At 36.1% G+C, this 72,089-nt stretch overlaps 5 protein-coding genes and 1 non-coding gene across 7 annotated transcripts in view; 4 read left to right on the forward strand and 2 right to left on the reverse strand.

Moving 5' to 3' along the window:
- Positions 1-18,068: 18,068 nt before the first annotated feature.
- On the forward strand, positions 18,069-18,764 carry LOC136230668 (uncharacterized). The gene has a single exon (XM_066019821.1). It carries the CDS (start codon positions 18,124-18,126, stop codon positions 18,589-18,591), a length of 468 nt encoding a protein of 155 aa, XP_065875893.1. The 5' UTR covers positions 18,069-18,123; the 3' UTR covers positions 18,592-18,764.
- A 3,654-nt stretch (positions 18,765-22,418) lies between these two features.
- On the forward strand, positions 22,419-24,775 carry LOC136228561 (uncharacterized). Its single transcript, XM_066016986.1, has 3 exons — positions 22,419-22,872; positions 22,965-23,414; positions 23,830-24,775. Exons 1-2 carry the CDS (start codon positions 22,737-22,739, stop codon positions 23,378-23,380), a joined length of 552 nt encoding a protein of 183 aa, XP_065873058.1. The 5' UTR covers positions 22,419-22,736; the 3' UTR covers positions 23,381-23,414; positions 23,830-24,775.
- A 10,258-nt stretch (positions 24,776-35,033) lies between these two features.
- On the forward strand, positions 35,034-38,251 carry LOC136230547 (uncharacterized). Its single transcript, XM_066019627.1, has 2 exons — positions 35,034-35,890; positions 37,455-38,251. The coding sequence occupies exons 1-2, from the start codon at positions 35,142-35,144 to the stop codon at positions 38,113-38,115; spliced, it is 1,410 nt and encodes a 469-aa protein (XP_065875699.1). The 5' UTR covers positions 35,034-35,141; the 3' UTR covers positions 38,116-38,251.
- Positions 38,252-57,117: 18,866 nt separating this feature from the next.
- Positions 57,118-58,795, reverse strand: LOC136229958 (putative glycosyltransferase 7). The gene has a single exon (XM_066018839.1). The coding sequence runs from the start codon at positions 58,724-58,726 to the stop codon at positions 57,368-57,370; it is 1,359 nt and encodes a 452-aa protein (XP_065874911.1). The 5' UTR covers positions 58,727-58,795; the 3' UTR covers positions 57,118-57,367.
- Positions 58,796-63,265: 4,470 nt separating this feature from the next.
- Positions 63,266-63,339, forward strand: TRNAT-AGU (transfer RNA threonine (anticodon AGU)). Its single transcript has one exon. It is a non-coding gene; the product is annotated as a tRNA-Thr (tRNA).
- Positions 63,340-69,132: 5,793 nt separating this feature from the next.
- The window catches only part of LOC136229342 (heptahelical transmembrane protein 4-like), a 4,287-nt gene continuing 1,330 nt past the window's right edge, over positions 69,133-72,089 (reverse strand). Inside the window, exons 3-4 of one of the 2 annotated variants that reach the window (XM_066018061.1) lie at positions 71,006-71,261; positions 69,133-70,095 (exon numbers count right to left, since the gene is read on the reverse strand). In XM_066018061.1, the coding sequence (XP_065874133.1) occupies positions 69,442-70,095; positions 71,006-71,261 (910 nt within the window). In that variant the 3' untranslated portion in view covers positions 69,133-69,441. The remainder of the gene's footprint in view (positions 70,096-71,005; positions 71,262-72,089) is intronic. The other variant, XM_066018062.1, reaches the window with a different exon arrangement.

The following is a 72,089-nucleotide window of genomic DNA, read 5'->3' on the forward strand; positions in this document are numbered from 1 at the left end:
CGTCTCGTCGAGACACCTGGCTGTCTCGACGAGACACATAAAAAAAAATTTCCCGAAAAAAAATTTTCGAAAAAAAAAAAAAATTCCCGTGTCGTCTCGGCGAGACACTGTTCATCTCGCCGAGACGGACAAAAAAAAAATTATTAAAAAAAAAATTAAACGTTTTTTCTTTTTCTTTTTTTTGTTGCTTTCTCTATTCTTATGTTTGTTTTCTTTTTTTTTTATTGGCAGAACCCTCTAATCGGAATACTCACCGACGCAGGATTGATTTTCAGGATTGCATCTTGGAATTGAAAATTTAGCATCGGAAAGTCGGGGTTGGATTGACAAGCCACCCCTGAGGGAGTTTTTCTATCCTATTTCTTTTCTGAACTTTATGTTTTACTTTTATGTAATGATGGAAGTAAATGCATGTTGTAAGTGTGAGGAGGAGATACTAGGATATGATGATTTTTGATTCTGCCATTTGCATGTTTTTAATTTCTTTTTGTTTTTATATTAGGTTGCATGTTTTTGTTTTAATTTTAGGATTTAATGCCTTTTGTTTTCGTTTGCTTTTTAATTCTTGGAATAAAAAGAATCCTAGGCAGTTGAATTTGATACATTTAGCTATCCCGACAATACAGTTGACAATGCGCTTAAAAATTTGCACATTCTAAATGAAATTGATGCATGAGAAAAATCTTGAACAACGTTTGAGTCTCCAAAGAGTATTATTTGCCTAAAATTGACATGGAACGGAACGTTAGTTGAGGCTAGGATTAATACAAATAACCCTTCAATTGTGAGTTAGAGTCATAAAGATCAATATTTTAGACTCATGATTAGGAACAATTGATCTCTTAGGTGTGTGATTACATTTATTGTCTTTGTGCTCATAGGAATTGCATCCAATACTGGTTGAATTTTATGTTTCTATTAAACTTGAAATGATTAGGCAACCTAGGTATAGCCCTTTGTGAAATTTAGCCTATTTCTTTGTTTAGCCAAAATCCCTTAACAATTCTACTAGATAAGCCCCTTTGAGCTTTTTACCCCTTTCTTTGATCAACCCTGTTACAAACCTTAGCCTTCTTAAATACCATTTCTCAACCAAGTTAATTGACTCAATTTAGTTTTGATAAATCCTTAGACACACATCTCCTTCAAATTCTCGCTAGCAATCATTAAAAGGTTGTAATTTTAATAGAAGAAGCAACCATTACCCATTTGATTTTCACTCTTTATCCCCTCTATTCAAAAAAATAAATAAATAAAATAGAGGAAAGGATAAAAGACGTGTTTATATTTTTAGTTGCTTCCCGAATACTTCACTGATTCACAAACACAACCTTGAGCTTAAACCTTCTTTTACATAGCGGAAAACGTGTCCCTTTTGGATTTCGACTTGCTTGAGGACAAGCAAGATTTTAAGTGTGGGGAGGTGGTTTATAGCTCCCTAATGCTGAAAATTTGTCCTTTTTGCAAAATTTTTAACTATTTGAGTCATTAACTTTTTGCCTATAAATTCCCTTTTTCCTACCCCAACCCTTAGCCAATGTTACAACCCTTTAAAGACCTATGATTTTGTTTAATTTTAATGCATTAATTTTGACCGGATGGATGATGCAATCCCAATGTGACCACTTTGTGCAATTAAATGTAGAGCGCTTACAAAAAAAAAAAAAATTCACCCAAAACACTTGAGCGTTAGAGTGACCACTTGTGAGCTATCAATTTTAGTTCTCTTCTTTCGTTTTCATGAAGTGTTGATTGATAAAACCAATTAATCAGTTTTGGAGACTCGTCTGAGGTTCATTATGTTTTTAATTGCAAAATGAGTAGTCTGAACTGTTGTGAATAATAAAGTGTAGTAGATTCTTGTTTTTGTAAGGGAGCTATTTGTTGATTTTTCTCTGCTTTAGATTCTGTCTTGCTTGAGGACAAGCAAGATTCAAGTGTGGGGAGGTTGATAGCTCCCATTTGTATAGGGTTTTTAGGCCCCTTTTAGCTTCCTTTTGCTTTATTTCCTTTTAATTTCAGTAGCGTTTTATTATCTTTTAGTTTAAATTAGCAATTTCCCTTATTTTTGGCATTTTTAGTGTTTTCAGGGATTTTAAGGGACCTTTCGTGCATTTTCGAACCAGACCCAAGCCTATTGGAGCATTTCCGGATCATTCAGGGACCATCAGAGCACTTTTGGGATTCGTCAGGGACCATTAGAGCACTTTTCGGAAGCCCAGGGACCTAATCAGATAAAAGCCGGAGCCACAGTTCCTCAAATAGGACCTGTCTCGGCGAGACATCACCTTTCTCGTCGAGACAGGCCCTCGTCTCGTCGAGACAGGCCTTGTCTCGACGAGACGAGGTGGGGGAAGGCGCGCTTGCGCATTCCCCCTTGCTGAAATTCGCGGATCAGGGCCCTAAAAGCCCATTTAACACTTTGTAAATGCCATTTTTACCCCTGAGGCATTAGGGTTTCCTTCCTAATTCTATAAATAGGGAGCTAAACCTAATCTTTCGAGGGGGGATTAGCCACTCAATAAATTAGAGAGCCGCTAGGGTTTTCTCTCCTCCAAAATGTAGATTTTTAGCTTTTAGATTAGATTTCCTGCTTTCTAGATTAGGTTTTATTTCTGTTTTGTCTTTTCTTTCAAGAACAATTGATGGGAGAAGTTCCTCATCTTCTATTTTTGTAATCAGAATCGGCAAAACGGGTTTTGGATTTCTATCTCTTTCCCTTTTATCTTTTGCGATTATATTTAATTGAAGCTTTTTCCGTTATTCATGATTTCCTCCTATTTTGATTAGTTTGTCTATGAACTGATCCCCATCCAATTTGGGATGGGGATGAAATTGATTGTATGAATATGTATGATTAGGGATCTAGGACCTTTGATTGATCAGTTTATGCATGCTTAATGCCTAGATATTGTTAGGAACAGGATTTATGCTAGAATGAACATTGATAATGATCAACTAGCCTGTTTATGTATATAATGTGCCTAATACCTGTTACCCTGACATTAAATAGGATTATAGATAGATGAGAACCTGACCATGGAATCGTCTATACCGAACTTGTGTAAATCTGACTTCGCTAGAGACCACTAGGAATGAGGCTTTGTGGCTGGGCTACGGCTTTAGCCTTAATTGTCAATAAACCTAATGCTTTGCATGACCTAGGGTATATGCCTAATCAAGCCGTCACCCGAATGCATGTGAATAGGAAGGACAATACTGATCATATTAGTCTTTCACTTAGGGCAATTACCTTCAATCATTGGTAAAACACAAATCTGAACTCCCTAAACCCATACATAGGATTTAATCAAAGGATTCCTCAGCCTAGGTTGTGTCATCCATGAATTCACTTTCTACCCTATCAATTGTTCACTTTATTTTGTTATGTTTATTGCTTTTAATTCAATTAGTTAGTTATTCAAAAACCCAACTTTTATCCAACCCTCTAAACAATTAGATCATTCTAGGTAGATTTGCTAGTTATAACGAATAGTCCTTGTGGTTCGATCTCGTGCTTAGCACTTTATTACTTGTTGCGATAGGATACACTTGTCCTATTAACTGATATATACTTTACGAGCATCAAGTTTTTGGCGCCGTTGCCATGGACTATTTCGTTTATAATTAGATTAAATTTGCTTGGAACTATTTTATTTATAATTAGATTATATTTCGAAATACCCGACAACAACACCATCAAGTGTTGCCGGGGACTATTTCGTTTATAATCTATGTAAATTGAATAGGTTGAAACAATTGTTTAGATTTGTATATAAAAATTAAAAAAATATATATTTTTTGGGTTTTTCGTGTCGTCTCGTCGAGACACCTGGCTGTCTCGACGAGACACATAAAAAAAAATTTCCCGAAAAAAAATTTTCGAAAAAAAAAAAAATTCCCGTGTCGTCTCGGCGAGACACTGTTCATCTCGCCGAGACGGACAAAAAAAAAATTATTAAAAAAAAATTAAACGTTTTTTCTTTTTCTTTTTTTTGTTGCTTTCTCTATTCTTATGTTTGTTTTCTTTTTTTTTTATTGGCAGAACCCTCTAATCGGAATACTCACCGACGCAGGATTGATTTTCAGGATTGCATCTTGGAATTGAAAATTTAGCATCGGAAAGTCGGGGTTGGATTGACAAGCCACCCCTGAGGGAGTTTTTCTATCCTATTTCTTTTCTGAACTTTATGTTTTACTTTTATGTAATGATGGAAGTAAATGCATGTTGTAAGTGTGAGGAGGAGATACTAGGATATGATGATTTTTGATTCTGCCATTTGCATGTTTTTAATTTCTTTTTGTTTTTATATTAGGTTGCATGTTTTTGTTTTAATTTTAGGATTTAATGCCTTTTGTTTTCGTTTGCTTTTTAATTCTTGGAATAAAAAGAATCCTAGGCAGTTGAATTTGATACATTTAGCTATCCCGACAATACAGTTGACAATGCGCTTAAAAATTTGCACATTCTAAATGAAATTGATGCATGAGAAAAATCTTGAACAACGTTTGAGTCTCCAAAGAGTATTATTTGCCTAAAATTGACATGGAACGGAACGTTAGTTGAGGCTAGGATTAATACAAATAACCCTTCAATTGTGAGTTAGAGTCATAAAGATCAATATTTTAGACTCATGATTAGGAACAATTGATCTCTTAGGTGTGTGATTACATTTATTGTCTTTGTGCTCATAGGAATTGCATCCAATACTGGTTGAATTTTATGTTTCTATTAAACTTGAAATGATTAGGCAACCTAGGTATAGCCCTTTGTGAAATTTAGCCTATTTCTTTGTTTAGCCAAAATCCCTTAACAATTCTACTAGATAAGCCCCTTTGAGCTTTTTACCCCTTTCTTTGATCAACCCTGTTACAAACCTTAGCCTTCTTAAATACCATTTCTCAACCAAGTTAATTGACTCAATTTAGTTTTGATAAATCCTTAGACACACATCTCCTTCAAATTCTCGCTAGCAATCATTAAAAGGTTGTAATTTTAATAGAAGAAGCAACCATTACCCATTTGATTTTCACTCTTTATCCCCTCTATTCAAAAAAATAAATAAATAAAATAGAGGAAAGGATAAAAGACGTGTTTATATTTTTAGTTGCTTCCCGAATACTTCACTGATTCACAAACACAACCTTGAGCTTAAACCTTCTTTTACATAGCGGAAAACGTGTCCCTTTTGGATTTCGACTTGCTTGAGGACAAGCAAGATTTTAAGTGTGGGGAGGTGGTTTATAGCTCCCTAATGCTGAAAATTTGTCCTTTTTGCAAAATTTTTAACTATTTGAGTCATTAACTTTTTGCCTATAAATTCCCTTTTTCCTACCCCAACCCTTAGCCAATGTTACAACCCTTTAAAGACCTATGATTTTGTTTAATTTTAATGCATTAATTTTGACCGGATGGATGATGCAATCCCAATGTGACCACTTTGTGCAATTAAATGTAGAGCGTTTACAAAAAAAAAAAAAATTCACCCAAAACACTTGAGCGTTAGAGTGACCACTTGTGAGCTATCAATTTTAGTTCTCTTCTTTCGTTTTCATGAAGTGTTGATTGATAAAACCAATTAATCAGTTTTGGAGACTCGTCTGAGGTTCATTATGTTTTTAATTGCAAAATGAGTAGTCTGAACTGTTGTGAATAATAAAGTGTAGTAGATTCTTGTTTTTGTAAGGGAGCTATTTGTTGATTTTTCTCTGCTTTAGATTCTGTCTTGCTTGAGGACAAGCAAGATTCAAGTGTGGGGAGGTTGATAGCTCCCATTTGTATAGGGTTTTTAGGCCCCTTTTAGCTTCCTTTTGCTTTATTTCCTTTTAATTTCAGTAGCGTTTTATTATCTTTTAGTTTAAATTAGCAATTTCCCTTATTTTTGGCATTTTTAGTGTTTTCAGGGATTTTAAGGGACCTTTCGTGCATTTTCGAACCAGACCCAAGCCTATTGGAGCATTTCCGGATCATTCAGGGACCATCAGAGCACTTTTGGGATTCGTCAGGGACCATTAGAGCACTTTTCGGAAGCCCAGGGACCTAATCAGATAAAAGCCGGAGCCACAGTTCCTCAAATAGGACCTGTCTCGGCGAGACATCACCTTTCTCGTCGAGACAGGCCCTCGTCTCGTCGAGACAGGCCTTGTCTCGACGAGACGAGGTGGGGGAAGGCGCGCTTGCGCATTCCCCCTTGCTGAAATTCGCGGATCAGGGCCCTAAAAGCCCATTTAACACTTTGTAAATGCCATTTTTACCCCTGAGGCATTAGGGTTTCCTTCCTAATTCTATAAATAGGGAGCTAAACCTAATCTTTCGAGGGGGGATTAGCCACTCAATAAATTAGAGAGCCGCTAGGGTTTTCTCTCCTCCAAAATGTAGATTTTTAGCTTTTAGATTAGATTTCCTGCTTTCTAGATTAGGTTTTATTTCTGTTTTGTCTTTTCTTTCAAGAACAATTGATGGGAGAAGTTCCTCATCTTCTATTTTTGTAATCAGAATCGGCAAAACGGGTTTTGGATTTCTATCTCTTTCCCTTTTATCTTTTGCGATTATATTTAATTGAAGCTTTTTCCGTTATTCATGATTTCCTCCTATTTTGATTAGTTTGTCTATGAACTGATCCCCATCCAATTTGGGATGGGGATGAAATTGATTGTATGAATATGTATGATTAGGGATCTAGGACCTTTGATTGATCAGTTTATGCATGCTTAATGCCTAGATATTGTTAGGAACAGGATTTATGCTAGAATGAACATTGATAATGATCAACTAGCCTGTTTATGTATATAATGTGCCTAATACCTGTTACCCTGACATTAAATAGGATTATAGATAGATGAGAACCTGACCATGGAATCGTCTATACCGAACTTGTGTAAATCTGACTTCGCTAGAGACCACTAGGAATGAGGCTTTGTGGCTGGGCTACGGCTTTAGCCTTAATTGTCAATAAACCTAATGCTTTGCATGACCTAGGGTATATGCCTAATCAAGCCGTCACCCGAATGCATGTGAATAGGAAGGACAATACTGATCATATTAGTCTTTCACTTAGGGCAATTACCTTCAACCTCTAAACAATTAGATCATTCTAGGTAGATTTGCTAGTTATAACGAATAGTCCTTGTGGTTCGATCTCGTGCTTAGCACTTTATTACTTGTTGCGATAGGATACACTTGTCCTATTAACTGATGTATACTTTACGAGCATCAGTTGTCCTCTTTAGACACTAAGCATATGTTTTTAGAAAACTGTTTTTCTAAGTTTAACATTTATACATTTTCTACACGAGGGGCAGTTAAAATTAATTCATTTGTATTTCCCTCGAGTATTTGACACTTAGTATCATCAAATACAACCTTTCTGCCGTTAGTATCATCAAATACAACCTTTCTGCCGCTTTTGCAAAGCTGAGCTACACTCAGCAGATTGTATTTGAGACCTTTAACTAAGGAGACAGACTCAATAGTTGGGTTACCTCCGATAGTACCTGAGTCGACTATCTTACCCTTCTTGTTGTCTCCAAAGCTTACACTTCCACCTCGTTTAAGCTCTAGTGTGATGAACTGCGTTTCATCACCTATCATATGCCTTGAGCATGCGCTGTCTATATACCATAGTTTTGACTTCTCCACGCATGTCAAGCTGACCTGCAGTTTAAACTATTCATTTTTAGGTACCCAATTCCTTTTGGGTCCTTTCTTGTTAGTATAAACAGGTGCAAAATCATATTTTAACTTGTGACGGCATACTTTTATGGTGTGGCCTGGCTTACCACAGAAATCACAAAAAGGTACCCTTTGTGGGTTGAACTGAGTATGGTCAGCATTATTGTGTTGGGCATGCCAACATACTTTTATGGTATGCCTTTTTCTTCCGCAGAAGTCACATTGGACAATCCGCTTGTTATGCCAACACACATCCTTTGTGTGCCCCCTTTTTCCACAACACTCACATTGAGTGAATTGCTTACGCTGACTAGTATTTGCGTACTCAGCATGGGGTTTATTTCTATTTGAGCCCTTCCCTTGACTCTGTAACATTGTGATATCCTTTCTAAGTTTCCTTGACTCAGATTGAACCTCCGTGACAAACTTATGTAAGATTTGCATGTTGGTATGCAGGTCAGAGTTGTCATGGAGAAGATATCGGAGGTCACTCAGTTTGACCTCTTCAATCTCATCACATCGCCTGCTGAGTGCCTTAATCTTTTTGTTACACTTCTTAGTTAGTGTATATAAGTCACTCAGGGCATTTACCATTTCATTTCTAAGAAAAAGTAAGGATGTTACCTCATTGTTGTTTTCCTCCTGCTCGGAATCTTCAGAGAGGTCAGCTTGCTCAGATTGGGATTGGTCAGCTCCATCATCTGCCATGAAACATATGTTGGCTGTTTCATTTTGCTCAGCTTCGGATGATGTTGACACATCACTGTCACTCCATGTGGCTACCATAGCCTTTTTGCTTCCCTTCTTCTCCTTTTTGAGGTTGGGATAGCTTGACTTGATGTGCCCAGTTTGATGACACTCAAAGCATGTGACAGACTTCGAGCTGTCCTTCTTGTACTTGTCACTTGACTCGGCTTTATACTTGTCATTTCTTCTAAATGACCTTTTGCCGTTTCTATCATTCCTTCTGAACAGCTTCTTCATTTTTCTGGTGAACATGGCTATTTCCTCATCATCAGTTGACTCAGCTTCAGTTGAGTCAGCTTTCATGACAAGTGACTTTTGTTTCTTATCTTCTGATTTTTCTTTCTCTTTGGCTTCAAAGTTTTTCATAGAGATTTCATGGGTCAGCAGGGATCCGATCAGCTCATCATATTTATAGGTAGTCAAGTCTTGAGCTTCTTCTACGGCTGTTTTCTTTGCTTGCCAACTCTTAGGCAGACTTCTCAGAATTTTCTTCACATGTTCCTCTTCAGTGAAGTTCTTTCCAAGCCTTTTTAGCTCGTTTATAATATTTGTGAACCTTGCGTTCATTTCTGAGATGTCTTCATTCTCATTCATCTCAAACAGCTCGTAGAGTCTCATATGTTGATTGACTTTAGACTCCTTAACTTTGCTTGTGCCTTCATAGGTTACTTCAAGCTTCTTCCAAATCTCCTGTGCTGACTCGCAACCTGAAATCTTATTGTATTCTGCAGCATCTAACGCACAGTGAAGCATGTTTATAGCCGAAGCATTATTTTGTAATTTTCTGAGGTCATCCTCTGTCCACTCAGCCTCACTTTTAACGATTTTCTCATCGTTAACAGTTTTGTATGGCACATGTGGACCTTGAACAATTGCAAGCCATGCACTCATGTTTGTGGCTTGAATAAAGTTTTTCATCCTATTCTTCCAGAATGTATAATTTGACCCAAAGAATATGGGAAGTCTAGTGATTGATAGTCCCTCATGGAGTATCTGTGTTGTTTGGTTTCCTGGAAGGAACCGAGTGCTATTCTCACCCATTTTTAGGGATCAGCTCAAGATTGTTAAATCTTTGAGTAGTGAGCTTAGGCTCTGATACCACTTGTTGGTCCCTAGTAATTAGTTCCAAGGGGGGGGGGGGGGGTTAGGAACTAATATAACTTTTTCGCTTTTTAATTAAGCTGACTAGAAGTTATTTTGAGAGTTTATTAACTCAGCTTTTGGTCAGCTTGGTGAGATATGTTTCAAGACAGCTTTAGTCAGATGTTGACTAAAGTTGTTTTCTTGTGAGTTGAGAATTGACACTCTTGGAGGTCAGCTTCTAACTCAGCACCACTTATTTACTCAAGGTCAGCTTAGACAATTTATATGCTGAGTAAATATAGCAAACAACATATACAATATAAGAGAGAGTTCAGAGATTACTCAGTATCACTTATCCTGGTTCGGCCTCTCTGCCTACGTCCAGTCCCCATAGTCCTCCGGGCTTTTTGAATCCAATACTGAGCTCTTTAATGGTAGAGCACAAACCAATTACAAGGCAGTTGAATATGCAAGAGTACCTTCCTCTATTCGTCTACTCAACTCATACTAAGTGCTACAACCCAGCACCTAGATTTCTCTACCACTGAATGCTTACAACCAAGCACTCAGCTTAACACTCTCAATATTCCTATTGATCACAAACTTGTTCTTTTTATGCTAAAGAACACTTTAGATGATTACACAACAATCAATCTAGCATTTACACAGAGAATAGAAAAATGGGTGTAAGATCCTTTTGTATTTGAGTGCTTTCAAGATTTTCTCTCTTTGTATTTTCTCTTGATGCTTCGGTGATAAACCAAGGTTCTTCATTGTCCTTTTATTGAAGGAAATTGCAGATTTGGATCTTGAATTGTTGTTACCGTTAACACCAAAACGGCTCTTTTGGGGAACAATTTCTGGCCAGCTTCAGACTGCTCCTCCATTCCCTTTCTCTGTTTTCTTCAGACGTCAGATTTGTCTTCTTGCGTCTGGCTTGTCTGTTTGTGCCAGTTGTCTTTTACCAATAATCCAATGACCCATGACTCTTGGAATTAGTCTTTTATGTGTCTTTGAGGTTCCAATTATTGGTGCAGAAGATTTGCAGACTTTGTCCTTTAGTGAACGGATCCTTCATGCTGTCCTGACAGTCATTCAGCTTTCTTCGTAATCTTCGGATGTTCAACTTCTAAGCTGAGTTCATTCTTGGTCAGCTCCGCTCTGTGTAACCGCTTCTGAAGAAATCTTTAACTTTAGTCAGCTTCGTTTTGCTTCTAAGTTCTACTCCACTCCGCTTACATTCTGTCATGCTGAGTTCCGTTCTACTCAGCTTTGCTTGTGCTGACTTTTGTCCTGTCTTTACTTTATATATATATTTGCACTCAATATTGAACAAACACATTAGTACAATTAAATCAAAGCATTTAAATTTAATTGTCTCTTAATCATGGATGATTTTGTCAAATCAAAATCTTGTGGAAAGGTGTTTCAACATTTTTCTCTCTTGTATTTTTCTTGTTGTGATTCGGCCATGATGCAAGGATTTTGATTGTCCTTATATAGACGAAAATCTGGAGGTGGATCATTTGAAATGATTTAGCCGTTAAGTCCAAAACGGCTCTTTTAGGAGACAGCTTCTGGTCAGCTTCAGGTTTTGCAGGCCAATCCTGTCCTCTGATTTCTTCAGATGTCAGACTTGTCTTCTTCCTGCAGACGTTGTCTTTTTGTGGCAGTTGTCTTTTAGCAATAATCTATTGACCCATGCATCTCGGAATGTGTCTTTTGCGTAATTCCGAGGATTCAATTATTGGTGCAGAAGGTTTGCAAAACTTGTCTTCTAGTGAACAGATCTCTCATGCTGTCCTGAAGATTTACTCAGCTTCTATTTTATTCGTTGTCTTCGTTTGTTGTCAACTTCTACGATGAGTTCTCTTTTAATCAGTTTTGTTTTGCAAGACAACTTTTGAGAGGGCTTCTAATGCTGAGTTCCATTCCACTTAGCTTTGTTGAACTTCAGGATTCTATTCTGCTTAGCTTGTTCTTTGATCTCATGCTGACTTCGTCCTGTCTTACTTTTTATATCTTTTTGTTTTTAAGTTTATACTCAACATTGAACAAATAGATTAGTACAATTAAATCAAAGCACTTAAATTTAATTGTCTCTTAATCATAGATGATTTTGTCAAATCAAAATCTTGTGGAAAGGTGTTTCAACACACTCAATATGATCAGGGCCCTGGCGGCCGTTAGTCCATGTGTAGAAATTTCCAGAGGTGTCCACAGCAAGTAATTGTCCGCTATTAATGAAAGTGCGAAATTCTGCACATGCACTAGCAAAGGGGGGCCCAGTCTTTTTATGAGCTTTGGTAACTGCATTAAAGTCCCCAAGGACTAGCCACTTAGTATTATCATCTGAGAGTGACAGAAGGCTTGACCAGAGATTTCTTCGCCCGATAACCGAAGTGCTACCATAAACAAAAGAGATGCTAAACATGTTCCCTGCCGTAGCCAAATTGACTGAGATGTGTTGATCATGAACCAGTAACGGAGTTACCTAAGGAGCAATGCTGGCGGAGGCCATGAGCCAAAGTGAATTACAATTGTTGCTGCTAATGAGAGAAAGACCAACCAAATTCCAAAAAGTAGCAGGGATGCGATCGAAACTGACCATGGGCTTGGAGAGGCATAATAGATCCGGCGATGTGTTTGACAGAGCAAATGAAGGGAACTTTGGGTGCGACGGTTTGCAATCCCCCTACAGTTCTAGAATAGTGTAATCATTGATATCGGAGAGGGAGACGGCTCGTCCTCTTGGAGCGACTGACAGACTGGGCTGTCGGGTTCTTTGTTTTTGATTTCTTAGTAACAGTTCGCCATTCCTCCTCCGAGTTGGTTATCTTTAACAAAGGATCAGGATCTGAGGCTTGTGTCGTGCTGGCGCACAAGATAGCTACCTCCTCCTCCTTAGAGTTGGTGTTGATAGGTCTAATAAAATCTGGTATTCTACCACAGAGTCTCCCAATGTCCTGACTGACCTGATAGTAATTATCATCTTCAGAATCCTCCCATTCTGTCCCACGGCCTCTACTAGGTTCGACACCAATGTCAGCTGAAATTTCAGACTTGTGTAGTACAATCTGTAAATCAGAATTCATGACAGGTGTCTCTTGTGGAGGTTGAGCCTGAACTTGGCGGCCAGTTTCCTTCCATTCAGGTTTTCTAGATACAGAGCGACCTCTATCCCGCTTGTCGTTATGAGTATTCATGGTACTCCTGTCTCTGGCATAATTCATTCTCGTGTTCCTACAACACTGTGCCGCTGAGTGGCCAATGGACGAGCAGATGCTACATAATGATGGTAAGCGCTCATATTCAAGGAAGACCCATTGCATTAGTTTATCAGTATCAATTCTCAACTTTGATTGCAATTCTTTAGAAAGATCAACATCAATCAATACCCTAGCATAATGTCTGAATTCCCCATTAACAGTATTCTGGTCAAAACGAATAGGAACCCCCACTGCTCTAGCAATACTAGCAATGATTATGGAATCCTAGAATTCCCAAGGTAAGTTATAGAAGCGAACCCATACCTGAGCTGACGTCGTTTTGTGAGAATCCGAGTTGAATCCAGGCATCCAAGGCGAGAAGCGCATTATTCCTGGCTTGAGCGAGAGGGCGCCAATGCCCCAGATATCCTATAGTGCACTCGCATTCGGCATGATGATGTTGTAAAACCCCTTGCCCAAGGAGATCAGCTTCCAATCCATGTGCCTTTTCCAAATCTGATTGAGTTTTAGTTTAAGATCTGAGTGCTTCCAAGGTGAATCTCCTTTGGAGAGAAAGAGGCGGCCAATAACGGAGTGCTGAAAAGATTGAACGCGTTCATTGTATATGGATTGCTGTATGCGGATTGCTTTGAAACCTCTCTCATCCGAAACCCTCGCAGCTGCTAAATCAGGAATCAGCAGGATGGAATTTCACAGCGCAGCAGCAAAGGTTTTCTTTGCTTTTGGCGATTGCCCAAAAGATCGGTCTGTGTTTTCATCAATCGGGCGTTTCTGGGTGAACTTATCGAAGGCTCTTCGACTAAAAAGGTGAGCAATGGCAAAAGAATCATCGATCAATATCGGGGAGGACATGATCGGCGGGATGGGGAGAGCGGCGGCAGGCGGCTAGGGCTCCATCCGATTTTTTAATTTTAAAAGGTATTTATTCTTGAATTCAATCCCAAAGAATATTAAACGGTAATATTATCCTTCATCTTCAGTTCATCTTCAATTCTCAGCTATACAAGCAATTTTGTTATCTAATCACCTCACTGTGAACTTCCAATTGCTAATAGTTTTTTTTTTTTTTGTATTTGAGAAACTCTATCAGATTCTTATTTACTTGGTCTTCAGAGGCAATTTGGGAGAAACGCATCAAAATCTTCAAATTTCAAGAACTTAGCTGCTAAAGCCCATTATCTGAGATGATTTTCGGATTTGGTTTTTCATTTTTCTGTTATCATGCTTTGTGTCCTGAATTTTTAAATATGAGAACAAAAATAGAGGTCATTTTTCTGTTATCATGCTTTGAAGCAGAAAAGTAGCCATTTGAAGCATAAAAGTTTCGATTTGAAGTGGTTGAATTTTTAAATATGAGGACAAAAATAAAAAATGTTTTTAAATTTAGAAATATTGAGACAAGTTTTATCAACACAAAATATAAACTGTGTTTAACATTAAAAAAATATTGAGGTTTTTTTTTTCAAATTTGTAAAATGTTGAGTTTTTTTTTCAAATTTGTACAATTTTTAAAAATAGCAACAAAAAAATAAAAACGTCATTAAGTGATTATAAAATATGACATACGCAGAAAAAGTGTGGTTAAATTTTTAAATATAGGGACAAAACTAGAAAGTGTCTTCTACTAAAAAAAAATATGAGGACACTTTTTATCATCTCAAAACCTAAACTCTCTATAAATTAAAAAACATCAATGTTTTTTTTTCTAAATGTGTAGCTAAATTTTTAAAAATGCCAACAAAATATTCAAAGTGTCATTAAGTGATTATAAAAGGCGATACAAAATTAAAAAGCGAGGTTGAATTTTTAAATACAGGGATAAAAGAATGGTATGTAGTATCCAATACGACCAAAAAATTTTGTAGACCATTTTCCTTGTAGTGCATCCTTATTAAATCATCTAACAACCTGATAGAACGGTCTGTGGTATCCAATACGACCAAGATATTTTGTGATAGAAAGTCAACCATAATCATTGGCAAAAAAATCCAATCCAATATCAAAAAATAAAACACATCCATATCAAGTGTCATTTTATACGGGAAGCTGAAAAATAAGATGAAATTAGAACGAATTGTTGCAATAAAAAAGTGGATTACTAAACCTAGCCACCATTTCCCACCCCTAGCCCCATGAAAAGACGAAATTACCCTTTCAACAAATTCACTCATCTTCTCAAATTTTCAAATCCTCTCAAAAACACAAAAAACACAAAACTCTCCAAAATCTAATCCGGACTAATTTGGTAAAGAAAAAACATGGGAAATGACTAATGATACATAATTTTGTTCAAAAATATGTTTTATTTACGATTGTTATAAGTAAAATCGAATGATTTTTTAAAAATCAAATTTTCGGTGTCGGGCATGTGAAGAATATGCCTCCACCATAAGTGGGGCGTATGAACATCACGCCCCACCATAGGTGGAGGCATATGAACAATATGCCTCCACCTATGGTGGGGCGTGATGTTCATACGCCTCACCTGTGGTGGAGGCATATTGTTCATATGCCTCCACCTATGGTGGGGCGTGATGTTCATACGCCCCACCTGTGGTGGAGGCATATTCTTCATATGCCTACGTGAGAAAATTTTTTTTTCTAATTTTACATTTTAATTATTATTATTCTAAACAATTATAAATACTATAATTATTCTAACAAATTGTAAATATTATTTTGAGATTAATATTTATAAATTCGGAGAATTTTTTAAATTTTTTACTCTAATTCGTACAAAAGACAGTATATTTTTAATATTTTTTTCTTATTTCTTTCACATCCCAACATATGTTTGTGATTTGTTACTGATAAAATAACGCATGTGTGAAGTGTAGATGACAAGATTCATGACCGAGAAAATAGTTTGATGAATTATTTCTCAAATTGACCCAATTTATCAACGTTAGGGGTAAAATTGCTCTTGGCTTACAACATTAGGGATACTTTTTTTTTCTAATTTTACATTTTAATTATTATTATTCTAAACAATTATAAATACTATAATTATTCTAACAAATTGTAAATATTATTTGGAGATTAATATTTATAAATTCGGTGAATTTTTTAAATTTTTTACTTTAATTCGTACAAAAGACAGTATATTTTTAATATTTTTTTCTTTTATTTTTTCACATCCCAACATATGTTTGTGATTTGTTACTGATAAAATAACGCATGTGTGAAGTGTAGATGACAAGATTCATGACCGAGAAAATAGTTTGATAAAATACTGGTAAAATTGCTCTTGGCTTCCAACATTGGGGATAAATTGTACCATTTTAGACGTTAGGGGTAAAATTGCTCCTGACCCAAAACGTTAAGAGTATTTTTGCACCTTAACCCTAAAAACAATAAGTTCTAAACAATTCTAAATATTAAAAAATTACAACAAGTCAATTCGTCCGATTCCATGGAATAATAATAATTAAAATATAAAATTGGAAAAATAAATTCACACGTGAGCATGTGAACAGTCTTTCTTAAATCTATCACACATCGATTCATTGAGGAATGGAACCGGACGAATTGGCTTGTTGTAATTTGTTAATATTTAGAATTCTTTAGAACTTATTGTTTTTAACACATTTTAACACATGTTTGATACTTAATGTATATTATTTAATTATAATGTTAATAATTATAATATTTAAAATTTTTTAGAATAATTATAATATTTATAATTGTTTAGAATAATAATAATTAAAATGTAAAATTGGAAAAAAAAATCCACACTTGGGAATGCGAACATCACGCCTCACATTATTTAATTATAATGTTAATAATTATAATTCAAATTATAATGTTAATAATTATAATATTTAGAATTTTTTAGAATAATTATAATTTTTTAGAATAATAATAGTTAAAATTTAAAATTGAAAAAAAATACTACGTGGTGGGGCATGTGAACATCACGCCTCACCACGTGGTGAGGCGTGACAGCCACATGCCTCACCACGTGGTGAGGCGTGATGTTCATATGCCCCACCACGTGGTGAGGCATGTGGCTGTCACGCCTCACCACATGGTGGACATGTGACTATCACGCCTCACCACGTGGTGAGGCATGTGATAGCCACACGTCCGTGTTTCATGGGGCTAGGGGTGGAAAATTAGGGCTGGGTTTAACACCACCCTAAAAAAATCAGATTGAAAATATTTTTATAAAAATATACCGAAAAATAAGTTTATGTTCCTGTTAAACTAATTTGGTATTTATGAAAAAATACATCAATGTTAAAATGATGCGTCTCTATCACTACTAAAGACAAAAAAGAAAAGTCCTTTAATGAGAAAACAAAGAAACAAAACTAATTAATGCGTAATACAATAATTGAAAAAAATGACAAAAAAAAAAAAAAACGGAAATATGCATATAAAAAAAAGTCTGCAAATACGGATGTCTCTTGTCTTGCCAATGGTAACATTGCTGCAGGTGGTGTCCTAAGAGATGATGGGGGTGCTTGGATTTCTGGATTCTCACATAATCTTGGCAAAGGTTCTTCCTTCATGGCTGAATTGTGGGGTATTTATTCTGATCTTACCCTGGCCAAGAGTTTGGGGGTAGTTAATCTGATTGTTGAATCTGACAATCAGGAAGCTATCAGGTTAATCTCAAACAACATAGCTATTGGTTTGAATAGCAAGAATCTGATTAATGGGATCAAGAGGCTCTGCCCTGCCTTTGAGTCTATCTCTTTCTGCCATATCTTTAGGGAGTAAAACAGGGTGGCGGATCGTCTGGCGGCAACTGGTCATGAAGGGAGTTGGGGAGTCACTACTTATTCTTCTCCTCCGGATTTTCTTTCCTCGGTCCTCCTGAAGGATGTGGTGGGGGTTAGCTTCCCAAGGCTGATCCCAGGTTAATTTTTTGTTTTTTTGTTGGTTTGTCTTTATTTTCTTGTTCCTACCAAAAAAAAAGTGTGAAAGTTGTACAATTAGCTAAAATTTGAACAGATTAGCCGAGTTAGGATTAATAAATTTACGTCTATTGTATTTCTATAAATAAATTTTAATCTTCCAATTTATAATACATTCAAATCAAATTGAATTTTAAAATATTTTCTTTCTTTCTAACTCTATTTTTTTTAAAAATATTCTATATACTTAATTGCTTCTACTAAATGATTGTAATGCCTCTAACAAATAGTCACAATTACATTACCAAATTACCTCAATTAATTAGGTAGAATTTCCCCTTATAGAGACCAATAAATTAATGGACACAAAATTTAGACATTACGCAATATAATTATTAAAACAAACAAGTACCACATGGACTATAATAAATACTATCCTTCAATATATATACCCCTCATGTATTTCAATTCACTCATATCTTTATCTCCCCATAATTCTGAAATATCTTGAAAAAGAAACAAATTAAGGATGGAGACGACGATCTTGATTCCTAAAAAGAAAAGAAAACTAAGCAGATTGATAAAGGCGCCCCTTAAGTTGTTGGTCAAAGCCAGAGATTTGTACATCATCGGCATGGGGGGAATCGGCGGTGTCATCGGCAGCCCTACCGGACTAGTTGTCAACACCTTGCCTAAGAGTTACAGTGTTAACTCCTTGAAATCAAGTAACTATAATGATGATTATAGGGAGCTTGTGAGGGCTGCTTCTGCTAGAGGATTGAGCAATCATAATAAGGATCTTCTTCAAAGACAACAATCTAAGAATTCCAGAGGAAATAATAATAATATGCCTAGAAGTTTCAGTGTTGGAATTGGGAGAATTGCTGAAGAAAAGATATGTGATTTTGATGATGAAATCTTGGTGAAGCCTGGTGTCTTTTCCAGAAGCAGAAGCTATGCTGTTGGAAGTAGAAGAAGTAGTAATGGAGTTCTTTAATTCTAGGTAAAGAAAGGATTGGAAAAAAGTTATTCTTTCTTTTCAATTTATTTGATATTTCTGTGTTTTTATGTATAGTTTGGATTGTGTTTTAAACTGTTTATGGTTTTTAAAGTGTGAGTTTAAATTCAATTTCTTCAAGAAATGTCTATTGAAATTCAATTTCTGCATTACTTTTAATTAGCATAATTTCATTATGAATTCCTTTATATGGTTGTTAAAAACATATATACTCGAAAAATAGAAATCACATTCGTTTTGAAGAGTTTTAACTGTGATTAAACTCGGGACGATATATTTGGTGAGAGTAAGGACATGTTTGGTTCAACTGTTGGTTCAACTGTTAGCTAATAGTTATTGATGTTGTTGTTAGCTGTTTGCGAATGCATTAAGTTGTTTGATGTTTGTTATTAGCTGTTTAATTATTAGTGTTTGATAAAATTATATTAAAATGTTGCTATTAGTATTTAAAATGTCTAATATAGGCATGTTTTAAAAATATTTTGCGGAAATAAGTAGGATAATTTTGTTAATAACAAATAACTACAAACAGTTGTTCATAACTCCAAAACACTGCAGCTTTCAGAAAAAATGCTAAACAATGTGGTTATATAAACCTAACAAAACGCTATATTTTCGGCAGTTTAGAGTGAAATGTTAAACGCTCATCCGAAAAGCAGAAACAATCACCCACTAAATTGAATGAGATTGAAAAATTATATGGAAATTGATTTAAGGGTGAACAACGTGAAGGCATTGTTAGTAGTGATTGGAATGGCCTAATTTGAACTAAAATATAAAATGGCAGATAATATATCAAATATATGTAATATTGTAACAAAGTCAATGGGCAATTAATGTATAAGTAATAAACTGATAAGACAAGGCACCTATAGCTATTAAATAAATATTTCAACATCAATTTTATTTTGTTTATGTATTTCTATTTTCTGGATTAATACGACCGGACCGCTCTTTATTTCTATTTTCTGGATATTTTTTATTTAATCTCTGAAGTGTATATGTTTTTTTTATGGAATCTCTGAAGTTTATATTTAAAACTTACTCACAAAATAATTTTGTCAACTCTATTAGATACATATTTTTTTTTTATAGTGCACGCCATTATTTTTGTTAAAATATTTCCTAGTTATGTTATGTGTGCACACACATTTCCTTTAAGGTGACCCTAACGTTTTTAAGAAGTAGTCTTAACATATAAATTTAATCATTACCAAAAAAAAAAAATTGAAATTTTTTTATGTTTGATTGTTATTTAATTATTATATTAAACAAAATTGTTGATAATTGAAATAATTTTGTATTTTTTTTAACTGTACCAGGATACATTAAATAGTTTAGATATAATTGATATTTGGAAGGTCTAATGTGACAGTTAAATAATAATCAAACCAGTATTTTTAAAATTCGGTAACGCATACCTAAAATTTATCTTGCTTGGAAATATTTTAATTAAATTTAAACAACTTCATACATTAGAACCAAATCTGCACTTTTCTAAAAATGTTAACCATCCTTTTAATATAAAAATGCCCAATACATTTTAGTTATAATATGCTTAATTATTAAAAGTGAAAGTTGAAGTACTCAATAATAGGAATATATAAAGTTTAGAGGTATAAGAATAAAGTTGAAGTACTCAATAATATTCGTATTGCAACAACATCAAGCTAATCTAAAGCCATGATTTCTTTATATTTCTAATATCTATTGTTTTTTTATAATAATATTTATGGATTCCTTATCATCTATCAAATACACAACTTTTTCTATTTTGCGAATCTACTTTGAAGAGGAAGTGTGAAGTTTATCTTCCTTCTTCCTCCTTCCACCGGTTAGATTTACTGTATTTTTATTTTGTCTGTTTTTATATACTTTATCTGGTCTCTTTATTCGTCTGAATTGTAGCGGCTCTCTATTATTCTTTCGTTTATACCTTTTTCGAATTTAGCACGAGCGGAAACGGTTTATCTTGTTCGTAGATCAATAGATCTACGTGGTTGCAACAAAAGAAAGGATTCACATCCGAATGTTCAGATCGGCTTAAATGATGATGACTGGTTTGCAGATGCTTTTCTATGGATTTAGAATTACGAGAAGTATATATTTTGTGGTTCTTTTATGTTTTTAATACATTTTATGGTTATTTTTGCTTTTTGTTGTCGTTTTAATGCCTTTATGGTTCTTGTAAGGTTTCATTCCTTATGTTTTTCTTGTTGTACTTGTTTGTTCATCTATAAAGATATAAGTGTTTCTATCAAAAAAAAATTATGGATTCCTCTAGTGACATTATTATTATTATTATTATTATTATTATTATTTGAAACTTTTAACATTTATTTGAGAAAACAAAAAAAAAATTGTGCAGTTGCACTCAACAATATATAAAGTGGAAGGAGCCTCCTTAATTTCTTAATGAACATTGATAATGCTTTGTATTGTAATGGAGAAATTCAAATTCCTGTGAAACATAATATGGCATGTGAAGGAACTTTGATGTGTCGGTAATCAACCAAAATATAATTAAAAAATACAAAATACAAAAAATGAAGACCACAGTTTGGTAAAGAAAAGTTGTAAATTTGAAGATGTTGGACCCATATTTGATCAGTAAAATTATGTATATTCAGGGCTGCTTCAGGGGACGCGGCATAACCCCCTAAACAGACCTTCCGTTTAGGAGGGCTTCCGATTTGAAAGTTTTAATTTTAGTTTATCAAATTTTAAATATAATATAATAATTGTTGAGATTTTAATTGTCAAAAAATTATCTCAAATGATTATTATATAGTAATTATATATAGAAAAACAAGAATGTATTCCACTAAATGGAATTGAAAACCGATAATAATAACATAAATTGTCTCTTTTTTGTTAGTCATCATCTCTTAATAAGAACAATAGCACAATTAGGGACTTCAAAATTTATTTAACAACTTTTCTCTTAACAATAATAACGATGAATTATAAATTGAGCCATATAGTTATTGAGAGAAAACAAATTTAGCATTTACGTATAAACAAGAGGATACTATTTCAACGTCATTAACAGATGATGAGTTTTTTTCGGTAACAAAAAAGTCTCATTGGGTGGTTAGAATGCTAGAGGTAGCCAGAACATAAAATTGCACATGAAACAAAAACTCAACTTTCATTAATGAGGATTAAAATTGGATTGTTCTGTACATGATGGTTAAATCAAATTTCACCAAATAACTATAGGGATAAATTTGTCCATAATCTAACATTAATATAATAATTAATTGTTTCGTTTTCTACAAATTGCCAAAAAGTTTGAGCTTCAATGGATTCTTCTTGTTGAGTCAAATATTAATTATATTTCATATATATTAAGTTTAAATTTATATATAAAAGAAAGAGTATGGAAACTGCTTAGGGCCTCCAAAATCATGAAGTCGTTCCGCGTATATTGAAGGCTGATTTTAAATGTATTATTATATTTTTACAAATAGATTTTGATATTTAGTTTTACAATTTGATATCGTTGTATCCGAATAGTCTTTTGGAACCTTCTTCCCTAGCCTGAGATAAGAATAACAATTGGTCAAAAAGTAACCAGTATCCCATAAACTTACTCTGGTGTTTAAGTTAGTAAAAGAAAAAGGAAGGTTGAAAATAATCTAAATAAGGAAGGACTTAAGTGTGTGAGGTGTTCCAATATAAACACTTGTAACAAGTTACATGTGAAATGGACACTTTTTATATCTTTTGAAGGACCAAAAAAAAAAATTTACTCTGTTTGGTCTCCATATGAAAATTTCACATAAGGAAACAAGATCTCCTAGGTCTTGCGATATATCAGATATGGTTTCTGATAACATTGGAAAATAGATAGAAAATGCTTAAAACGTGGAATTTCACAGAATCTGACCGTGTTGCAAGAAAAGGTTCATTACAGAATGGCACGGCTCCAGAGGAAAACGGCAATGATAAAAACCAAACGACATCTCACACTAGAGCGAATTTGCTGGAAAGCTTAAACATCGAAACTTTTGCCTTTCAGTTGAGTTAGCAAAACGAATTGCCGTTTCATTTTCAGCGACTAACAAGAAAAGCTTTTCGTCTTCTTTTTTCTGTGAGGAACACGGTTTGATTTTGTGAAGATGCGGCGCGAAGAGAAGCGACGCAAGTTCCATGATTCTCTGCTGAATACCCTTTATCCACCAAGGCCGCAACCCCAGTCGAAAGCAGATGATGAAACCCCTAATAACACCACTTTCGATGTGAATCTTATTCCAGGTTTTGATGGATTTTCTCATCAGGATGATTATATTCCTAACATTGTTGAAAAAATTAGCAGTAAAATTAATAAATAGAGGTTTTGAATGCAGATGATTACGGGTTGCGGACGAGTAGTACCTCAAGCAGCGATAATGAAGACGGTGAGAGCGAATGTGCACAGCAAAAGTTAACCAGATCTCAGAGGAAAAGGCTGCGGAAGCAGAAGCTAAAAGAGGATGTTTCTCGTCGAAAACAAGTTATTGGTCCGTTGTTACCTTCGCCGAGTGATGGTGGAATTGCAGGAGAGCAGTGCAGTCCACCTGTTCGACAAAATGCTGATGAGAGTTGCGGTAGCCAAAGCAAGCTAAAGCAGAGAAGGATGGCAAAGAAGTTGGGCAAGGAAAGGTTAAAGCCTTCCGATATAAAGGATTCTGTTCCAGTCATTAATGGAGAGAATAGTGATGATGGTCGAAAACTGAGGGCAATTGATGTGCATACTTGTGAAGAAAGCCAATCTTCTAGTTAGAAATAAAGGGAAAAGTGGCACCATTAAACACAAGGTATGCTTCTTTTTTTATTTTCAGGTAGCTGTTGAGCGAAGGTTCAGGTGATGGATTATCTTTCGTTACATATTAGATCCAAATTTTTTTATATGTATATATATAGTTTGTGATTAAACCCACTTTAATTACTTCAATTGTACCATGAGAATCCTGAAGTCAAAAGGAGTAGAAGCATACCTGCCTTGCTTTGACTTGAGACGTGATTAGATTGATAAATTTTAGAATTTTTTCATTATAAGGTTAATAGGATTAAACTTCTTTCACTCCGTATGTATTTAAAATTCTGTTATTTGTTTAATGTGATATTATTTAGTAATATTTATGATAACCTTCCAAAATGATATCCAATGAGTAATATTGTAACAATGCAAATAATAAAGGAGTCACTAGCACTATAATTAATATAATACAGGTGCAAGAAGGAAGATGAGAGTTGTGCCGATCTGTTCGGCAGATGCCCAGTTAGCAAAGAATTGTGGCTCAAAATCTGCCCACCTGAAGTGCAGGTGCAGTTCTCCCAGGGCAACCTAAGGGAGTGGCTGGTTAAAAATCTGAAAAATAACAAAGTCACTCTTTGGGATATCAAGTGGAGTTCCATTTTCAGCATTACTTTATGGACTCTATGGAAATGGAGAAACTTAGCAACCTTTGGCAGAGAAACGGATATTCCATGGGACAAAGCCAACTTTGTCAAAAGCTATGCCATCAACTGTGTTCAAAATGCAGCAGATATCAATGACCAACCCTCTCTGACCACTATCGAGAAATGGGTTCAATGGATCAAACCAAACGACCCTTGGGTAAAGCTCAACACAGATGGTAGCTGCAACACCGTGTCGAAAGAAATTGGAGCAGGGGGCCTGCTGAGAGACGCAAATGGGAGGTGGATTTTCGGGTTCAAACATAAAATTGGCAGAGGCGATAGCTTCATGGCAGAGCTCTGGGGAATTTATAGTGGGCTTAAGAAAACGGTGGAGCAGGGCTATCAGCACATCACGGTGGAATCGGACTCGTTTGAAGTCATAAACTTTCTAAATGGCAGATCAGAAGATCATCAGAACCATCCACACCAGACACTAATACAAAGCATTATCTCCCTTATAGAGTTGCGCAACGTAACCTTTACTCATGTCTATAGAGAAGCAAATCGATGTGCGGACAGCTTAGCCAAAGTGACAAACACGGACCCAATAGGCGTGATATACCTCACCCAACCCCCAGAAGGCATTATTCAAATTCTTCATGAGGATTATAGAGGTGTTATGGAATCTAGAAGGATTTCTGGACATTCTGAGTAGCTTGTTTTTAGTTGTGTGCTTGTAGCTTTCTTTTCGAATAAAAAAAAAATATAATACAGAGATACACCAAGTGGATACATTAAGATCCACAAAAATGATACGTCAGGTAGATGCACCGGGATTCACAAGGGAACTGAATACCTCATAGAAGTGATCTATGATCCGCTATACGATATACTTAAGGGAGTAACTAAATAAACACCTTCTATAAATGAAAACGGTTACATAGTTATTGAAAGGCGTTAAATGAATAATAAAGATATAACTATTCATTTTTTTTTTCTTTGATGACAAAAGGTCACGAAAACCTATATAAATACTCCAACAAGAGAAGTCAAATGTACACTTATTAGCTCTAAAGCATTCTTGAGATTATTCTTATTATTCTCAAATATTATATTGACTTTGGTATCAGAGTGTTTCACATCAATCCCAATGGCATCTCACATGGAAAGTATTCCGGACAAATAAATTTCTACATTTATCAATTTATTTTCATATATAGGACAATTAGTCTTTTTTTTCGGAAGGACAATTAGTCCATTTTGAATAGAAAATTAACTAATTTGTTAAATTTTACTGCATGACATAATTTTTCAGACGTGACATATACACGTGATAATTATTTTAATTTCTTTCATAAGTAAGGAATCCATTTTTTTCTTATTTATTCACATATTAAGTAAAAAAAAAAAAATCTTTATGGGAAAAAATAAAAATCAAAACAATTGCTATATTTACAAGTAAAAAATGATAGCATATGGTAAAGTTTAACAATTCAATCCATCCAAAATGATTAAATGTTACCCGTATAAATAAGTTAAGGGAAAATGATAAGATTTTAGATAGCATATAGGGTCAAACAGATCTTGATTCTATGATGATATAGTTTAAGCAAATTAAAAATAGTTGAGTCAATAAATACCATATGGCTTGGGCTTTTACCCTCCTGTTCATAAAAAAATAAAATAATAATAAATAATAATAAATGGGATTTCAATTTTATATATAAAATACTATAAAACCAAAATCAATACTCCTAAAATATCATTTTCTAAAATATTAAATACTATATAAATGAAATCACATAAAAAAAAACATTTTCAACTTCGATTTTTATATTCAAACTTCGATCTTTGTATTCCAACAACAATTTTTACATTCTTCAACCTTATTTAATTTTAAAATACAGAGATTAAAAGAATTTCAAAAAAAATAACCAGTTCAAAAAGATTAAAGAGTAAAAAGACAACAAAAGTGGAAGAAATCGCAATTTTCATACATCATACATATATCTGGGCTGAAGAAAACGAATTCATCAATTACAACATCATTGGGATTTTGATTCCAAAGAACTAAACATTAAAAAAAATAAAGGTAATCAAAGATAACCTGCAAATCAATCAAACAAAAGAAGAAATTGAAATTTGATTCCAGTTGCAAGAACAATATACTAATGGAGTACCATCTCTGCATCACATGTGTTAAAAAACACATCATTTAACAATGCTACAATATTAGAACACGTAAACAATACAAAAAAATCTTTATTTCAAAAGGTCTCATCTAAAAAATGAATGAAACCATCCTCCAATACTAATGAATATATATTTTCAAACCATAGATTACTTCAATTTCTAAACGAGTCTAAACAACTGAAATATCAATTTCACACAATTTCATGTGTTTAAAAAATCTATGAAAGCGAGTGAAATCAGGTGGAAGTCCAACACATAAAAATCTTTAAAACGGATTGAAACGATTACTAAAACATAAAAATCAATATTTAATAAAGTTCTACATCAATTCCATAGAATATTACATCTGTAGAATCAACTTAAAGTTGATGAAATCAATTAAAATTTGACAAAATGAACTAAAACTCGTACTAAAAATGATTCAAACAATGAACAAACATCACAAAGAATGTTCTAACACATTTTACAAGAGTTTTCAAATGTTTTAATGCAATTTCAAATAATTTTAGACTTTGACTTTTAACTGAAAGTGAAATAATATCAGTGAAATCAGATCAAATCTAGTGAAACTTATATCAAATTGATCTAGTCAACAATAAATACATTAAAACAAGCATTTACACAACTAAAATGTATGACATCATTAAATGTGTAGATATGATTTAAGAAACAACTAGTAAAATTTAAAATACATAAAACTATCGATACTAGATAGAGTATCTTCATAAAATAGAGGACAACCATGCAACTTATATAAACAACATCATTAAGGAAATAATTCAGCAAATCCTTAATAACAACACCTATGACTACAATTGATAACATCCACATGTTATCTTTGGGGCAAAAACATAATAATGGGAGTGAGGAAGGACTCGCCAGCGTTATACCATGCCATGTGGCATGTGATAGGATACGCCATCTCATGACATGCGCTAGAACGGGTTGAATGGATAGAACATGCCATCCATTCACCTCCTTCGTACATCCGTCCTCACATTTATGAAATTTTATTTTTATTGGAATAAATGACCAATTTAGCTTATCAAGTTGGTTACTACAATTAATTTAGTCTAAAAATAAGTTTAGGTATTAATTTGACTATTCGATTTGGCATTTCGAGTCAAATAAGTTAAAATTAACATGTGTTGGGATGAAAATGTGACATATGTCAAACAACTATTAATCATATTGATTTTGACCATATAGGTTGTAATCGAATTGAACCGAGATTTGGTCTACTCATGCCCGATTCATTAGAAAATTGACGAGGTCAAACTCGAGCTCGAGTTTAACCTCCTGTTCATGAGCCGTTCTCGAGTTTGTTCACGAGTTTTTCTCACAAGTACCTCGTTAATTGTGGTCATGAACTTCGTTCCTCTACAACTAATTAATTATGATTATTAATTACATTCATTTAAAATTTGGAAAAAGTATAACAATAAACCCTTGTAGTTTAACTGATTTGCAAAAACATTCTTCATGGTTTAAAAGTTTTGAAATAAGGGTTTGTGCTTTTTACAGTTTACAAACTCAGTTATTTCTTCAAAAATTGTGCTTGTATCTATTTACCAAAAAAAAGAAGTGATTTGTATCTATTACTAACCTGGAAAATGACTACTATGTCATTAAATTCACCCGGATTGAGGACTATAATGCTGTGATCAAGGGGGGCCCATATATTATTTCCAACCATGTTTTGGCCTTACGGCCTTGGGTTCCTAATTTTAATCCTCACGATTGTTCTGTTAACAGGATTTTGACTTGGGTTAGGTTCCCGGGCCTTCCCATTGAGTATTATAGTGAAAAGTTCCTCAGTAAGATTGGAGGTCTGGTTGGAAAGGTCCACCACGTGGACAAAACTACAGTGGGAGCTATTAGGGGCAAGTTTGCTAGGGTTTGTGTTGATGTTGATCTTGCTAAACCGTTGTTGTCAAAATTCTGTGTTCAAAACAAGGTGTTCTTTATCGAGTATGAAGGGTTACATAACATTTGTTATGATTGTGGAATGTATGGTCATTCTCATGAGGGATGCCCGAAAAGGGAGAAGGTTATAAACGAGATTATGGTGGATGTGGTGGATAGATCTGAAGTGAGCCAGGGGAATGGAGGGAATTTTGGGTCATGGATGGTGGCAAAAAGGACTAATAGACGAAGAACACAACCTTCAGTTGGGCAGAATCGTCCTCCTGATATTAGCATTAACTTGAAGGCTTCCTCTGCTAAGCCTTTTGCTCTTCCCAGTATCAAAGAGAAACCTATCCCTAATGCTAGGGAGGAGCCTGGAGCCGGTTCAGCTTTCACGTCAGGATCTAGATTTGGGGCCCTGATGATGGAGGAAGTTCATGATCCTGACCAGGGGGATGTTCAAAGCATGCCGGGTTTGGAGTCGGTTGAACCATCTGAGAGGGTGGTTGAATCTGTTAATCCCCTCTTTGTTTCTAAAGACGAAGCCCTGGGGGGGTCCCTGGCCATGCCTGGCCGTAGTATGAAGAAGATAAATGAGGTTAGTATTCCTATTCTTTGTGCTGATCCTGGGAATGGGAAATCGATGGGAGTTAATAAAACTAGTCTGAAAAAGCAGATTAAGGGTAAACAGAAAAGTATCCAGAATACTTTGGGCTTACCAGAGAAGAGAGGGCCGGCAGGTACCTCGGCGAGGCTCTCAGGAGCCCCTAGTAAATACCTGGCTTAGGGGTGTGGGTGCGGTCAGTTTTCCTCCTTTCTATGGATTTGTTGTGTTGGAATGTTAGGGGTGCGGCTAGCAAGGCTACCCGTATCCATATTAATGATCTTATTAAACAGTTTAATCCTTCTTGTTTTGCTTTATTGGAAACTAAGATTAGTGGAGATAAAGCAGATGAGGTGGTTAAAAAGTTTAAAAACTGGAACTGTGTTAGATCGGAGGCAACTGGCCGGGCTGGTGGGATTTGGCTTTTCTGGAGGCCAGATCGGGTTCATTTTGATATTATTAGCATGGATAAGCAGTTTATTCACTGTAAAGTGAGTGTCTCCGGTAATAGTCCTTTTTTGATTACCTTTGTGTATGCTGACCCTATCTTAGCTAATCGAAAACGGCTTTGGGAGGTTCTCTACTCTATGTGTGTGAGCATTTCTGAGCCCTGGTTCGTGGCGGGTGACTTTAATGATATTGCCTTTATGAGTGATCAGAGAGGGGGTTCCAATCATTATGTTAATCGCTGCCTTTACCACAAGAATAGTATTGATTTATGTGGGCTTTTCGATCTGGGGGCTTCTGGTCATAAATTCACTTGGAAACGTAACAATACCTTTGTTCGTTTGGATAAGGTCTACGCTAATGTTTTAGCTCAGACTTCTTTCCCTGAGAGTTCTGTGTTAAATCTCCCGTTCTGTCATTCGGATCACTGTCCTATTTTATTTAGGCTTTTGAGAGGTAACCGTCCTAGGGGAGAGAGACCGTTCCGGTATCAGTTGGCTTGGGAGTCCCATCCTAAGTTCAAGGATTTGGTTCAAGAGAATTGGAAACCTCATTCGAATGTCCTTCAAGCTGCTGAAGGGTTCAGGAATAATGTGCTGGGGTGGAATAGAAATGTCTTTGGGCATATTATTAGAAGGAAGAATAAGTTATTAAATAGGATGGAGGGCATTCAGCGTAGGTTGGAGGTGAGGTTTGATCACAGTTTGGATGGCCTCCTTAGAACCCTTCAGAAGGAGCTGGAAGTTGTGCTCAGGCAGGAGGAGCTTCTCTGGTTTCAGAAATCTAGGAAGTCCTGGATTAGAGATGGGGATCGTAATACCAGGTACTTCCATCTTTCTACCATGATCAGAAGGCAGAGGAATAAAATTGATGCCATTAAGGACTCTAATGGTGATTGGGTGTATGAAGATGAGGAGATTCGGAAATTGGCCCTGGAGTTCTATACGGATCTGTTTAAAGAGGAACCTGTCCAGCTGGAGAGGGCTCACTCTGTCACTACCTTTCCTCTGATCAGTGAGGAAAGCAGTCAGGATGCCTTTAACCCTATATCCCGAAAAGAGATAGACCAAGCCATTTTCAGCATTGGGGCTTCTAAAGCTCCTGGGATTGATGGTCTGCCTGCTGGCTTTTACCATAAGCATTGGGAAGTTGTGAAGGAAGGTATCGATAATTTTATCATAGGTGTGTTTAATGGTTCTCAGGATATAGAGCTGATTAATAGAACCCTTCTGGTTCTGATTCCTAATATTGATAAGCCTTCTTCCTTTTTGCATATGAGACCTATCAGTCTTTGTAATGTTCTTTATAAGACGGTTACAAAGATTGTGGCTAATAGAATCCGTGGCATTCTTCCTGCGATCATTTGTCAGAATTAGGGTAGTTTTGTGCCTGGTAGACAAATGATGGATAATGTGGTGATTGCCCAAGAGATGGTCCACACAATGAAGATTAGAAAGGGGAAAAAGGTATTGTGGCTCTGAAGCTGGATTTGGAGAAGGCCTATGATCGTATCAACTGGAATTTCCTGATGGAGAGTCTGGAGAGAGCTAGGATCCCGGACAGCCGGAGAAGGTTAATTAAGGTATGTATCTCTTCTCCTGTGTTTCAAGTTATGGTTAATGGGGATATGTCGGAGGAGTTCTCCCCGGGCCGGGGAATCCGTCAGGGTGATCCTATGAGTCCCTTCCTTTTCGTTATTGCTATGGAGAGGTTATCTCAGCTGATTCAAGATGCAATAGATAATGGGAGTTTCCACCCGGTGGCTATCAATAGCTTCTGTCCCCAGGTGACTCACTTATTCTTTGTAGATGATGTCCTTATCTTTCTGGAAGGTAATGAGGAGCAGTTGAGTATTATTATGGATATTCTTGAATGTTTTTGTTCGGCCTCTGGGCAGAAACTTAATATCCAGAAATCTAGGATGATGTGCTCTAAGAATATAAAACCGAGAGTCTGTAAAAGATTAAGTGATCTTTCAGGTATTCCTCTTACTGATTCCCTTGGAAAGTATCTGGGTATTCCCCTCCACAGTGAGAGAGTGTCAAAAGTTTCTTTTAAAGATACTTTGGATAAAGCTAATATGAAATGTGCCATGTGGAAAGCCAAGACTCTATCTCTCGCTGGCCGCCTCACGTTAATTCAATCAGTTAATTGTGCAGCTCCCAATCACATTATGCAGGCTTGTCAGCTTTCGGATCCTGTGCTTAATGATCTTGATAAGATTAACCGTAGGTTCCTGTGGGGGGAAGCTGCGGAGGGAAGAAGGATCCATCTAGTGCCTTGGAGTGAGGTTTGTCAGCCGAAAGATTCTGGTGGTCTGGGCATTAGGAAAGCTAAGGATAATAATAAAGTTTTATTAATGAAACTCCTTTGGCGTATGTGGCAATGCCCCTCCTCTCTTTGGGTTCGCCTTCTCTGTGGTAAGTATCGGAAAGACAAAATCTTCGGGGGCCCTAAGGAGAGAGTTGTCAATTGTTCCTTCCTCTGGAAAGGGCTTAGCGCCGTGTTTGTAGAGTTCTGCTTGGGGGTTGGTCTGGAGGTGGGTAATGGTAAGACCATCAGCTTCTGGTTTGACACCTGGATTGGGGATAAACCGTTAGTAGATGTGTGCAGCTCCCCCCCCGCCTAGTGATATCCGTAACTGGAGGATTGCCGATGTGGTGGACTCTGAGGGGGACTGGATCTGGTCAAAGTTTGATACCTTCTTTAGCCTGGAGACTCTCCTTAGAATTCGGGGAGTGAAGGTTAGTAATCAAGAGGAAGACATGGATAGGCATTACTGGGCGCTGACTAATAATGGAGTTTATTCTTGCAAATCTGCCTTTGAAGCTTTTACCCTCAACAGGTTCGATCCTCCCTCGGATATTTGGAAATCCATTTGGGCCCTCAAAGTCCCTTACCGTATTAGGAGTTTCCTGTGGCTGGGAGTTAAGGATAGGTTGCTTACTAATTCGGATAGGCACAGACGGCATTTGGCGGACTCAGGAGCTTGCAGTAGATGTAGAGGCCATGATGAAACTTTGTGCCATGCTCTTAGGGATTGCTCTAAGAGTAAAGAGGTTTGGAAGAAAATTCTCCCACACCATATTCTCTCTTCCTTCCTGGCCCACTCTGAGAATGACTGGTTCTCTAAAGGTATTAGTGGGAAATTACTGACTTACATGGAGCATGGTGACATTTTCTTTGCTATCATCTGTCACCAAATTTAGAAGTGGAGAAACGAGGAGATTTTTGGTAATAAAACTGTTTTTATTCCAAACTTAGCTGAGTTCTTCTCGAAAAAACTCTCTACTATTATTGAGAGTTTCAAAGGGGATTCCTTTGCCAGGTCTACCCAGAAAAGTGATGTCCATCTCGTGGGATGGAGCAGGCCGAGAGATGGGTTTGTTAAGTTGAATACGGATGGCTCCTGCCTTATCAATGGTAAAATTGCTGCCGGAGGTGTTCTTAGAGATGCGGGGGGCGCCTGGCTTTCTGGATTCACCCAGAATCTGGGGTTGGGCTCTTCCTTCTCTGTGGATCTCTGGGGTATTCTCTCTGGTATCAAGCTTGCTAAAAGCCTGGGCGTTAAGAGGCTTTCTGTGGAGTCTGATAACATGGAGGCCATCAAAATGATTTATGATAATCATGCTATTGGTCTTAATAGCCGCAACCTTATCAAAGCTATTAAAAGGCTTTGCTCTTCCTTTGAGATCTTAAAGTTCAGTCACATTTTCAGAGAGCAGAACCGAGTTGCGGATCGCTTGGCTGCGGCAGGCCATGAGGGGATGTTAGGTGTTACTACCCTTTCTGATCCCCCTATCTTTCTCTCTTCTCTTCTTTTAGAGGATAGGATTGAGGTTAGCTTTCCTAGGCTAATCCCAGGTTTTTTTTTTTGTAAGAAGGGAAGAAAAAAAAACAAACAAAAACCTAACCCGGGATCAGTCTAGGAAGACTGACCCCAATCCTATCCTCAAGAAGAGAAGGTAACAGAAAAGAAGGAGGAACGGAAAGGGTAGAAACACCTAACATCCCCCCATGCCCAGCAGCTGCCAAGCGATCCGCCACGCGGTTTTGCTCCCTATAAATATGGGAGAAGGTAAGAGAATCGAAGGCAGGACGAAGCCTCAAGATGGCTTTAATGAGATTCTGACTCTTAAGACAAACAGCCTGTCTATCCGAAATCTTGTTGATAGCCTCCAAATTGTCAGACTCCACCGAAAGTCTTTTAACACCCATGCGAATGGCGAGTTTAATGCCAGACAAGATCCCCCAGAGCTCCGCAGTAAAGGAGGAGCCCGTACCTAAGTTATGGGTAAACCCAGCCAGCCAGGCGCCACCAGCATCCCGAAGAACTCCACCAGCAGCAATTCTGCCATTACTAAGGCAGGAGCCATCCGTATTCAACTTGACAACCCCTTCCCTGGGCTTCCTTCAACCAACTAACTGGACCTCTTTAACCGGGTAGGGGTGAACCAGGGGCTCTCCTTCAAAACTCTTTGTAGAGAGTTTTTTCGAGAAGTAAAACCGGAGGTCAGGAATAAAGACAGTATTCTCATCAAATAACTCTTCATTCCTCCATTTCCACATTTGGTGACAAATAATAGCGAAGAGAATAGCCCCGTGCTCCATACTGGCCAACAAATTCCCATTAACGCCTTCAGAGAACTAGTCAATATCAGAGAACCCCATAAAGGAAGGAAGGATGTGGTGAGGAAGGACCCCTTCCCAAACCTTTCTACTATTCGGGCAATCCCTCAAAGCATGGCACAAGGTTTCCACATGGCCGCTGCATCTGCTACAGGCACCAGATACAGCCAAGTGCCTTCTGTGTCTATCTGCATTCGTGAGGAGCCTGTCTTTGACTCCCAGCCATAGGAAACTCCTAATGCGGTAGGGGACTTTGAGGGTCCAAATGGACTTCCAAATTTCCAAGGGAGGATCAGCCCAGGTTAATTGTTCTTTGTTTGTTTTTTCCTTTCCTGTTTCTACAAAAAAAAAAAAAAACTAATTTTACAAATTATTCGAAATATAAGGTTTAATTTTGAAAATTAACTAAATCAAAAGTGTTATTTGATCGATAAATTGATTATATCTTGTTTGCAAACTTTTAAACTATGAAGAGTGTCTTTACAAATCGATCATACCACAAAGTTTATTTTTGTATTTTTTTTTTAATTTGTTTAACATTAAATTTGCTTTACATTTCACTATTTATAGAAATACTCTTATTAAAATAAAAAAAAAGCAAACGGGGTTTGCTCATGAGTGTTTTTATGAACATTATAATCGAAATTTGTTCATGAATTTATAATAGAGTGTTCTACTTTCGAGCCGAATTTGTCGTGCTCTAACTCGGTCCATTTATAAATCGAACGCAATGTGATGGAGCTTTTATTAAGTTGAATGTCGAACGGCTCTCATTTAGTCCATATTCTTTGTTACTTAATTTCAGTATCAGTAATTTCAGTTCAGTAATTTCATTACTTATTATAATTATAATTATTTATTTATTATTATTATAACAATTATAAGTGGATTCGAAAAATGAGGCTTTAGCTCTCACAAAAGAGTGGCTAATTCTGAAGTGCAAGGAGTTAAGAGATCGAGAGTGGACTGTCAAGATTGTTCATACGTACCGTGAAGTTAATCAGGTGCTGACTGAATGACAAAATTAGTAGGGAATTGTCTTCTGGGTTGTTACGAGTGTGATGTGCGTCCCGTAGATCTCCAACATATTCTTACCGGAGACCGTGCTCGACGGTCAACGGAAAAAAAATTGTTACTCTAAAAAAAAAAAAAAAAAAAAAGCTAAATTAATGTTCATAAAAAAAAAAAACTAAATTAATACATAATTAAATATACTTTTCCCTTTTAAACTCGCAATGTTTTAAAATAAAAACCACCTGGATTTCCTCTCTCAACCTACAGAAGAGAACACTGGAAAAACCCTAAACCCTCTGAACTGTCTTAAGTTCAAACTTCCCCCTTCCTCGACCACCAGCACACCATGGCTGAACTCAAGCTCTCCGAAAGCCGAGACCTTACACGGATTGAGCGCATAGGTGCTCATTCACACATACGTGGACTTGGCCTCGACTCCGCCCTTGAGCCTCGCGCCGTTTCTGAGGGTATGGTGGGGCAGACTTCAGCTCGCAAGGCTGCCGGTGTCATATTGCAAATGATCAAGGACGGAAAAATTGCGGGTCGGGCCGTACTTTTGGCGGGCCAGCCAGGCACAGGAAAAACGGCTATTGCAATGGGTATGGCGAAATCTCTCGGACTCGAAACCCCCTTCGCCATGATCTCAGCTAGCGAAATCTTCTCCCTGGAGATGTCCAAAACTGAAGCACTAATGCAAGCCTTTAGGAAAGCAATCGGCGTGAGAATTAAAGAAGAAACCGAGATAATAGAAGGTGAAGTAGTTGAAGTCCAAATTGACAGGCCGGCGGTTGCTGGTGCGGCGTCCAAGACAGGGAAATTAACCCTAAAAACGACTGAAATGGAGACGATTTATGAGTTGGGAGCGAAGATGATAGAGGCCTTGGGAAAGGAAAAAATACAGAGTGGGGATGTGATTGCCATTGATAAGGCTTCCGGGAAGATAACAAAGTTGGGGAGGTCCTTTTCACGGTCAAGGGACTACGACGCCATGGGGCCACAGGTGAAGTTTGTTCAATGTCCTGACGGCGAGCTGCAGAAGAGGAAAGAGGTTGTGCATTGCGTTACTCTTCATGAAATTGATGTCATTAATAGCAGGTAATTTTTTGTTTACTTTGATGCTAGTGTTTATGAGAAAAAAAAAAGTTTCATACTTCATAGATAGGTAATTGTTATGGTTTGGGATACTCTGTCATGTAATTCCTTAAATTTGCTTTAGCTAAGAATGAATCGGTTGCTAAAGGTAATCTATTGTGTTATATTCAGCAATATATCATTTTATGACGGAGGAAATTGCATGTTTTAAGCCATTGAATTGGTTCTTATAACATGTAAACCCATAGGGGTCTTTTTTTTATTTGGGGTTTAATTTCTGTGTCCTTGAATTGAGATTTGAAGTGGAAGAATTTTGACAGATTTCCCTATTTATTCTAGAAACAGTGAATGCGTTTTTGGATTTAGTTACTATTTCTTTTTTATTGCCATTTTATGGTTGGTTGAACGTGGTATATGTCCTCGTATCGTTGGAATTGATTGTTTGCAGTGAATACGGTGCCAAATTGTTGTAGTTACTTACAGAACATTAGATCTCTGATTGTTCCTTTATTTTTATCACCAAATTTCAAGGAGAAAAAGAGAAGTCAAAATTTAGCAGCTAGTGTATTTTATTGGTTTGATGATAAAATATTAACATTTACTGAAGTGTTGAACTTGATATTCTGTGGATGATATATTGGCAGAGTTCTGCTTGTAATCATGGGGTTGTTGCCTCTATGTTTAATGTATTTTTAACTGAAACTTATGATACAAAAAGTGAAGATCTTTACAGAAGGAACAATGAGAATGAGAAGCATTTATTGACACATAGGATGTAACAAGGATAGAAAATTAGTTTTATGTCAAATTTAGCAGATCGATTGAAGCTGCAGCACTGAAATCCTGAGAGAGCTGGACAGTTTGGGAAAGCTCTGAACCAGCTTTAGTATATCTGAGGAGTGTCTTTTGCTTTGAAATCTCTCCTTTAACCTGTTGAACATTGTTATATGATTTTTGGCTTCAAAAGAATAATTTTAGTTAAGATGATGATAAGATGGTTTATATGACCTTTTGTTTCTCTTTTTAGGAGAGACAGAAAGAGTTGCATCATAGACATGGCTCGAAAGAGAAGTTAATGAGAGAGGACGGGAATATGGCTTGCCCTGCTCTCTTTTTCTTTTTTCTAACATCTCCACTTTACCCTGACATTTATTTTGACATACACAATATGAATCAAGGATGCTATAGTATGTTGACTAGAGAAAGAAAGTAAATGTTTTTTTAGTCCCTCCACTTATATTATTTAGAATGCCATCCTGTAGTAGAATTTAAGCATCCTCTACTTTTATTCTATGTTAATTTTTCCTTAAAAAAAAGAAGGAAGCAGCTGGTGGTAGATCTTTTAGTTATATTTCCACAATATATAGTCATGAATTTATTTATCCCATTCAGGTTGATGATCTGTCTAGTGCAAAGCTTTAGCATCTTACACTTCTATAATCTAGTTTATATAAAATGTGCATCACCATCTTGAGGTATGGAGGTTACACACTGCATACCTAAGATATCATCCAAGTTTTAGCTGTTGTATGCATTTGCAATGACTGAAAACATTTTCCTCTTTCAGAACACAAGGATTTCTGGCTCTCTTTACTGGCGATACTGGTGAAATCCGAGCAGAAGTGAGGGAACAAATCGACACAAAGGTGGCAGAATGGAGGGAGGAAGGGAAGGCGGAAATTGTGCCAGGTGTCCTGTTCATTGATGAGGTGCATATGCTTGACATCGAGTGCTTCTCTTTCCTGAATCGTGCTCTTGAGAATGAGATGGCTCCAATATTAGTTGTTGCGACAAACAGGGGGATAACTACAATTCGTGGAACTAATTACAAATCTCCACATGGAATCCCCATAGATCTCCTCGATCGCCTGCTTATTATCGCGACTCAACCTTATACAAAGGATGAAATCCGCAAGATAGTAGACATTAGATGTCAAGAAGAGGATGTTGATATGTCTGAAGAAGCAAAAGCATTGTTGACACATATTGGGGTGGAAACATCATTAAGATATTGCATCCATCTGATTACTGCAGCTGCATTGGCGTGTCAGAGGCGCAAGGGAAAAGTTGTGGAGAGTGAGGATATAACTCGAGTTTACAATCTGTTTCTGGATGTAAAGAGATCAACACAGTACTTGATGGAATATCAGAGCCAGTACATGTTTAATGAAGCACCTCTAGAGGATGGAGATGGAGAGGAAGATGATAGTAGTGCTATGATGCCTTGAAAGTAAATTTTAAACATTGAGAATTGGCTATTTTATTTTTTGATTATCTTAACATGCTGATCATTGGTTAAATATGAAAAGTAGCATTTCTGTGTATTTGCACTCTGGCTTTCAATATGCAGTTGTGATTCTATGATATTTTGAGCATCACTCTTCTTGCTGTTGAGCCTTTGCGTAGGATGTTGTTTGGATCCATGGAATGGAATAGAGATATTCCTGAAATGAATGGAAATTCAAATGGTTTATAGTAACAGTAGATGTCATTTTTCAATTCTTTTTGTTAAATGTGTTCCACGCAGGTGCCACGTAATTTTCTGCATCATCTGTTGTGGCATAACTCATGAAATAAAACCTGCATTATTCAAATGGCCCCTTATTCACTTCCCAACTGCCTCACTCTCCTATCCAGTTAGTTTTCAGCATCGGCAAATGTGCCATCAACTCCGTCGACTGAGACCCTCTCTTGCGAGCTCTTCGCTGGAATTTCATGACGGAGATGACCAGCCTTCTGAGAGTTGAACAGTGTAGCTGGATTAGAGAATGGGCATCAGCAAATCACATGAAAAGAATCAAAGTGGAAGCTTTTGAGAATGGGTTAGTCGAAGTGATGAAGAATTAGACTCACCATTTGCAGTTTCTGTGACAAAAGGAAGGCATGTAGTGGATCTATTTGCTTCGGAGCGAGGGTTAAGTAGATTGAAGGATGTTATGCTGATAACATGGCCGAAACTTTCCGATTTTTTTGTCATTTCTCACTCCACAGTTACGCTGGAGAATGAAAGAAGCTTCAACTCAGGAAGAAACAATAAGTTACAACGTCGGGGAAATGACGTAGTGCCCATGGGAGGAATGATGACATGGCATTTACCGTCAAACCTTAGAACTAAATTTATACATTATCCGTATTTTTAATAAGCGCAACTGTGATTGATATACATGTTTTTTTTCTCAACAATGGGAATTGGGAAGCCTTGCAAGGAATCAAATAATCCCAACAGTGGGAGTTGATCATTACAGCTCTCTTCTAGAGTTAACCATATATGTACAAGTAGGAATGAAAGAAGATGATCTCAAAAAAAATAAAGAAAAGGGTCCTACGGAGCTGTTGTACAATCTGTGCAAGTTATTGTCTTTTTAACTTGTCATTTAGTAAGAACACTAATCTTACAAGAAACTCAAATATATAATGTATGCATAGTAAATGATATTCAAGTTTTTCTTTTTAGAATTAGAAATAGAAAACTTTTAATTCTTAGAAAACAGATGACACCAAATAGAATAGTGTCCTAATTAGAACCAAAAACTCCAATCAAATTTTATTTTTACCTACTAATCTCTTTTTGTACATTAATTTCATCTTAACACTATAAGGAATTCTATGGACAATATAACTCAAATCTAAAGGATAACATTGAAAAACAAACTTCATAAACACAAGCAACAAAAGCTATTCCGCGGACACTAGCTAATGAAGCTTTTCCAATAGATTTTTAAGACATCGGCTGATGATTCTTCTCCATAGCCACACCTCCTCTTAATCTCTTCCCAAATCTTGTTTTGTCTCAATATGTCAAGATTAGGATTTCTGACAGTAAGAATTAGAAGTAGAGTTTAAGGAAATAGAAAATGGAAAAAAAATAGAGGAACACAGAATTAGAGCATCTCCAACCCTTATCAATTGAGGATTTTTGGTGATGGTTCGAGTAGTTGGTTTTTCCGACCCTTATCAATTGAGGATTTTTGGTGATGGTTCAAGTAGTTGGTTTTTCCGACCACCATCAAATATCTACACCCAAATGGTGTAGAGATCACAAATCAACCAAATTTGGTTGATGTTCCATCACATTGGTCGAAATCAATATTTTAATATTTATTGTGTTTATTATTTTGAATAGAGATAAATTATGTTACTTTAGATAATATTATTTAAAAAAAACATCAATCGCAAACCCCTAGCCCCAAGATGGATCCGCCGGAGTCTGTCCACCCTTCCAATCTGCTGCCGCCTCGACCACCAGAACCCTTCATGATTGTCAATGACCATCCACCACCTCCTCTTTCGTGGAAAGAAGTTGCGGAAGCAAAAGGAAAACCTATTGTTTCGAGGCAACAAGTCGACCTTAGAGCCAATGGAAAAATTCAAATTGAGCTCGTTGATAATGAACCCCTTAATCCCCGAGTCCGCAATGATCCTCAACTGAAACAAAAACTTATTCAACCGTGGAAACAAGCCTTAATCATCAAGTTATTAGGCCGAGACTTGAGATATGTTGCATTACAGCGTCGAACCACTCAATTGTGGAAAACGATTGCTAACTTCGACATGATGGATCTTGGGCGTGGTTTTCACTTGGTAAAAATGGATAATGAACTTGATCGTAATCATGTGATTAATGATGGACCTTGGTTAGTGTAAGGTGTTGGTCCCGTGTAACGTGACAAGATTAGTTCCAAAGAGGGGGGTTAGGAACTATTTAAAAAATTTCACGAAGGCTAACTTATATTTTCACAAAGACTTTTACTAAGTCTTTTAGCACATCGATGCTGAGTAAGGTAAGAGGCAAGCTTAGTCAACTGCTGACTAAAATTGCTTCTACCGTGAGTCAGGAGATAGCACTTAAGTCTATTCCTGAACTCAACTCTCAGATCACTCAACTCAGCGTGCGTTCTTTTTAGTGTTTTACTAGGCAGTAAGTAGCAAGCAAAATATAAAGGAGTAAAGAGTTTAGAAATATGTTACTCAGCAGACTTATCCTGGTTCGGTCTCTCCGCCTACGTCTAGTCCCCGGAATTCCTTCTGAGCTTTTCGAATCCTCTACTGAGCTCTTTAAAGGTAGAGCACAAACCGTTTACAAATAGTCACTGAGTATACAAGAGTACCTTCCTCTATTTATCTACTCAATACTATATCTACCGCTGAGTGCTATAACCAAGCAACTCAGCTTCTCCTTTCTATTCTTCTAGAAATGATAAAGTGTTTGTTCTAACAAAAGCTAAGAACACTTTCGATGAATTAAATCACTCTAGACTTTTACACAAAGATATGAATTGGTGTAAGAATTTGCTTTGCTTTTCAAGACAGAACTTCGAGTTGGGATTTGGTCAGCATTTCGACTTAATGAAGATCTGCATCGAATGAAGCATTTGAGAGGCCTATTTATAGTGACACTTGAGGCACCTATCATTTCGAATTTCGAAATAACCGTTGGAGGGAAACGGCTTCCTGTCGCTTTCATCCGATCAGTGCTCAGCGTCTTCGGCCAATAAGAATGTTGCATCTTCTATCTTCGTCAGGGATCAGTTGCTTTTGCTCAGGCTGGTCAGAGTGTCTCCATATTTTGGGAAAAGTCTTCCAGACAGCTTTCTGCTTCGTCTGAACATTTTCTTAAGTGGAAATACTTTGTCTTCAAGTTGTCCAGGCCAGCTGCTAACCTAACTTCCTTGTCGCTTGACTCAGCAGCTTCGTCTTGAAGCTATTGAGAAGGCTTCTTGATCCTTCTCTTCGTTGGGCTGCGTTTTGTTCTGCTTTGCCGCGTTTTTCTCTGCTTGGACTGTGTGGCTTTCAACAGTTGACTTGGGCTTGAATTTCTCTTGTGGGCTTTTGGGCCTTGTTCTTTTAATGTCTTGATTCTTATAAATCCAATTAACTCAACATTGAGCAAACACATTAGTATTAATAAATCAAAACATTTAAATTTAATGTGTTAGAATATTTTATCATGATGAATTAACTATTACTTAAATAATTTTGTCAAATCAAAATCATGTGGAAAGGTGTTTCAACAAACTCCCCCATTTTGATGTTGGCAAAAATATTCAATTGGAACTCAGTGTTGAGCTCCCCCATGATAGTTGACCATTTCTTAACTTCTGAGAATTCTCCCCCATAAGGGTTGAACCACTAACTTAGTTTTACTTTAAACATTTTAAGGTTTAATCAAGTAAGTCTAAGGTCAGAGTCAGAAGTAGGTCAGTACTTAGAACATTTTATCTTTACTCAGTTTTGATACTTGTTGAATGGGAAATGAAGTTCAGTTATCAGAGTAGAAGTGGACTGAGTAAGTTCATGGATGCTGAGTAGTTTTACTCAGTGGCCAATACTTGTATAATTTTTATGTTCATAAGTTTTAATTAATTTTGTTCAATGATTTTTAAGCAAGTAGACTTTTGAGAATAGTCAGCAGGAGTTCAACACAGCAGATAGAGCAAATAATAAGACAGTATAATAATGTACTCAAGTTGTGTGAAAAGATACGTTCTTATATGATTCAGATCAACAAGGAAACACATCAGCAAATAATCACAAAAACAAGCAAGTTAAGCTTAGTAGTCGCACAGCCTCAGAGACTTGCTTAATGGTGCACTGAGAGGAAGAGGAAACTAACTCTTGATCTTTGATAAGCTTAGTATTCAGCTGCTGATAGTGTTGAGTGACTTCAACAGAGGTGGCGACTGTTGAGTTCACAACAGCAATGGCGTTTATTTTTCCTTCTATGGAATCCATATGATGAATCATGTGCATGTGATGGTCAGCCAACTTGACAAGAAATTCATGCTTAGGCTATTGAGAGACCAGGGAGGTCAGAACATTCATCAGCTCCTTACGACCTTTAATTTCGGTCAGAAGTTGTGTGACGTTTGTTAGTTGAGACGGCTCAGCAGAAGCGGATTCAGCAGCTGTCTTCAGACTTATTTATATCGTTGATGAGTGCAGTGGCTGAGTAGATGATTCTTCGCCCTGATTCAGAGGCATCCAAGAATCTTAAGGGATCTACATCATTGTTATGCAGTGGAGTCTCAGAGGCCGGATCCTTGTCAACAGCAGATATTGGATTTTGAGGTTGCTGGACAGGAGTGGTGTTATTGATGCGAGCTTGATCAGAGTCGGAAGTTTGAGCAGCGGGAGCGGTATTCTCAGTGGTGGTTCTGTCAGCGGCTACTGACTCATGTACTAACTTCTCCAAATGTTGATTTGAAATATCAGCAGTAGTATTCACTTGTTCAATGTCAACCTGGAGCTGAGCAGATACTTGGGGTTGTATCTGCTCATGGTTGTCTAGAACAAGTGTGTCTTCAAGTGCTTGCTCGTTGAGTTGAGCAGCAGAAGCTTCGAACATTTGCTCAGTATAGGAGTTCTTAGGAGCAGCGGTGTCGGCAGATGGGTGGCCCATGTTGGGTTCAGATAAGGCATGTTCCTGGGAGCCAGAAACAAAGGCTTGTTTTTTGGTTCCCTGTTGTTGAGTAGGTTCAAGTGGACTTGTGCAAAAATTGAAGTTCAGACCCGTTAAGTCAATAATAGGGTCGCGGGGAGGAGAGTCATCCAGGATGTCGAAGACTTTGGGTCTGGATGACGTCCGTTTGTATCTCTTTTCCCGACTTCCCCTGTGGTGTTTGGATTTATTGGAAGGGCCAGCGGGAATCGGTTTAGTGGAAGGAAGGGAAGTATCCAGCTGAACGTTTTCATTCAATTCAGTGTGCTCCTCATGATCTACCTCAGCTTCCTTCTCAGCGGACTGAGCTTCTGGTTCATCAGCCTGCACCCCAACAGCTAAGTCTTCCTACTCAGTAGCTCTTATCCCCTCATCATCAATGTGCTCCTCGGCAGAGATTGATTTTGCAGGTTGCTTAGTGTTGGAGGGAATAGAGGAGGCAGTTGGTGTTCCTTGTTGTTGACCAGCAGAGGTAGAAACACCTCGTGCTTGGAGAAAGAAGGCATCTTCTGGAACAGTGAAACCTAGCGGAGTTGCATCCTGCATTCTCAGCTTAAGGATTGTCCTCTTTCTCAGTGGCTCTTCATCCACTTCATCAGCGTCAGGGGCTGCTCTCTTCTATGGCAACTCAACATATTTTGTCTTGGGCTGAGTAGAAGATACCCTGACCTTCTTTGCTACTAATTTAGGTGCTGACGGAGTGGGCTCAGCAGCCTTTCTCTTCTTGCCCTTGCTGGGCAGGTCAGCTTCAGCATCTTGCCCTAGTGGAGTTGCATCCTGCATTCTCAGCTTAAGGATTATCCTCTTTCTCAGTGGCTCTTCATCCACTTCATCAACTTCATCAGCGTCAGGGGCTGCTCTCTTCTATGGCAACTCAACAGATTTTGTCTTAGGCTGAGTAGAAGATACCCTGACCTTCTTTGCTACTGATTTAGGTGCTGACGGAGTGGGCTCAGCAGCCTTTCTCTTCTTGCCCTTGCTGGGCAGGTCAGCTTCAGCATCTTGGACTGCCTTACCCTTCTTGGTTTTAGGCTTGAAGTGCAAACTGTGTGTTAGCCCTTTCATAATCACCGAAGTGATTTCAGTCCCAATTTCTTTCCTTTCCTTGGCCAAGCTGACCTTGTGATCTTTGAGGATTGCGGTGATAAGGGATCCCATCCTAAGTACCCCGGTGCTTCTCTGAAATGCCCCGATTAAGAAGACGGGCATGTTCAGTGGCTTGGTCTCCAGCATATGCCATATATAGCATTTCTCGAAGTTAGAAGCTGACGATGTTGAGTTGACTTTAGGGAAGAGGAAGTTGGTCAGTATGTAGTGAGCCTGACAGTGAGTCTGAGCAAGTGAAGTGGTTGAGACCTCCCCTACAAAGCCTTTGGGCTTGCAGTACTCAGTTTCATAGTTGATATGGTTCACACCTTTTACTCTCCTCATCTTTGTCCCTTTTGTTTTCAGCTTCAGAAGAGTTGCGAGATACGTTGGGGTAATGATGATCTTGGTGCCTTTTACTGAGGTCACCATGTAGTCAATATCGTCATCCACTATCGTCAAGTTCTGGTAGAACTTAGTGACCAGCGTCGGATAAGTGATTCCGGGTAGGGAGAACAATGTTGTCCATCCATTGTCAGCAATCCACTAACAAAAGGGTTGCTCCGCTTCTACGAAGTCTTTGGAGAACCATCGTGAAATGTTGATTTTGGGATTTGTAAGATTTCTGTAAGCAGGAGTGAAGGTCCTTTCCCTAGGTTCCTTGTTCTTCTTCTTCTTTTTCTTAGAAGAAGTAGAGGTCTCAGCATGGGGATCCTGACCTAGGATGCTGACCTCAGTCATAGCCTGGTCATACTGACCATGAGCTGGCTGTTCAGATTCTAAAGAGGAAGTATCACTGTACTCCTTCTTGACTTCCTTCGGGAGAAGAAGGTTTAATGTCTAAGTTTTTGTCCTCGTAAAGGTCATTGTGGCTAGAGGAAGTTTGTTGATCATCTCCAGACATGGTGTTCTTGAGAGTTCTTGAGGAAATGCAGAAAGATTTAAGGTTTGAGAGAGAGAGAGAGAGATTTAGTGTGATTATCAAGCGTAGAAGATAAACAGTGAAAAACTTTCACTATTTATAGCCAAAGGGGAGTGATTTGATAGGTCAATGAAACAGTGGGAATTCGAACCACTCAGCGTCATTTAAGTCTGACATTAATGACAGATTACGACGCATGGTTTACTAATGATGACGCTTACATCATCCTAGTGGCTACTTAAATAAGCATGAAAACCCTAATTATGCTAGTTGATTTACTCAGTAATTGAGATACTCGGTAGTTAAGGTACTGAGTATGCGAGACAGTTCTACAACTTAGCATATAAGTTCACTCAGCATGCAAAATCATTTACCACATTTTATACTTAGTATTTATTAAAGAGGATTGAACATACCTATGGCTTCTCTCAGTATACTGAACTGCTCACGAGCCAGCGGCTTCGTGAAGATATCGGCAAGCTGCTCATCCATTGGGACGTAGGTCAGCTTGATCTCACCTTTGAGTACATGATCTCTGATGAAGTGATGCCTTATGCTGACATGCTTCATCATGATGTGCTGGATTGGATTCTTTGATAAGTCAATGGAACTTTTGTTGTCACATTTGACTTCAATCATTTTAGTTTGAACTCCATAATCATCCAGCTGCTGCTTGATCTAGAGGACTTGGGCAACACAGCTTCCAGCAGTAATATACTCAGCTTCAGTGGTTGACAGGGATACTAACGACTGTTTCTTACTGAGCCAAGACACAAGACAGCTTCCGAGGAAATGACATCCTCCTAAAGTGCTTTTCCGCTCCAGCTTGTCTCGTCCATAGTCAGCGTTAGTGTATCCAAGGAGTGTGAAATCATCAGTATTGGGATACGATAAACCTACATTCATTGAGCCTTGCAAATATCTAAGGATTCTTTTTACAGCTATGTAATGAGATTCCTTAGGGTTAGATTGATATCTTGCACAGTAACATACTGAGAACTGAATATCTGGCCTACTTGCCGTTAGATAGAGTAGAGATCCAATCATACCTTAGTACAATTTGTTGTCTACTGACTTACCATTTTCATCAGCACAGAGGACAGTGTCAGTTCCCATTGGTGTAGATATTGACTTACAGTTGTCCATCTCATATTTCTTCAATATCTCCTTTGCATACTTAGTCTGGCTGATGAAAATTCCATTCTTGCCTTGTTTAACTTGAAGTCTAAGGAAGAAGTTGAGTTCTCCCATCATTGACATTTCAAACTCAGTTTGCATCTGCTTGCTAAATTCCTTGCACATAGATTCATTAGTAGCACCAAATATGATGTCATCAACATAAATTTGTGCCAGCAGGGCATCTTTACCCTTTTTCTTAATGAATAAGGTTGTATCAGCTTTTCCTCTGACATAATTTCTAGTAAGTAGAAAGCTTGTTAGTCTTTCATACCAAGCACATGGTGCTTGCTTCAGACCATATAAAGCCTTTTTGAGCTTATAAACGTGGTTTGGGAACTTAGGATCCTCAAAACCTGGAGGCTGATTTAATATAGACCTCCTCGTTTATAACTCCATTTAGAAATGCACTCTTGACATCCATTTGAAACAATTTGAAGTTCATAAAGCTTGCGTAAGCACACAGTATTCTAATTGCTTCAAGCCTTGCCACTGGGGCAAAGCTCCCACCGTAGTCAATACCTTCCTGCTGACTGTAGCCTTGAGCTACGAGTCTGGCTTTGTTTCTGACTATGTTCCCTTGTTCGTCTAGCTTGTTGTGAAAGACCCATCTCGTTCCTATGGTCTTCTGACTTTTTGGATTTGGCACTAAGGCCCACACTTCATTCCTTCTGAACTGGTCAAGCTCCTCTTGCATTGCATCCATCCAGAACTCATCATTCTCAGCTTCTGAAAAGTTCTTCGGTTCCAGAACTGAGACGAATGCCACATTGCTGAGGTATCTTCTGAGTTGATTTCTTGTCATCAGGGTATTCTCAGCAGCATCGAGGTTGTTGCTTTCAGAGTGTCCTCTTGGGATTCTGATTTCTCTCGGTAGTGTAATGTCTTCAGCGGGTTGTGTTTCAACAATCTCTGCAGGTTTAAATTGGTCAGTGAAAATAATTTGAGTTTCGTTTTTACCTTTAGTCATTCTTTGAGGAAGTGACTCAGTGGTTGTACTCAGGTCAGCAGGTGCTGAGCTGGGATCATCTTCAGCTGTCTGACTGACCTTCTCTACAGGGTTAGTTTCATCGAACTCAATATGAACAGACTCTTATAAGACCTGAGTTCGTTTATTGAAAATTCTATATGCTTTGTTGTTTGTTGAGTAGCCTAAAAAGATAGCTTCATCAGCTTTTGAATCAAACTTAGCAAGGTTGTCTTTAGTATTTAGAATAAAACATTTACAACCGAAGGCACGAAAATATCCTATGTTAGGTTTTCATCCTTTCCAAAGTTCATAGGGGATTTTCCTCAGTATAGGTCTGACTAGAGCCCTATTGAGTATGCAGCAAGTTGTGTTAACAGCTTCTCTCCAAAAGTACTTTGGAAGCCTATTCTCACTCAGCATTGTCTTGGTCATTTCAACCAGAGTTCTGTTCTTCCTCTCAACTACCCCATTCTGTTGAGGAGTTCGAGGAGCAGAAAAGTTATGTTCAATGCCGCTGGCTTCACAGAATTCATCAAACAACTGATTCTTGAATTCACCACTATTATCACTTCGAATGTGAGCTAATTTTAGGTCTTTATAATTTTCAAGTTTTCTAACCAATGTTGAAAACATCTCAAAAGTTTCATCCTTGCTACTCAGCAAGATGACCCAAGTGTACCTAGAAAAGTCATCTACAATGACCAAGGAAAATCTCCTACCACCCAAGCTCATCGGCTGGACTGGTCCGAAGAGATCCAAGTGTAGCAACTCTAATGGACGCTTGGTTGAGACGATATTTTTACTTTGAAAAGATTTCTTAGTTTGTTTTCCATACTGACAAGCATTGCATAATTGATCCCTTTTCAAACTTAAGTTTGGGCAGTCCCTCAACTAATTGCTTTCTTGCTAATTTGGCCAGGAGGTCCATGCTTACATGACCAAGTCTCATGTGCCATAGCCAAGAATTTTGTTCCTTTGACACTAAGCATATATTTTTTTAAAAATTTCTTTTCCAAATTCAGCATAAAGACATTGTCAACACGAGGGGCAGTTAAAATCAATTCATTTGTTTTGCCCTCGAGTATTTTACATCCAGATGCATCAAATATAACTTTCCTACCGCTATCACATAGCTGATCTACGCTTAGTAGGTTATATTTAAGTCCTCTGACTAGGGAGATTGACTCAATAATAGGATTGCCACCAACGGTTCCTGAACCTACTATCTTACCCTTTTTGTTGTCTCCAAAACTTACACTTTCTCCATGTTTATGCACAAGTGTGATGAATTGAATTTCATCACCAGTCATATGCCTCGAGCATGCACTGTCAATATACCATAACCTTGACTTCTCAGCACACCTCAGGCCAACTTGCAATACATTAGTTCTTCTTAGGTACCCAAAGCTTTTTGGGTCCTCGTTTGTTAGGCTCAGCAGGTGATACATTATACTTTACTCGGTGGCGACACACTTTTGTAGTGTGGCTATTCTTGCCACAAAAGTCACAATTGATCTTTTGTTGGCGAATCCATTTCCGCTGACTAGCACCTGGGTGCTGAGCATGGTGACACACTTTTGTTGTGTGTCCTTTCTTCCCACAGAAGTCACACAGGATGTTCTACTGGGGATTCCATCTCCGCTGACCAGCAGCTGAGTACTGAGCGTTCTGATGGAAGTTTCTTTTATTCGGAACCCTGAGTTGGTTATGAATAGATGTGATGTCCTTTCTCAGCTTCTTAGAATCTGATTGGACCTCAGTGACAAACCCATGAATGATTTTTAGATTTTCATCTTGCCGGGTATTGTCCTGGAGAAGATGTCGAAGGTCACTGGGCTTGACCTCCTCAATCTCATCACATCACCTGCTGAGTGCTTTTACTTTCTTGTTACATTTTTTAACAAGTGTGTAAAGGTCACTCAGGGCATTTATTATTTCATTTCTGAGCAAAGGTAGAGTTGTTACCTCGGTAGATTATTCCTTATTGTCTGAAGCACATGAGGGGCCAGCTTGCTCAATAGGGTAGGGATCAGCAAACTCATCAGCCATGAAGAAGATGTTTGCTGACTCAGTGGCACTAGCTTCTGATGAGGATGATTCGTCACTATCGCTCTAGGTGGCCATCATTGCCTTTCTGCTGCTCTTCTTGTCCTTCTTCAATGTAGGACAACTTGACTTGATATGGCCAGTATGATGACATTCAAAGCATGTGATGGGCTTTGAGCTTTCTTTCTTATATTTGTTGTCGCTTGACTCAGCTTTGTATTTGTAATTTCTTTTGAATGGCTTCTTGCTGTACTTGTCATTCTTACGAAACAGCTTCTTCATCTTTCTAGTGAACATGGCCATTTCTTCATCATCCGATGAGTCACCATCGGTAGAGTCAGCTTTCATGACAAGAGACTTTTGCTTCTTGTCTTCAGACTTTTTCTTCACCTCAAAGTTCTTCATTGAGAACTCATGGGTCAGCAGAGATCCAATGAGCTTATCATACTTGTAGGTGGTTAAGTCCTGAGCTTCTTCAACAGCAGTCTTCTTAGCTTGCCAGCTTTAGGGAAGACTTAGTATCTTCTTCACTTGTTCTTCTTCAGTGAAGTTCTTGCCAAGTCTCTTGAGCTTGTTGATTATATTGGTGAATCTTGAGTTCATCTTAGAGATGCCTTCACCACTGTTCATTTAGAACAGCTCGTACAACCGCATATGTTGGTTCACCTTGGACTCCTTGACCTTGCTGGTTCCTTCGTAGGTGACCTCTAGCTTCTTCCAGATTTCCTGTGCTGACTCACAACCTGAAATCTTATTATACTCTGCAACATCTAGAGCACAGTGAAGCATGTTTATAGCTGGGGCATGGTTTTGCTATTTCTTGAGGTCATCCTCTGACCACTTAGCCTCTTCATTGATGACCTTTTGCCCATCAATAGTTTCATAGGGAACAAATGGGCCTTGGACTATAGAAATATATGCACTCATATTTGTTGCCTGAATGAAATTTTTCATCCTGTTCTTCCAAAAGGTATAGTTAGACCCGGAGAACAATGGAGGCCTAGAGATGGATAGTCCCTCAGAGAGTATCTGAGTTGTCTGATTTTCAGGGAGGAAATGAGTGCTGCTCTCGGCCATTATGGGGATCAGCTCAAGATAGTTATATCTTGTGCACTGAGCTGTTTAAGCTTTGATAACACTTGTTGGTCCCGTATAACGTGACAAGATTAGTTCCAAGGGGGGGGGGGTGTTAGGAACTATTTAAAAATTTTCATGAAGGCTGACTTATATTTTCACAAAGACTTTTACTAAGTCTTTTAGCACAACGATGCTGAGTAAGGTAAGAGGTAAGCTTAGTCAACTGCTGACTAAAATTGCTTCTACCGTGAGTCAGGAGATAGCACTTAAGTCTATTCCTGAACTCAACTCTCAGATCACTCAACTCAGCGTGCGTTCTTTTTAGCGTTTTACTAGGCAGTAAGTAGCAAGCAAAATATAAAGGAGTAAAGGGTTTAGAAATATGTTACTCAGTAGACTTATCCTGGTTTGGCCTCTCCGCCTACGTCTAGTCCTCAGAATTCTTTCCGAGCTTTTCGAATCCTCTACTGAGTGCTTTAAATGTAGAGCACAAACCGTTTACAAATAGTCACTGAGTATACAAGAGTACCTTCCTCTATTCTTCTACTCAATACTATATCTACCGCTGAGTGCTATAACCAAGCAACTCAGCTTCTCCTTTCTATTCTTCTAGAAATGATAAAGTGTTTGTTCTAACAAAAGCTAAGAACACTTTAGATGAATTGAATCACTCTAGGCTTTTACACAAAAATATGAATTGGTGTAAGAATTTGCTTTGCTTTTCAAGACAGAACTTTGAGTTGGGATTTGGTCAGCGTTTCGACTTAATGAAGATCTGCATCGAATGAAGCATTTGAGAGGCCTATTTATAGTGACACTTGAGGCACCGGTCATTTCGAATTTCGAAATAACCGTTGGAGGGAAACGACTTCCTGTCACTTTCATCCAGTCAGTGCTCAACGTCTTCGGCTAATAAGAACGTTGCATCTTCTGTCTTCGTCAGGGATCAGTTGCTTTTGCTCAGGCTGGTCAGAGTGTCTCCACATTTTGGGAAAAGTCTTCCAGACAGCTTTCTGCTTTGTCTAAACATTTCCTTAAGTGGAAATACTTTGTCTCCAAGTTGTCCAGGCCAGCTGCTGACCTGACTTCCTTGTCGCTTGACTCAGCAGCTTCGTCTTGAAGCTATTGAGAAGGCTTCTCGATCCTTCTCTTTGTTGGGTTGCGTTTTGTTCTGCTTTGCTGCTATTTGTTCTGCTTGGGCTGTGTGGCTTTCAACAGTTGACTTGGGCTTGACTTTCTCTTGTGGGCTTTTGGGCCTTGTTCTTTTAATGTCTTGATTGTTAGAAATCCAATTAACTCAACATTGAGCAAACACATTAGTATTAATAAATCAAAGCATTTAAATTTAATGTGGTAGAATATTTTATTATGATGAATTAATTATTACTTAAATAATTTTGTCAAATCAAAATCATGTGGAAAGGTGTTTCAACATAAGGACACTATCTGACCGCCAGGACTTAGACTCTTGATTTTTGTCCGTCAACTTCAATTATGCCCTGGATGCGACTGCCCCAACTTCCGTTGTGGTGTTATGATGAGGATTAAGGGTGCAACCGAGACGAAGCGAGTCGAACCCTAGGTAGGCTCGGTATTGGCTCTTTAATATCTCTAGTCGAGCCCTCTCGAATCGAGCTTTGACGAGCTTTGACCGAGCCGAGCTTTGACCGAATCTGGTCGAGCTTTGACCTAGCAGAGCTTTTATCGAGCTTCTAACGAGCTTTAACCAAATTCATCATATATACATAGAATAAGTAGCATAAAAAATAGAAAAGCCTTATAACATACTCCATATGAGTTTAAAATATTTATAAAGAAAAACAATCATGTTATTGTCGAGATTCAGAATAGTATATGGTACTTGTGATCGGAAAACACAAGCTCGGAGAAAAATTTCAAACAATGACATATATATTAAACTTTGTAATGTATTTTATTCCTTATCAAAACCTAATTGTCTCGCTAAAGACTCAAATGTTTAAGCTTTTTTTGTGTCATTTTTTTGTATGAGTTAAATCTTATTTGAGTTGTGAATTGTGATGAAAACTAATAATAACCAATGAAATATATATTAAATATATATAGTAATTAAAAATACTCGAGCCTGTTCGAGAGCTTTCGAGTCGAACCTGAGGAAGCTCAGACTCAACTCGTTAGTGCTCGAGCCGATCCCGAACTCGAGTCGAGCCCTATCGAACCGAGCTTTGATCGAGCTTTCACCGAGCCGAGCTCGAATAGTTTGAGAACTACCAAGGCTTGTTTGCACCCCTAATGAGGATGTCCTTTTGGGAATTACAGAGATTGTCAGCAAGCCTGTCAGGGTCGATGAGAATACTTTGCTAAGGACTAGAGGGAGGTTTGCGCGCACGTGTGTGTCGAAATTGACCTTTAGAAGCCGTTAATTGCTCAGTTTGTTCTAGATGGTTGTGAGCAACAGGTGGAGTATGAGAGGCTTCATATAGCTTGGACGAACTGCGGGAGATATAGTCATGAGAGGGAGGGATGTAGCTATCCTGGAGTCTTGAAAGTTGTGGTGCCAGCAACATCGGGAGATATGAAAGTCGAAGCATGCGAGGTTGCGGCAATACAACTGACTCAGCCAGTCCTACAGCTACTTCGGTTACTCTAGTTAATGAGTATGGTGTTTAGATGATGGTATCAAAACGGAAATTGTCAAATAGAGGTTGTGGGCCGTATATCATGCCACTTGGTCGGTGGGTTGAGGTTGTGGAACCTACACAGAACCCCTTTACCATGTTAACTGATAAATGGATAAAATCTGGAAATCTCACAGAGTTCTGTGTTCATCATAATAGTTCAATACCAAGAGATCAAAGTGCCCTGACTGGCGCTAGGCGTGGCCATAGTGTCGTGAATCCTGCAAGAGGGAACTCTGCTTCTTTGTCACGTGGTTGTGAAGTTGTTAGCATCTCGAACTCTTTCGAAGGCCTAACTGATACCGCATGTGCGAAGGCCTAACTGATACCGTATGTGCGGAGGTAATGGATGTCGCTGTAGTGAATATTTTTTCGGGGGGCGGGGGGTAGTCAATCTCACGTTGTTGGGAGGGGTAAGAGGGTTCAACTTGAGGTCGCTAGTGAAGGTCCTTTTCCTGGTGCTCGATTGGTGGGTTTGCTTGTTGGAATAGGGGGCAAATAATAATTTATATGAGACGGGACTGGATATAATCTTGCCCCCATGGCGCGAACAGGCAAAGGTATCCCTGTCCCGTGGGGATCCTCGTCTCTGCCCCATTAATCCCCAATTATTCCCCGTGATAATTAATTTTTGGATGATTTAAATATATTTTAATTAAGTGGTTGATTGTTAAAATGCATTCCCCTTACATCTCTATTAAGTTATATGCAGCAAATTTAGCTTTTAGCATTTTATTAGAATATTTGTAATTTTATTAAAACTAGTCGAAAACCCGTGCGATGCACGGGATATGAAACTTTTATATAATTTAGATAAATAAATAAATTGATATATTTACTTTTAAGTAATTTTATATCATGCTATGAAATTTTTTTATATTATGTATAGTTGAAATTAATATATATTTTTATTGATAATTCAAATTAAATTAAATTTATTTTGAAAATAATTGATTAATTTTTTATAGAATTTTAATTAATAGTGAATGATTTATTTCTTTTTACAAAATTCAATGATTTGTACTCTTTAGTAATTTTAATAATAATAATAAAATAGGAGATTAATTAAGAAATATATTAGAATATAATGGAAAACCAAAAATTGAATTAAACTACAATTAAAATTAAATATTATATCTACGATACAAAAGAATTACAATCTATGTTAAAATGGAAGCAATATCAATATATTATGCTACAAACTATTACAATCAGTATTTTTCTAATGTTGCACATGAATGAACTTTATCAATTCAATATGTTACATATAAAAAGAAAAAAAAACTCATAAAAATTAGTCACAAATTTATCTTGATGATAATCATCTTACTTGATGGAATTTCATGATCACTAAGTATTCGAATTCAATTATTTATTCTACTACAATAATCCAATATATCTAATTGAATCAGCTTAATGTGGCGATTTCTCCTATTTTCATCTCGTAATATCTCATCAAGACATTCAATCAATTTGTTCTTCATTCTTTCACTTATAGAATATCAGCCACGCTCGCAGATATCACTTATTTGATTTCATTAATATTTTCTAATAATTATATATTCTTGAATTTCGTAAGCAAGAAAAACAAATAAAAGAATAGAAAACAAAAATGAATGGACAAAAAATATAATTATGAGAGAACTATCTTCCTCTCATTTTTTTTCGAAAATAAGAGAGAATGTTAAGATATAAGCATATAAAGAGGAGAGTGGAAATATTTTTTGCTCACTATTTAAATTTTTTATTTTTTCTTAATGAAGTATTAAGTCCACTCAGTACAAAAAAAAACGTTTTATAATTCATATGTGAAATTAATTCTATTAATTAGAATCATTATGCTCAACATTTAAGAATTTAAAGAGATTTAAATAATAATATTTTTTAATTAATATTTTCCAACAACTTGTCCTATGATCATGTTTCATTTTCATCTGTTCAAAACTCTTGAAATACTAACAATTTGTACAAACCATAATATAATAGTTAAAAACTATATAAACCAATATTGCAAAAACAATTATCTCAATATCCTATAATTAATGTACATTTTTAGGATTTTGAGCATCAAAATTTATTTTTATTTACCTTCATTTTGAATTCGTATCTAGCATAATCCAAATTCTTCAAGAATAAACATCTTATCAAGTGCATTAGACGCTTACAATCTCTTTGTCTAGAGAACTGGAAAAAAATAACTTCTTGATAATAATAATAATAATAATATAACATAATTTATAATTGAAATAAACTTCGTTGTAAGTATAATATTTCAATACCTCTTTAATATTTTATTTAATATGTCTCAAACTTCAATGAACAACTATTATGTGAAACTTTATATCTATTTGTATCAAAATGCATAAAAAATAAAAAAAATACAATCCATATCAGTTAGATAAACTCAAACTAAAAAAATGAGTGGATTTCAACAGTTTCGAATTAGAAAAATTAATCTAACTTCAATTAAAGCTAAAAATTGAATTCATATAAATCCGAAAATCTAAATTTTAGTTAGAGTTAACAATTGAAACGATAACACCTAGCAACGTATACTAAAAAAGAATGCAAATATACAAAATCTTTATTTTAGTCATTTTGAAAAAAAAAGACAAATAAAAAAGAAAACATGAATAAGGTAGTGAGAGGTATGGAATCTGGGTAACCACAGAAATGGAATTTTATCTCTGAAAGATGAAATAACAACAACTATTGTTTAATAAAAATAAAACAACAACACAATTGAGAACAAAAATAACTACAACATATGAAAAAATTGAATAATTACCTTGAGAAACGTAAGAATTTCTTGTACTTTTTGACACTTTTGTATTTCCGATTTTAGTTGTCCATACATCTACTATTTCTATCGTTACCCATGTTCCATACATCAACATGGATAAGGTAGCGAGAGGTATAGAACCTGGGTAACGATACAAATGGATCTGAAAGATGAAACTATAACAACTATTGTTTAACAACAACACAATTGAGAACAAAATAACTATAACATATGAAAAAAATCGAATATTTACCTTCAGAAATATAATACTATCTATGATGACTAATGAATATAATTACCTATCATGCTTTATATAGAAGTTTATTTATGACTTTTGGATTTCCTTTGCTTTGTGTTTTTTCATCTTCCCGTAACTTTTACTTTCTTTTATTGTTTTAATTAATGGGCTAATAATTGTTTAATTTATTATAAATATAAATCTGTTGTTTTTAATTAATTAAATCTTTTTAATCTTGATTTTTTACTACGTTGACAAGTCATCAAAAAAGCCTCTAAAACACATTTCCTTATTTCTCTCTGCTTCCGCTATTATATATAGTATAGATATCTCAAATATCTTGGATATAAATGATTTGATTATTAGTAATACAATAAATATGACCAGTTTTTTCTAATTTTCGATAATATATGACTAAAATTGATCTTGTTCAAAAACTTTAAAATTAAATTTGCACTATTTCATACGTTAAAACTAGATTTATGTTTCCCTTAAAGTGTTAGGGTTAAGTGTGCTAGGGTTAAACTTGATCTTTACCTGTTAAAATCTTAATCATATAATTATTTAAAATTAAAATTCATTAAACAAAGATTAGGCAACCTTATCATGGGACTATAATCATGTATTAATAACCCAACATCATCATGTTTCTATCATCAAAGGTCCATTATCCTTCAATCATGCACCAGTTTAAGCCCCATAAAACGTAGAAAAAGAAACCCCCAAAAAGTAGAAAAAGAAAATAATAAAGAGAAATAAAGCAGTCAAAAGATAAAGCATCTGCATAATAAAGAAAAAAGAAAAGATCCTCGAGATTCCCATGCAAACATCAGCAGCCTCCATAAATCTATTTATATTAATTGCATAAGCTCTTATATAATCTAATCTAATCTAAATCTGATTCTTTTTTTTAAATCCTAATCTGATTTTTTTTAATCACCAAATTAGGACAGTAATTAAGAACACCCTCCCTTCCTTCTCAGGCAGACACACCGCACATGGATTCTACAGTCTTCTTTAATGCCATATACATACGAAATTAAAAGCAAACTAAATGCAACAATTTTTACTGCTATTATTTCACAGTTTCACCACGGACCCTCATCTGGATAATCAAACGGCGTCTCCTCCACCGTATTAGTATCCAGTAGATCCGGGTGCACGAACCCATACTTTCTCAGCACTTGATTATCAGCGAAGTTCAACGCTTTGACCATCCCGTTCCAGCAGCTATCCCCTTCGTACATCTTATTGTGGTCCCCACTACACGGCTGACATCCCGTAAAATGCGTGATGAACGGCCTCCTCCAACTCCCTTTCCCGTTTCCGGCCGCCTTCAAATGCTTCTCCCTAAACGCACCGTATTGCTCACTCACCTTCTCTGCGTGCCTTCTCCTTAATTTCGGATCTCCCCTCTCGATTTCTGTGTACTTGTCGGTTATGTTATCGTACGTCGAAACTATGTCAAACCAGTATCCCTCGAAATAGTATTCCCCTTCGAGATAAATCTTGTCCATTAATTCCTTATCTTTATATATCATGTAGATCAGAGCTGATTGATCGTCGGATTCCGGGAACAGTTTGTCTTTGAATAATGACCGTTGGATTTTTCCCCATTTTTTGAAATCAGAGCTCATTGGACCCATATTCGCCCATTTGTCCATAAAATCCATGGACCACTGACAATTTCGGATCAGGAAAACGCCGGCGTTTAGAGAAGTCCAACTCTTCGCACCATAGATTAACTTCTCCCAGCCGTGAACCACCAGATTATGGTTTTTGAAATCATACCGGCGTAACGGTAGCTTGTACTCCATATCGGTAAACATAGCGTCGGAATCCACCCACCAGATCCACTCCGCCTCCGGATGAGCTAGCATCGCCGCCTTCACCACCGGATATTTAGCCCAGAAACTCGGCATTTTCGGATGGAGGAGGACGTTGTTGTAGAAAATATCGTAGCCGTGGATTCTACAGTAATCGACTTTGTTTTTGAAGAATCGTAGAAGAAAATGGTCTCCGATAGGATTTTTACACGGCTTGGACTGCGATCCAGTAACCATCACAACTCGATCACGTGCGCCGGCGGCGAAAGAAGGATGAAGCTTCAGCCACTCTTTCCTCTTCTCATCCCAATTTTTAATAGGCTTTTCAATCGAATAACTCAGTTCCGGATCGTCATAAAAAGTTCGATCAGGCGGATCAAATCGGAGATTAACCGCCGGCTCATCTTGAACGCGACTATTTGAAGCACCAATGTTAGGCTGAAAAGTGTTAGTGATAGTAGGGCCAGCGTAAGACCAAAAAGACCATACGAGTAAGAAAGCAAGCAAAGCTCCGCCGAGATAGAGAAAGCCGTCGTTGAAAACAGAAGACGATTTATTTCTGTAAGTAGATTTGGCCATTGGAGAGAACTGAGACTTGGTGGACGGCTCCGTCGTGACCATTATTATTATATATGCGAAGTCTGTTTGGATATTAGCAAATACATCACAAGGGGGGAGTAAAAAATGGCTAAGAATCTCAAAAAAAAGAGGAAGGGTTTTAAGTAAGGAGGAGAGTGGGCGTTTTTAGTTGAAAATGAGAGGAAACCATGAAGTGCGGAAGGAAGGGTGGGGTACTGTGTATGTGATGGAGTTGTCACGTCCTCATAATGCCACGTCGACAATTGCACGTGACAGATCTTACCGACACTTTCCAAAGATTTCTCTATAATCTCCGTTATTTACGTTCATTTCTTTTATTGTTTATTGGTTTTAAAAAAATTTCCTTGTTTTATTAGAAGAAATTGCTCCTTTGTTTTGATAGTATACACGTTAAAGAAATGTTTATTAATACTTTGTGATCAAATCAAGCTTGCTTAGTTTCATTTTTGTTTATTCAGAAAAAGATCCAATTCACAATTAATTTCATAAAATTAGAGATTAAGGTTTAACCTTTTCATAATTATTCAGTTGGATTAGGAATGCTAAGGGATACAGTCAAAGGCAAGATTTTCATACTTTAATTAAAGAGAAATTTCAAAGCTATCGTATTGAACTTTTAAACTTGTAAGTCAATACTATCCGGTCCTAATTGAATAAAAACGAGATAAAAAAAAATCATAACACGGATGTTTGAGATCCTAGGATGGAGTAAATTACATTTATGGCCACTGAACTTTACTCATTAACATTATGGTCACTGAACTTTAATTCTTAACAGTATAGCCACTGAATTTTATACTTTTTAATACTGGTGGCTACTCAACGCCTCAAAATAACTGTTGACGGTCTAAAAATAAAAAATCCAAAGCGTTAAAGATATTCTAAGGAACTTTAATTCTTGAAAATTTTCGTTTTTAGGTCATTTAGGTGTTGTTTTGTTAGGAGAGAGAGTGAATTTTTAGAGAGAGAAATGTCCAAAAAATGTGGTTTCATGGTAAATGTCGTTCTGAACAATTTTAATTCTTGAATATTTTCATTTTGAGGTCGTTAACGGTCACTTTGAGTAGTTAGTTAAAATTTAGTAGTTATCAGTGTTAAAAAAAGTGTAAAGTTCAGTGGCAATACCGTTAAGAATTGAAGTTTAGTAGCTACAATGTTAAAATAGGTAAAGTTGAGTGACCATGGGTGTAATTTACCCCATGTTGATGCGCATGTTAGGTTTACTTAGAAAGACTAGAAGAGTAAATTATTTCACTTAATTAGAATGTGTATTGATTAATCATGTGTATATACAATAGTCCTATAAGATAAAGATTAGGAATAAACAAGAGATGATTACTAAATAGAAGATAATTATCGTTAGATAATCAAGTGATAAATACATAATAAAAATGTAATCATGTTATAGTGTATCTGTTATCTAAGATTTTAATCCTTTTATTATAAATTTCACAATTGCCTAACGAAGAATGAAAACTTTCCTTTATAGATGAAGTGAAGTATAATTGTGCTAATAAAGAGCCTTATCATCTATTGAGCTGACAATTCCTGAATGATGTGTTATCTTTTCGAAAACTAGTCATCTTATCTTAGAGATAATGTTTTATCTGCCATCTTCTGAATAATGTAATTCAAACTGTTGATAATGCTATCTTCTTTTGATAAGTGGGTGTCTATGGATAATAATTCATTACTTTTTTTTAAAGTCTTAATTTTGCCTAAACTGCCCCGAGAGTTTTTAGTCCATCAAAATTCTTTATTTTACATCTTATTATTTTATTTTTACATTACCAATTCAAACATTATTTACATAACAATTTCTGTAAAAGGAGCTTGAGAATCTTAAAAATGACATGGTTGAGGAGGAGTTGTATCATTTGAAATGCTCATTTCTTAACATGTCTTTGAAAAAATGTCCGCCACTTATGCTTCTGATTTAGTTGAGGATAATAAGTTGATTAATGCTCTTATTTCTCAAAAACTCCGATGCTTGCGGTTGTTGTTGCTGTTTAGAAGATCTCTCGCTCAAATAATAAATGAGTACGTACCGCTTCTTGTTAGCTTGACGTCGAATGATTCCCACCATTTTACCCTGTATTCTCGATAAAGAATTGTGAGAGAATTATCTGGTGAAAAATGATATGTCCACGTGATAATCAATGGTACATGAAATATAGCAGAAAAATTGAAAAGCATATTATGTGGGGCCAATGGGTTTTGAGGAATTCCACTGTTATAGCTCAATAATTTGTTAGATAAATATTTTCTCATTTTCATATTCATTAGAGATGGCAACGGTTAGTGTCAATCTCAAACTCTTACTCGTTTATTTTTTAATTACTCGTATCCATCTCATTACCCTAACGGGTATACTTTTTGCATTCCATACTCGTTCCCTTTAATTTTCGAGTACCCACGGGTACCTTGCCCATTAAGAATCAATACATAAAATAAAAAATATTACAAATTTCGTGGCCAGCAGTCCCACCCATAGAGGTGCAAACCATCTGCGAAAGTGAATAGCCACTGCTGTCGGCGGTGGATACACTTACGAACCAAAAAAAAAATTACAAATTTAACAAAGTATAAATTTAATAATTCATCAATAAATCATCCATCTAAAAGTTGAATAAACTAAACCTTAATTAATAAGAATAAAGTAGTTTAATGCTATCACTCACTGGTCGATGAACAAAAGATTTTGATTTGAATCTCATATCTTACATCTAAAAAACAGTAATATTTTTTAATATATAAAAGAGTTATGACGGGTACCGGGTATCCTAGGGTATTCTCATACCCATCGCGGGTAATGGTTTTGATCTCATACCTGTCTAATACCATTTTATACAGAATATGGATAGTCTCATTAGAATTTGTAGTATCGGGTACCGGCGGGTACGGTACCCGTTGTCATCTCTAATATACATGAATGAAGGTTAAATTACATCCATGCTCTAAATTTTGTACTTATTTTTCGTTATACTTCTTGAATTTCAAAATCGAACATTATAACGTTTTTTTACACTAAACTAACATAATCACTACTTTTATTGTTGATCACGTCAAAATTACCAATGATGAACTCAAATTAAAAAAAAAATCAAGAATTAAAATTGTTTAGAACTATATTTTCTATGGAACCACCATTTTTTATTTTCCAAACAATCATTTTCTCTTCTAAACAAATAACATTTAAATAAAATTAAAATTAAAAAATTAAAGTTGTTCTAAATATCATTTCTCTCGGTATATAACGAAGGGTTACCTATTATTAAAATGATAATATTGATCAACGTTAAAAGAGATTATTACGTTAGTAAAATGTAAGATTTAGAAACTATAATGTCGTGTTTTGAAATACATGGACTTAATAAAAGTAAGTGCAAAAGTTCAGGGTGTAATTTACACCGTGAATGAACAATTATGAGATGTTACCATTTCATTCATAAAAAAAATAAAATAAAAAAAAACATAATTAAGCCTCTGAACCGTATAGCTGTTTTAAGGATCAAGCTACTGATCAATTATTCTTCAATATTGAATCCTTGATCATTGATTTTGTTATGGATTTGGTTCTTCTTTAATTTTTCCATCGAGTTTGGGAGAGCAGAAGATCGATTTGGCGATTCTAATGCTGAAAATCACAGAATAGAAGAAAAGAATATCGAGTTTGGAAGAACCTAATAGAAATTAATTTATGTAATTGCTTGTTACTTTTTATTCTCTATCTATCCTAGTCGATAAACTCTTATTTTTATATGTCCACATCAATAAGCTTAATCACCCTAACAATGCGTGCTGCCCAAATTCGACAGAAAAGTTAAATAAGGGTCAAGTCCATAACAGAATCAATGATTAAGGATTCAATATGAAAAAATAATTGATCAGGGGTCTGATCCTTAAAACGGATAAAGTTCAAGGGCTTAAATATGCTTTTTGTCTAAAAAAAAGTAAAAAAAAAAAACGCTTAATAGTACATCATTTGCTCATGAACTTATCTAAAAAGTTTAATTGACTTCTTGAATTTTCAAAGTGTCTCGATAGCTCCTTTAACTTGCCTAAAATGTTTACTTAGCCTCTAAACTTGCATAAAATGTAATCAATTAAATACTCAGTTGCCAAAATTAAGTTGCATGCGGAAGATATGTTACAAGTTCCTTTGAATTTTGTTAATAGATTAAAAAAGAAAATCTTATTATAAAACTTATCTTCTCTAATATTAGAATCGCATACCCCAACCTTAATCGTTTTATTTTTTTTAAAAGCTTGCAATACAAGTTCCATATTTAATCTACTTTTGTGCAACTAAGTGATTAATTTGTTATATTTAAGCAAGTTCCTATAAAAGAGAAATAAATTATCCATGGCAACTAATAGTAATAATGATAAGAAAGAGAAATATGCAAGCTGTGGTGGGAGCAACTCCGATAACAGGCAACTGCGACATTTCAGAACAAAGATTGGTCTATTTCATGTGACTGTCAGACATTTGTGTTGTGGCTCCCCTCAATTTAAAACTAACTATTCTTATCCTTTGATTTGAAAATATTTATATCAGCTTTCATAGCTCAGTTGGTTAGAGCACCCGTTTAGTAAGCGGGAGGTCTTGAGTTCAACTCTCAATGAAAGCATTTTTTAGATAATTTTTTACAATGAATTTGTATTTTTTTGTTTAAATTATATCATTTCGTACGCTTAAGCGTAAGTATGAACTTCCTAAAAACAATAAAGACAAATTTGGATCTTAAATTCAACTCTCAATGAAAGCATTTTTAGATAATTTTTCATAATGAATTTGTATTTTTTTTTTAAATTATATCATTTCGTACGTTAAGCGTAAATATAAACTTCCTAAGAACAATAAAGAAAAATTTGGATCTTATTCAACTCTCAATAAAAGCATTTTTAGATAATTTTTCATAATGAATTTGTATTTTTTTTAAATTATATCATTTCGTACGTTAAGCGTAAGTATGAACTTCCTAAGAATAATAAAGACAAATTTGGATCTTAAGTTCAACTCTCAATGAAAGCGTTTTTAGATAATTTTTCATAATGAATTTGTATTTTTTTTTTTAAATTATATCATTTCGTACTTTAAGCGTAAGTATGAACTTCCAAAGAACAATAAAGACAAATTTGGATCTTGAATTCAACTCTCAATGAAAGCATTTTTAGATAATTTTTCATAATGAATTTGTATATTTTTTTTTAAATTATATCATTTTATACGTTAAGCGTAAGTATGAACTTCCTAAGAATAATAAAGACAATTGAATCTTAAGTTCAACTCTCAATGAGAATATTTTTTATATAATTGAATCTTAAGTTCAACTCTCAATGAAAGCATTTTTTAGATAATTTTTCATAATGAATTTGTATTTTTTTTAAATTATATCATTTCGTACGTTAAGCGTAAATATGAACTTCCTAAGAATAATAAAGACAAATTTGGATCTTAAGTTCAACTCTCAATGAAAGCGTTTTTAGATAATTTTTCATAATGAATTTGTATTTTTTTTTAAATTATATCATTTCGTACGCTTAAGCGTAAGTATGAACTTCCTAAAAACAATAAAGACAAATTTGGATCTTAAATTCAACTCTCAATGAAAGCATTTTTAGATAATTTTTCATAATGAATTTGTATTTTTTTTTTAAATTATATCATTTCGTACGTTAAGCGTAAATATAAACTTCCTAAGAACAATAAAGAAAAATTTGGATCTTATTCAACTCTCAATAAAAGCATTTTTAGATAATTTTTCATAATGAATTTGTATTTTTTTAAAATTATATCATTTCGTACGTTAAGCGTAAGTATGAACTTCCTAAGAATAATAAAGACAAATTTGGATCTTAAGTTCAACTCTCAATGAAAGCGTTTTTAAATTATATCATTTCGTACGTTAAGCGTAAATATAAACTTCCTAAGAACAATAAAGAAAAATTTGGATCTTATTCAACTCTCAATTTGTATTTTTTTTTTAAATTATATCATTTCGTACTTTAAGCGTAAGTATGAACTTCCAAAGAACAATAAAGACAAATTTGGATCTTGAATTCAACTCTCAATGAAAGCATTTTTAGATAATTTTTCATAATGAATTTGTATTTTTTTTTTAAATTATATCATTTTATACGTTAAGCGTAAGTATGAACTTCCTAAGAATAATAAAGACAATTGAATCTTAAGTTCAACTCTCAATGAGAATATTTTTTATATAATTTTTCATATTGAATTTGTATTTTTTTTTAAATTATATCATTTCGTAGTTAAACGTAAGTATGAACTTATAAAGACAAATTTGGTGGAATGGGGTTCAGAAAGTTGCAGAATTTCAACTTAGCTTTATTGGCTAAACAAGGTTGGCGACTTAGCTCAAATCCTGAGTCTCTTGTGGCACGAGTTTTTAAGGCTCTTTATTATCAGGATAGCTCTTTTCTTGATGCATCGTTATCTGATGGGCCTAGCTTTATCTGGCGTAGTATTATGGGTGCTCAAGAGTTGTTAAAATCAGGTATATACAGGTTTGTAGGGGCGGGTGGTGAGGTCAGGATTTGGGAAGACCCGTGGCTCCCTGACGATCATTTTCCGTATATCGTAAGTGAAAAATTTGATGGTTTAGGGGTGGAAGTGGCGGCTGATCTTATGGAGGAGGGTCGGCGGTCATGGGATGTTGGGTTAGTTTCGGGCATTTTTGTTCCTCGGGATGCAGAACTTATTCTTCGTATCCCCTTATCTAATCGGGTTGATCATGATGTGTGGTACTGGAAGGATGACTTAAAAGTGGGTACCGAAAGCTTATGTCTGAATTTGGAACAAATTGGTTCATTGATTCTCCAGTATGTAATAGAATTTGGAATCTTAAAGTGCCTCCTAAAGTTAAGAACCTTCTTTGGCGAGTTCTTGCTAACTGTTTCCCCTCTAAAGTTGCGCTGAAAGCTCGGAAGGTTTCAATCTCATATTTATGTGAGCTTTGTCATGGGGCGGTGGAAGATTCTTATCATATTTTTTCTCAAATGTTCTATGGCTCGAGCTATTTGGACTCTTTCACCTATTGGGGATGTGGGAACTCAATTTCATAACATTTTGGATTATTGGGGCTGGATCTTCTCTAAACCGGTGGAGCTTGTTGAGCTTGTAGCAGTCTTATGGTGGATTATTTGGTGTTATAGAAACGACATTGTATGGAATCGGAAGGATTCACAAGCCTCGTTTCTCTACCATTCGGCCGGTTCCTTTCTGCAAGCCTGGAAGAGAGCGCAGACGTCGGCTTCTCCTTCAGGCAGTCTAGTTGTGCAGAGCCCGACGGTGTGGCAGCATCCTCCAGCAGGTTTTCTAAAACTGAATGTGGATGGTGCTTCATTTGCGGACGAGAATGTGGCTGGGTTTGGGTGTATCGTTCGGGACGAGTTGGGCCGGTTTGTTGCAGCTAAAAATGGTACCTTACAGAATTATCAAGATGCATCGTTCATTGAAGCGCTATCGGTCCGTGAAGCTATCAGTTGGATCAAAGACCGTGGATGGAAGGATGTAATCATTGAATCAGATTCTTTGACCGTGGTACAGTCTATGGCCCGCCCGTTAGAGGTTTTATCTCCTTTTAACGCATGAGCCAATGATTGTCAGTTTTCATTAAATGAGTATTCTAACTGCTCTATTCGATTTGTCTGTCGTTCCGCAAATTCTGTTGCTCATTTTTTTTTGGTAGAAACAGGAAAAGAAAACAAAAAAACAAAGAAAAAAAACTAACCCGGGATCAACCTAGGCAGGCTGACCCCAATCCTATCTTCTAACAGAAGAGACGAGAGAAAGATGGGAGGAACAGAAAGGGTAGAAACACCTAACATCCCCTCATGTCCAGCTGCCGCCAAGCGATCCGCTACCCGGTTTTGTTCCCTGTAGATGTGGTTGAAACTTAAGAACTCAAAGGAAGGGTGAAGCCTTAAAATGGCTTTGATAGGATTTTGGCTGTTAAGACAAATAGCCTGGTTGTCTGAAATCCTGTTGATCGCCTCCAAGTTATCAGATTCCACAGATAACCTCCTAACACCCGGGCTAATAGCAAGCTTGATACCTGAGAGAATACCCCAAAATTCTGTTGCTCATTTGTTAGCTAGAAGTAGTATTTTACCTTTACATCGGAGTGAGTGGTTTTCTGTACCCCCAATTTTATTTGTAATATGCTTCTTCTTGATTCTTAATATATGCTTCTTTGGTTGTAAAAAAAAAAAAAAAAAAAAAAAAAAAAAAAAAAAAAAAAAAAGTACAAATTTGAATCCTAAATCCAACTCTCAATAAAAGCATTTTAGATAATTTATATATTTACCCTAGAAAGAAAGGTGAATTTCATTTTTATTTTTTTGTTAACATATATCTCAATCGGATAATCAATTTAATAAGAATTTGTTAACTTGTATCTCAATTTGATAATCAGTTTAATAAGAAAAAAAATAAATTCTAAATTTAACTCCAATATTTTTTAGAAGATGTCAAAACTAAAATTATGACATTCAAAATTTAGTGGAGGAATTAGAAGGATGATTGTAATTCAAATTATTTTGTTACCAACTATGGTAATAAACAGTAATTTTATCACTAAAAACCATAAACTATTGCAAGAAAGAGGATGTGACACACACAAGTAATTGTGACCAATGATAGAGAGAGTATGAAGTGTGCAGTCTCATAAAACAATTTATTTTACTTTTCTTCCATGACCTACTAACTTCATTTGCTATGTATATCAACAAGAAAGTAAATGGATAATTTCATTTTCAATCCAAATTGTTTAATTAATAATTTATTTTTTATCTTATCAAATATTGAAATAACAAATGCTCTAGTAGGTTGTAACGTTTAGGGTAAATAATTTATAAGTTCCTAAATTTATACATATTACACTAGTTAGTCCCTCTGATTTTAAAGACACACTATAACATCCATAAGTTTTAACAAAACTAAGTACTTAGTCGTTCCATCCATAAATTGTTAGAAAATGTCAAGTTTGTCCTTCTATCACTAATTAACTTTCATCTATATTTAATTAAGTTTTATCAAATTTTAGTTATATCAATAATTAAAATTATTTCAATAAATAATTATAAATAAAATGATAAATTTACCAATCTACCATAAATTAGTTTAGTGTTTCATAATATTCGATAAATCAATATATTAAAAAATTAATGTAGTATTTAACTATTTTTTACTAAACCAATTAATATTGAATTGATTGGTAAAAGTCCTCAAGTCGCTTAAACTAAAGATCTCGAGTTCGTGCCTTAGTATACGTAAAAAATTAATTGGAAGAGCATTCACCTAAAGGGTGTCTGACGAATCTTGAACCGAACAATCAGATAAACTATATAAAAATATTTTTTTCACTAAAATAGTGTGTAATAAAATTAATTAGAAATTATTTTATAAATTTAATTTTACTCATTAGGTTAAAACAAATTAATAACTATTTAACTTATATTTTATTTACCCGATTATTATTTAATAAATTATAAACTCAATAATGTATGTATAACAATTACCATGTAAAATAGATATTATATAAATGATGCATTTAAATTATAATTCTAAATTATTAGAAAATTGATTATCTATTTTTAATTAAAGATACACTAAATAATAATATAATTTTGTTACTAATATTAATTTTAATTCTTGACTTAATATAATAAATAAAATTTGATAAAACTTAATTAAACATATAAGAAAGTCAACTAGTGGTTAAAGGGCATACTTGTCATTTTCTATAAAATTTATGAATGGAGGGAGTAAGTAGTTAGTTTTATTAAAACTCAATGATGTTATAACGTGTTTCAAAAAACAGAGAGACTGACTAATATAATATGCATAAACTCTGATAAATTATTTACTCTAACTTTTATACCTAGGTGGCATCTCAAAGTTACAAACATCACTAAAGATGCTCTAATATGGCTAACAAGCTTTCCTTTAATTCCTGAGCATCCTCCAACAACAATAGGTGAATTGTGGCAAGCAACAATTATTTGTAATGTTTAATGCAGTGGCACTATCAATATACAGTTTGCTTTTGTATGGCAAGAGACCATTAGAATAAGTTTGTTGAATGTCATGCATCCATGTGAGAACAGTCATGGAAATAGCAAATAGCTGAGCAGGATGTGCAGCTGCCTCCTTATGCCTTGAGAAAGCATCTGTTATCTACCCCATTCTTATGTGGATAGGCCACATGAGGTACTCCAAAATCACATGTGGATGCCTTACCAAATAATAATTGACTAGAGGTGTTCATAATGATCAACCTCTCACAAACTTCCTGAAGTAGGGTTGGAAGATAGAATTCATAAGAAATTGAAATGTTGTAGGAGCAGTAATCAAGCCAAATGGCATGGCCTTGAATTCAAAGTGGCTAGAACGCATATATGGGACCCTAATTTGGATCCAAAATTATTCTAAATTAAAAACATTGAATACAAAATTTTACCATCTTTTTACATTAAGTATATATCTGCAATTGCCTGAAACAATAAGAGCAAATCTGAAACTTAATTTTAAGTATTTTTAACAAATCCAACAAGAATTACAACTATATACTAGAAAAAATAATTTCTGCACAAGATTTTTCATCATTGAGCAAGGCAAGCTTGTTCACACTGGAGAAAAAGGCATTCTTCTACCTTCCCACTAGATTCATTCTTATTTATGTATGCAGTAATTAAGAATATCCTAGCTAGCATCCTTCCAGGTCTCGCCACTTGAGATAAACAAGCCCTGCACGGTAGTGAGTATATGCCCCAGCCACTACTAATATATGGAAAAGCTGGTGGCTATGCCCGGCAATGTCAAACTTTCCGGGCATCCAACGTTCCGGTATCCTAGTCACATAAACCAATGCTCCAATTCCATATAAAACTCCCATCAGAACTTCATACCCTGTTGTGTGGAGTGCCTCAGGCTGATCCCAGAACACAATTTGCTTGTGCAGGATTGGTAATATACCCGACATTCCCATGCTCGAGAAGAGTAGTGCTCGAATGGTACGGAACTTAGGTGTTTGAAACATTGGGAGGAGCGAAAATGACACTGTTGCAATGCCTAGGAGAGTAATGAACCCCAAGTAGAGGTTGCAGAAGAAAGGGTCACACATGAAAGAGTAGTAAACAGGTGGGAAAAAGGAAGTAGCTATAAGAGCTGCAATTCCAGCATAATCAACTCTTAGCATAATGTATGACATTCTCTCTGAGTGGCAAGATAGGAGATGGCAAGTGCTGCTCGCTAGCAAGCAAAACATGGCGCCGCCCATGAAAGCAAAAAACGGCCATCGTGTGGTCGGTCTTACAATCAAAGGGGCTATTAGATTTGCTACGTCCTCCTTCATGCTTCGCTGTAATTAGATAATTAGCTTCAGAAACTTCAAGATCAAAGAAACAGACCAACCATTTGCTTAAAATTGAATTAGAAAGGAAAGCATTCAGATTATATAGCTCGGCTGTCAAAAGAAAAATCTCTCACAAAACAACTATGTTTGTCAAAAGTAAAAATTCATCATCAAATAGTCCTGCTATACTTTTTAGAAGTGCAGAACCTGTCGCAATCGCATGCACATATAACAGATAATCAAAATCCATTTTGGTATGGAGAAAAATTATTTAAAAATTTGTCTAGTGTGTCTCGGTGAAGTTTTCGTTGCATAACATGCTAGCATTCAATCCTTCAAGCATAAAAAGCATTGCAAAGGGGGCATAACTAGACCTTCAAGACTGGAGAGGACATAGCTACATAAATGAGTAAATCTGAAATTGCATGTTCTGAGAATGTTTTCTTTTTAGTAGCATCCAAAGCTCTAGAAACTCATATTCAAACAGGTGCCCTCTACATTTATGCATTTTCTCTACATTTTACTGAAATTGCCTTTTCTATAAAAACACATACTTTCTGTAACAAGTATATAGAATTTAAATTCTTTCGTTTTGACTCCCTATTGTTACTCTATCTGCAACTTCATTGCTCTTCTCAAGCTTCGAATCCCTCATCTACTCTACCACTTTACACATGATAAAGCAACCTAAATATGAGGTATAAACTTGAACTTGGACAAGTTTACCAGAGTTGAACCAAACTATTTGAGACAAGTTCACTACTTCACAAGATACTGCTAATTAACCTAAAATGAATTAGTGAATGACAAATTAACAGATCAATTACTATAAAAGGATATAAGGAGTGAAATGCACGTCACAAAGATCAATATAATTAAAAACATCACAAAATGAATTAAAGAGGAAAAGCATTACCAGAACACAAACATCAGTATGGTTGAAAGTGGAGAATCTTTCAGGCAAACAATTGTATAAAAGATCCATAACATGCCAGCCTGATAGTGATGGGAGTAGATCCATGGAAGGTAAAGAAGGGAGGCAATCATGCAACTTGTGGAAATCAGCTTTCAACGCTTCTGAAAGTTGTAAACAATGAAGATCAGCAACCTTTGGAACCTTCATAGCAGTGTATATGGTCAGGGAAAGGAAAAGGAAGAACCCTATCAAATGCCTGTAGTCAAAACACTTTTATCATTGAAGTTTATCATTGTCCATATGGGAAGAGAATCATCTTTTGTCAACAATTGAGAGACAACAAATTCAAATTGTAGAAGTGTTTGCCAATGAAATCTAATTGGCAATTTCACATTTATGAGGCTTTGTAACAAATTCTCACATGAGTAGCGGTCCTTCACTTCTGAATTATACTACATACAAAGTGCTCCAACTGTAAATAATGTTTTGCACTTTTTCCATATAATCTATATACATACAATTTCATCAGTTGCAAAGCTTTATGATCATTCTTGGTGTCTCTATAGGCAATTTTATTTCACAAGTATCTCTTTGGCTTAATACACATTAGGGGCCTATTCTTGGCCAAATAATCTGATTGGCTCCCTGAACTTTGGGGATGTCTCATTAGCACCTGAACTTACTTAAATTAATACCATTAACCCCGATTTGGGAAAGTTGAAGTGCATAAACTTTAAGCAAGTTCAAGGAGCAATATACCACTTTAAGCAAGCTCAAAAGGTTAATAATTCGCTTTAAGCAAGTTCAACGAGTCAATATACCACTTTAAGCAAGCTCAAAAGGTTAATAGTTCGCTTTAAGCAAGTTCAAGGGAGGAATAAGTCACTTTAAGCAAGTTCAAGGGAGGAATAAGTCACTTTAAGCAAGTTTATGCTAATGAGACATCTCCAAAATTCAGGGGCCAATTGGATTGTCTGGCCAAGTACAGAGCCCTCATAAAGTAAGCCTATTTCTTTTCAGAACCATATTATCCTCATGAATGAGTAATTACACCTTTATATTGTTCTATTATTGGTCATTCCAG

The sequence above is a fragment of the Euphorbia lathyris genome, chromosome 5, assembly GCF_963576675.1.
Source record: "Euphorbia lathyris chromosome 5, ddEupLath1.1, whole genome shotgun sequence".
Classification (NCBI taxonomy): Eukaryota; Viridiplantae; Streptophyta; class Magnoliopsida; order Malpighiales; family Euphorbiaceae; genus Euphorbia; species Euphorbia lathyris.

Bases quoted from the DNA above. Each gene is read 5' to 3' on its own strand.
- LOC136230668 (XM_066019821.1), top strand. From the start codon at position 18,124: ATGGAGACGACGATCTTGATTCCTAAAAAGAAAAGAAAACTAAGCAGA.
- LOC136228561 (XM_066016986.1), top strand. From the start codon at position 22,737: ATGCGGCGCGAAGAGAAGCGACGCAAGTTCCATGATTCTCTGCTGAAT. The intron at 22,873-22,964 runs GTTTTGATGGAT...TTTTGAATGCAG, and splicing joins CGATGTGAATCTTATTCCAG to ATGATTACGGGTTGCGGACG.
- LOC136230547 (XM_066019627.1), top strand. From the start codon at position 35,142: ATGGCTGAACTCAAGCTCTCCGAAAGCCGAGACCTTACACGGATTGAG. The intron at 35,891-37,454 runs GTAATTTTTTGT...TTCCTCTTTCAG, and splicing joins ATTGATGTCATTAATAGCAG to AACACAAGGATTTCTGGCTC.
- LOC136229958 (XM_066018839.1), bottom strand. From the start codon at position 58,726: ATGGTCACGACGGAGCCGTCCACCAAGTCTCAGTTCTCTCCAATGGCC.